Source organism: Mesoplodon bidens, assembly GCF_964165515.1.
Source record: "Mesoplodon bidens genome assembly, chromosome: 7".
In the NCBI taxonomy this organism is placed as follows: domain Eukaryota; kingdom Metazoa; phylum Chordata; class Mammalia; order Artiodactyla; family Ziphiidae; genus Mesoplodon; species Mesoplodon bidens.
In genome coordinates, this window is record NC_138164.1 from 100,619,766 (window position 1) to 100,690,507 (window position 70,742).

The window sequence follows — 70,742 nt, forward strand, 5'->3', positions numbered from 1 at the left end:
AAGCTGCAAAACTCGGCCGCCTGGCTTCCTCCACTGCCTCTGGCCGGGAGCAGGGGGCTCGGCCTCAGTGTCTGCTGCCCCCTCCCTCCCAACAGTCCACGGGGCCTCAGACTTGGAGCGGCGGAAAGTGCTGAGGGTCAGGCCCCCGGGCCCGGGCCGGGTTCCTAAGAGGAAAGTCGAGTGGGGGGCTGGGGGCCTGGGAAGCATGGGCGTGGCCAGTGCCCCGAGGTGGGGGAGGGCACAGGGATGGGACGGGGGTGCCCTGTCATGTGGCCCAGGAGATGGCCGCGCTGTGCTCCTTGGCCTTCATGCGGAGGGCCGCGATGCTCGACGTCTTGCGGTCTGGCTCACCGTTGAGCTCGTAGCCGTTGAGGCCCGGGTTGAGGCCCGCGGCTCCAAACAGGCTGCCCATGTGCGTCTGGCCCACGTGGCTGCCAGCCCCAGAGACACCCAGGAAGTCGGTGACGCCGCTGGCCCCAGAGCCGGGGGGGTGAGCGTGAGGGGACATGCAGGCGGGCACAGGGTCACAGGGGACCACGCACGCTGGCACTGGTGAGGCAGCCCCGTTGTTGCTGATCCAGGACGGGTTCTGAATCTGGGGAGAGGGGAGGCAGAGATGTCATAGGCTGGCGGGGGCTGGGGTGTGGGGAGTACATCGGGGCTGTCCCCTCCCCCACGGATGACCTCTCCTCACGTAGGAGCCCATCCTGATGATGAAACCATTCCGAGCGTTTACTTGGGAGCCTCTCAAAACCTTTATGGCCATCTAGCCCCTTAGGAGCCTTTAGGTTTTAGGCTCTGGCTTCTCTGTTCCCAGGGCCAGGCGAGCGAGCGGCAGATAGAGGTTCCGTTTTAAAGACTGAACTTGGGGCTTCCCTGGTGGCTCAGTGGTTGAGAGTCCGCCTGCCGATGCAGGGGACACGGGTTCGTGCCCCAGTCCAGGAAGATCCCACATGCTGCGGAGTGGCTGGGCCCGTGAGCCATGGCCGCTGAGCCTGCACGTCCGGAGCCTGTGCTCCGCAACGGGAGAGGCCACAACAGTGAGAGGCCCGCGTACCACAAAAAAATAAATAAATAAAAAATAAAGACTGAACTTGAAATTTCATCAAGCGTCTAGTGAAAGGGCTGTCCTGGGGACACAGCTCACCAGCTGAGGGCAGCCCGCAACTTTAGAGGCAGATGTAGACTTTGTCTCTGCATCCGTGGACCTCTAGGGTCAGCGACTGTCTCACTCACCTCTGGCTCTTCCCCAGGCCTGGCAGGCCCTCGAGAATTGATAAACGGGAGCTGACGTGAACCCAGAGAGCTCTGGTGCTGGGAACATGGGCTGTGGGCTTGCAGGCTGTGGTGTGGAGGGGATGGGGTGGACAGCAGGGGCCTAAATTCTCTCAGAAGTCAAGGGTAGTGGTGGAGCTTCAAGGGGCTCGAGCCCTTGAGACTTCAGAAGTAACTCCGGGACTGAAAGGGCTGCCTCAGGAGGTGAGCAGAGGGATGGAGCCGGGCTGGTGGTGGGGTGAGGTTGGGGGGTGCGTGGAAGGTGTTCAGGCAGCGGGTGGGGTTGACCTGGACATGTTGTCTTCTATCTGTGCAGCGGTAATCCCTTCCCTCCCCAGCTTCCACCTCTGGACCCATTTTCCTCTCAGCGTTTATGGGGAGATAGAACTGGGGACTCAGCCAAAATTACATCTGTCCAAGTGTCCCAGGCAGGGGGGCCCGTGAGCATGATGGGATCTGAGGAGGGGATGGTGCACTGCTCAGCCGCACGAATGGGCTACTCAGTGGCCCCGGAGCAGCTTCTGCTGGCCTGCCCACCACCTGCCCCCCCGACAGGGTTTGGAATGCATTCAGGGAAGGCATTTAAAAGGAGTGAGGAGAGGACTGTGCCCCAGATCCCATGAGGCACACAATGACAACAAGAACTACCTGCAGACTGGACTGGTCACACTGCCCCCAGTTGGTCTGGGAGATGGGGAAGGGGTCGGCCTTCCCCCATCCCCTCTCTCAAGAGCCTGGGGCGTGTGATGTGTGGTGCTGCTGTGAGAGGGACGAGCATGGCCCCTGGCGTGTGAACCTAGGCTGCAGAGATCAAGGTCAAGGAATGGGGCTGGAGGTCCATCCTCTGGGGGACAGAAGGAGGCTGGATTGCAGGAAGGAGAGAGGGGAGAAGGAGATGAAAGAGTGCAGCGGCAGCTGATACAGATGACGTGTGTGCATAAGACACCCCCATTCCCCAGCCTCACCCCGGGGCCTGACCCCTGACCCCTTCCATGTGAATCCTGGGAGGCGGAGGGGCAGAGCTGATCCTGTGGGGTGCCCAGGGACCATGGGCTGTCGTGGCCCCAGGGACAGTGAGAGGTAAAGGAGACTTAGGAAAGCCTGTGGCCTGGCTCGCTGCTGGGCGGGGCCAGGCTCTGCACTGAAGGCGGAGGCCGTGCCACAGCGAGGTCTGAGAGGGAGGAACCGGCAGCCTCTGCGGGACAGGTTGAGGGGTGTCAGGAGTGGACTCAGCCCAAAATACATCCCTCCAAGTGTCCTGGCTGCCTGACGTTACTCATACTACTTCTCGTCCCTTTGCATCCCACGGAGGACTCAGATGCCCCAGAATGAGGGACTGACTGACAGCCATGGAGGAAGATGCTCTGGTGGGGATGGGAGAAGACGGGACAGACGCCTGGGAGAGCCATGAACACGCAAAACAACCTTTCTGCAACTGGATAAGTCACAAAGCACTTTTGCACAATCTAACTTAGACCTTCCAACAACCTCGTAAAAGAGTTGAGGCAGATGCTTTTATAACGCCCAATTCACAGGTGAAGAAACCGAGGCTCAGAGAGCTTGTGACTTGCCTGTAGCGAGAAAGCTCTGGAGCTGGGATGACTAAGGATTCCACGTTCATTCCAGCCTTGCCTCAAGGCCTCCAGACTTCAGGACCCCTCTCCTAGGAAGCACTCTGAGTGGCCCCCCGGGGGCCTGGAGGCCCCCAGGCCTTCAGCGAAGCTTCCTCGGTTCTGATGCTCATAACGCAAGTGGCCAAAGTGGCAGAAGAAAAAGCCATTCTCACCAGCCCGGCCTTCCTTCCCTAAAGTCCAACCAAGGCTGGGTCAACACTTACATCGGACAGAAGGAGCCCTGGGCCTCCCACATTCTGGAGAAACGCACACGCCCGGAATGGGCCCCGAGGCCTCTTTCCGGGGAAGGTGCATGCTTCTCAGAGGATGAGGGGCTGGGGGCCAGAGCCAGCGGCTGGGGGCAGGCACTTACCTGGGCATAGTTCTCCGCTCGGGTGAGGAGGGGCAGCTCGTAGGCCGTGGAGAAGTGGGTTCGAACCTGCTGCATCTGCCCAAAACGCTCCCTCTTCCTCCACTTGGCCCTCCGGTTCTGGAACCAGACCTGCAGGACAGAGCAGTTGTCACGGGGGTCAGGCCAGGAGCTGGAGGCCCTGCCTTTGGGCAGTGCCAGCCTTTCCTTTGAGTCTCACCAGTTACAGTGTAGGGTCGAGGCCATGGGGCTACAGGTCATGTGTCCGCCTTGGCCTTTATCCTCAAGAGTTTACAATCTAGAATGATAGACATTGAGAGCCTGGAAGGCAGTTTATTCCAGTTTATCATGTGGGCCTGATCTTGGGCCAGTAGCTTCATTTTTCTAAGCTTCAGAATCTAGAGCAGGCAAGTGTCACACACACAAAACACACACCACTAGTCATCTTAGCGGTCATCTAACCAACCCCAACATGGGAGGAGGCCTGATCCACTGGGGCCACAGACTCCTGGGGAGAATCTGATAAGAGCTGTGAATGCTCACCCAGAAAATCATTCTCCTGGACAATCACACACATGTGGTTTGCCATGATTTTCCAAAAGGTCTGGGCTTCCTGGGACTTCTCCGCCCAGGTTCAGGATTCCCATTTCCTGAATCCTCTGTGCAGACGTTTGTCAGAAAGAGTCTCCCGGCTCAGAACACCCTGGGTTAAAGGTTCTCTGGGGGCGAGGGGTTCAGTCGGGCTCCAGAGGCAGTCAGGGACGGCTTTGCGGAGGGAAGGCTGGGGCTGGGCTCCGAGCGCTGGCTGGAGGGACGGAAGTCCAGGCCGAGTTTAGAAACAGAAGGGCACACTCAGGAGACCTCAGGAGGCCACGCTGCCAGTTGGGGGAGTGATGGGAGGGAAAGGACCATGGAGGTGGGAGCCAGACTGTGGGGGGCCTCAAATGCCAGGTGGAGGGGGTCGCCACGGGGCCTCGAAGAGAGGCAGCTGCTGTAAAATCTCGGGCTGAAGAGTAGCCTGGTGCCAAGGAGGAGGGGAGACCCACCTGTCACTGAGCATGGGGGAGGGGTGTTGGCATGACCGGGTACTGGATGGGGAGGGCGGGCTCTGAGTCAGGTGTGTGAGCCAGGGTCTCTGGCCATGGGGGTGGAGGTGGGGTGGGTCCTCTTCCTTTTGCAGGAGCAAAGTTTCTGCAGGCTGAGAACTCTGCCAAGGCTCACAGGCAGGAGCTCGCCTTGGGACCTGTCACTCCCACCAGTGACTTGGGATCTGGGGAGGGGGCGACGGGGACAGGGGAGGTGGGAGAGGGGGAGTGAGCAGGGCTCAGCTTCTAAGCCAGAAAGGGCTTCAAGCTGAGTCAAGGGCAGACCTCAGAGCTCCCTGGAGGGAGATTCCTGGCAGCTGGATGTGCACCTACCCGCTGCTGACTCAGGTGCACATGGGCACACCTGAAACAGCATACCGCTGCCACCAGCAGCCTTGCTGAGAGCATGGAGCTTCCTCGGAGGAGGAGGGAGCTGGGCCTGAGGCCTGGATGGATTCACCATGCGGCAGCACAAAGGCTGCTCGGCCCACGGGTGCCCACTGGAGTGCCTGGCATAACCACTGGCCTCAGTTTCTGCATCTGGAAAATGGGGCCAATGTCTGTGCTGACCTCTTCCCAGGGGTGGTGCCTCCAAGAGCAGCAGGTGAGCTAGATGGGAAATGCTGTCACAGAGTTTTGAGAGTACTTCACACTTGTTTGTTTTATAGCTCCTGACCTTCCTTGCTGTCTTTTGCTAGAAGAAAGAGGTCAGAAAAGAAGGGGGGGGGGTGTGTAGCCCATGTTAGTGTGCGGAGGGTGGGGGTGAGGAGGGAGGGTGAGGCTACAGCTCATCCCAGTACACAAGCATGAGTGTCACACACACACACAGAGTGCTGATGGCATCTCTTTTCAGCGCCACTCTGTTTCCTGTCTTGACTCTGGTGCAGGAGAAGCGCTCTCCTGGGTCCCGCCGCCCCCGGAGCCAGCCCTCTCTCTCGGGCTGGAGTCTCAGCTGCTGCCCCAGAGCCTCCCGGGGCTTCCTGTCCTCCTGGGGCTCCTGGGGTCTGGGCCCAGGCCGCCCACTGGGAGCCAAGGGCAGATCGGGTCTCCTCTCTGCGGCGCTGAAACGGGATCCCCCTTTATCGGTGGTCTGGAATGGGGGACTGGGGGCAGGATGAGAGAATGAATCAGAGGCGCTTGTTTTCATTTCATGTTTAATTTCCTGCAGGCTTAGCTCAGCCTTTCCGCTCCTTCCTCAGCCCCCCAGGGTTCTCTGGGGGGGAGGCCAGCGGGAGGGGAGAAGCCCACTGGAGGCATCTAGCTATATGACTGCTTTCTTTCTTTGAGGCCGGGGAGAAGGCTAGAAAAAGGTGACGTGTCCGCCACTGGGGGGTTGACGTTGAGTCTCTGTGGACTCGGTCCCGTGGTGGGATCCAGGGGTGCTGGTGGAGGTGACATGCAGGCGCGGGCTGGGCTGGGAGGGGCACGGATGGGGAAGGAGGCAGCCCAGTGTCCTGCAAGGGGGCCTGGGGTTGAGGGCAGGAGCAGAGTGGGGGTAGACGGAGTGCATGGTGGTGGCTGGAGGTGAGCGCGGGGTGGGGAAGAGGCGGGGGAGAGGGGAGACCTGGATTCTCCAGGAAGATAGATGAGCCGGGGGAGAGGCAGCTGAGAGAGCACTGTCTTGGGGAGGGAGTGGGAGAGGGTCAGGCTGAGGGATTTATTTGAGGGCTAAAGATGGAGATTGTGGGAGGCGGCACAGCTGCGTGGAGCAGGTCGATGGGAGAAGAGCTGCCCACCTCCACTCCCTCCTCCGGGTCTTTCCTCCCTGGGCCTTACCCTGCATACAAGGCTGGAGGTTTTCTGCCCAGATGAGGCTTAAGCTAAGTCAGCCTCCTGGTCTTCAGCCTCCTCACGCCTCAATTGGGTGGTGGCAGGGGTATCCTCGCAGGCCCCTTCTGTGCTCACATTCAAGGGTCCTGAGACTCAGAGCATCCTCCCATTTCTGACCCTTGGAGCCTGGGGCTCTGACAGCTGCCCCCTTAGGTGCTCTGTGCCTCAGGCTCTGTGGCCCTAGGCCTGTCTCCACTGTGCAACCCCAGAAGGAAGGGGGACTGCAAGGTCCCAGCCTTCCGTTCTTCGTGTCTCGGCCCAGGACCACCCTGCTCCCAGCCCACCCCAGCCCGGGCCCGCTCAGCACAGGCCTCTCCCCAAGGAACCCACCATCTTGGCAGGGTCCTTGCTAACCGCAGCCCATGTTGGGCCAGGGCGGGGTGGCCCGGGGCAGGGAGGCCTCTGTCGTATTTTCTTCAGACACCAGCTGCGGAGACTGGAGTCCCAGACAGCAGGGAGAGGCCCCTGCAGCCCCCTGGAGCGGGGCCAAGCCCCGGGCTTCTTCCCAGGAAAGGTCCATCTCAGGGCCCCCATCACCCCCTCCCTGTCTCCACTGCCACTCTACGCCAGGCACCTGGCTTCCCACCAGCTAAGTACGGGCCCTAAACAAACTCAGCAGAGGCAAGCAGGGGGATCCATCCCCACGTCCCCCATCCCTGGGGCACTGCCAGGCTCAACCCAGAGGTCTGACACACATGACAATCCCACCCACCCTGCTGCCTTTATACAAAGAAAAGTCTCAGAACAAGCTGGCACGTGTCCTGCTACAGCAAACTAAAGTAAAAGAAGCACTGGGCTGGAACTCAGGGTCCCACATTCTATTCTCAGCACTGCCACTGAATCACCTTTCCTGAGTCACCTGATCACCGGTGATCGCTTCCTGCCTCTGGGCCTCTTCTTCCTTGATATCAAATGAGAGGACCAGGTGATCCTTTCCAGCACTAGCGTTCTATACTTCTATGGCCCTTCCCTTAGATGATAAGATATGCACACATTAGAGTTTCCCTTTCTGCCTTGGCTGCCAGGAAGCTCAGGGTTGAAATTTACACTCAGTGGCAGATATGATCCTTAGTCTAGATCTTTGACATAAATACCTTCCCATTTCATGACTTTGTTCTTGTTCTTAGATGAAAATAATAAATCTTTAATTGTAAGCTGCCCCAGGTCCTTTTTGGAAGTAGGCATAAATGTGTGTGTGTGTTTGTGTGTGAGTGTGTGTTTGTGTGTGTGTATGCAGGGAAAGCACTCCATTTTAAAACTCCATTGTGGTGCCTGAAAAATGTTAAACGTACCCCAGTGTCATTTCCATGTGTTGTACTAGGAGGACCATCCTCCTTTTGATACTAAGTGAATTTTACTTCTTGGCACTCCTGTCCATTTGTTAGGGACACACACGTGTGCACACATGTGCACACGTGTACTGCACAGAAAATGAACGGTTTGCTTCACACAAACACAGCATCTACAGGAATGCCCCATAACAGCCACCCCCTCTCCACCTACTCCTTTAGCTCCTCCCAAATCCATTGGCTGAGCTGAGGCCAGATGCTGTGGTTCCTGTCCAGACTCTTGAGGCACCAGGAAGTCGCATGACTCAGGTGGGACAATGGGTGTGAGAAGGTTTCTGGAATCAGAGTGAGGCCTCAGCTGCCCTGCCTTTCTTCCCTGAACACTTACTGCGAACTGAAGAGGAATAAACCGGGAAGCTTGTTTTTGGGAATTTACAGATAAACGACCTGTTCAGAACCCCCTCGGGTTCCTGCTGTTTCTGGATGGCTGTGTATTCACTGACAACTACCAGTCCCTTTTCACATTAGCCATTTTATTTTATTTTACTTTATTTTATTATTATTAATTTTAATTTTTGGCTGCACTGCATGGCATGTGGGATCTTAGTTCCACAACCAGGGATCAAACCCGAGCCCCCTGCAGTGGAAGCGTGGAGTCTTAACCACTGGACCACCAGGGAAGTCCCCCACATTAGCCATTTTAGATGAAAACATTTCTGGACCATATTACAAATGCCTTTGCCTTTTAAAACAGAGCATGGTTGAGACTGATGAACCTTTTATTGATGCCTTAGAAACACTGCTGAATATTCTTTAGTGAACAAATGCAACAGGAGGCGCCCTTGGGGTCTGCTAAGTAACAGGGCTTTTTGTCCTGGTGCTGAAAAGACCTGAGCAGAGCTGTGCTGAGCTGATCTGAATTGTGCTGCTTGTTTTAAAAAAAACTCCTCTTTGCTCTCAAGCTGTTGATTTCCACAGCCTACAGGAGGGGGAAAATAGCTATCTGCCAACACCTGATTTGCTATTTCTAACATGTTCTGGGCTGGAAAGGCAGGCTGAACATGACATTTATTTTGTGTTACGCTGAAGCTCAAGCTTTAGTGTACGGATCTTGTCGCCTGTGTTTGGGGTACTTAGAGGACTTTGATTCCTTTCTGGTTCTTTCTCTGCTGTAATTTCATGCAGGGAGGGAAGACACACCTCTCTGGTCAAAGGAGGTCAGTTGGTCCACGTATATTTATTTTTTGCCTTTGTTGCTCTGAGTTCGACCTTCTCTAATTGGTAGGAATACAGTGTTGAACAACAGACAGTACCTGCCCTCAAGGAGCTCATATTCCAGTGAGAGGAGACAAAACAGATAAAATATTTTAAGCCATCATAAGTTCTATTAAAAAGATAAAATAGGACCATGTGGTAGAAGTTGACCTGGTTTGCTTGTGTTGTTTTGTGTTAATTTGGGTTGAGTTGGGTTGGGTTGGGTTGAGCTGTATTGGGTTCTATTGTGTTGTGTTGGGTTGGGTTGAGCTGTGTTAGGTTTTGTTGTGTTGTGTTGGTTCTGGTGGGTTCTGTTACTGTGTTGAGCTGTGTCATGTTGTGTTGGGTTGTGTTGAGCTGTGTTGGGTTGGGTTATGTGGGGTTATGTTGTGTTGTGTTGTGTTGGCTTCTGTTGGGTTGCATTGAGATGTGTTGGGCTGTGTTGGGTTGAGCTCTGTTGGTTTACGTTATTCTGTGTTGTGTTGGGCTCTGATGGGCTGTGTTGAGCTGTGTTGAGTTCTGTTGAGCTGTGTTGGTTTAGGTTATATTGTGTTGTGCTGTGCTGGGTTGTACTGTGTTGAGCTGTGTTGATTTGGGTTATGCTGGCCTGTGTTGAGCTGTGTTGGTTTAGGTTGTGCTGTGTTGTGTTGTGTTGGGCTCTGCTGGCCTGTGTTGAGCTGTGTTGGGTTCTGTTGGATTGAGCTGTGTTGATTTGGGTTATGCTGGCCTGCGCTGAGCTGTGTTGGTTTAGGTTGTGCTGTGTTGGGTTGGGTTGGGTTGGGCTCTGCTGGCCTGTGTTGAGCTCTGTTGGGTTGTGCTGGGTTGAGTGTTTTGGTGGTCAGGTGATGGTGGGGGTCCCTTCTTTAGCCATGGTGGTAGGGAAGACTTCTCAGAGGAGGCATACTGAGTTGGAACCTGAAACATGGAGGACAAGGCGGCCATCCTGGGCAAAAAGAAGACCTGGGTTGTCTCTGTTTCTGCCCACTGGGCTGCTATGGATGTATTTAAGTTCGTGCTGTTTCCTTTCTAAGATATAGGCCTTCCAGAGCAGAGACCAGTCACCATCTCCTTCATGAAAGGACCTGGACTCCCACACCACATAAAACTCAGAAATACAGCTTACAGGCTTCCTGTAAGAAGCTCCCATCCACTGGGAGCTTTGCCCCAGCTCCAACCAGAGCAAGAGGCCAGACAGTAAAGTGAGTAAAAGCAGACTTGCTCTGGTTGGAGCCGGGGCGTGAGGGGCGGGCTCCTTGCACTGAGGTGAAGAAAGCCCTGGCGTGACCAGGGACAGTCAGGCGGTCCCAGCTCCGGCCACCATCCCAAGGGCAGGCCCTGCTTTCCCGCGCCCCACCCAGGCGCCCTCACTGACCTGCACGCGGGCCTCGGTGAGGTCGGTCCTCATGGCCAGCTGCTCCCGTGCGTACACGTCGGGGTAGTGGGTCTTCTGGAAGACTTTCTCCAGCTCCTCCAGCTGGTAGCTGGTGAAGGTCGTTCTGTTCCGCCGCTTCTTGCCCTTGTTGCTCTCGGAGTCTGCCTTCTCCAGTGGGCTGGGGAGGTCGGTGCTGGCCCGGTCCTGGGGCCCCTTCACCCCAGACTCCTTCACGCTGAGGTAGCTGCTGTCCATCCCCACAGTGTCAGAGTCGGGCGGCAACTCTGGCTCACCCAGGGAGCTCTCTTTGGCTGAGGGGGGAGAAAAGAAGGTCAAAAACCAGTGGCTGAACCAAGCATGAGAGGAGCGAGGGACGGGGGAGCCATCCCTTGCCTTTGCCCGCTCAGGGGAGTATTGGGTGCGAGGCCAGGAGGCCCAGGTTCTAACCCTGGCTTGCCATTAACATGCTGTGCGACCTTGGGCGAGTCTGTGAGCCTCTCTGTCCTGATCTCAGCATGGGCCCCTTACAGCACCAATGTTCTGTGACTCTGGGTCAGCCAATCTGACCTCTATAACATTTAATCTCCACCCCACTGACCCTGGGCTCCTCCCTCTCGAAGGACTCCCTTTGCCAGCACTTCTTCTTCAGGCATTGAGAATGCTGACTCAGTGCCTCGGACTCCCAGAGTGGGAAGGAAAACTCAGTCAGCAGCCATATCTGGCCCAACTGGGCTTGGAGTGAGGAGGAGAGGCCCCACCTTTCCTGGCCTGGTCCTGTATGGGGTTCAGCAGGGGCTCTGGAGACTCTGCCCAAGAATCCAGCGCTGAGGGGTCCCGTCCCCGCGCCCTCCACACTGGTCTCACCTATTGTCCAAGTGGTGACCTGCCCCTCCAGGTGGGGGGCGTGTTTACTAAGGAAGTGGGGCACCTCCCCCTGACACGCCCAGGATGCTGACACGGGGGACCCAGCAGGCTTACACAAAGCTCACGGCCCAGGCCCACAGCCCCTGCTGTCTAACAGAACGGGGCTCTGCCAGCTGATTCCTGGATGGTTAGAGCTGCAAAGGACCAGTCAGCCCACACGGGTCAAGGATGAGGAGGCGGAGGCCAGGGTGGGAGGGTGGAGCGGAAAGTAGCTTGTCCAAGTCCAAAGAGCCCAGTTAGCACCCTGGGCACACCCTCGCCTCAGGGTAGGGATCAGAGCACAGGCTCTGGAACTGGCACCAGGGGTGTGAATCCCAGCTGGGTGCTTTGGACAGTTCACCTAACCTCTTTATGCCTCAGTTTCCCCCTCTATAAAATGGGGATGCAGAATCCTGTAGGATCTTCCTCACAGGGTAGTTGTGGGATTAAAAAGGCTGACACATAAAGCATTCAGCGTGGTGCCGGCTAGGCAGCCTTCTGCCTGTATCATTAAGTTATTCCCAGTTCTGGTCTAGACTTGTGAGCAGCAGAAGGTTCTGACCCTGGAGAAGTCCTCCAAGCGGGCAGGCCCTCCCTGGAGGCCCCAAGCGCAGGAGCGTGTGCTCATGCCGTGGGGAGGGCGCTGGACTGGTGTCTGGAGACAGGGGTGTGAGCACCTCTCTGAGCCAAATTCCATTGACTGTGACTCTTGTAGAGTGAAATAACACACAGGATTAAAAAGACATGTGTGGGGAGCATTTGACAAAACCTTTCACACGCGCAAGCTCTGATTATGACAAGCATTTGTGGTCGGTGTGAGCACCAACCACTCTGACCCTCGGTCTCCTCTTCTAGGAAGAGATCTGAGCAGCAGGCATTAAGTCAGGACGATGCCTCTAGCCCGGGTCTCTTAACCCTGTCCAGGTCCTAGGGCCGAAGCTTCAGGTTCAGTCTCGCCCCTGGCTTTCTGTGTACACTGGGGGCTCTCTTAATGCTGGGGAAGCTGAGAGGGACATTTTGCTCCGTCATTCTCACCTCCCTCTTCAAGGCACTGAGGAAATCGGGGTGGAGGTGAATGCCCAGAGTGGGCCTGGAAGCAGCTTTGGGAGGCTGTTCCTGAGGGCCACTGGCAGCGTCGATACCAGCAGGGTGGGGGGCTGACCCTCAGGCATCACATATGACACCCATGTAAGCCCAGACACAGGCAGACCGCCACGGCTTTGGTGACAGAATCATGCAAGCTGCAGCTGGCAGCCGGGCCAAGAGCTTTCAGCAAAGATATTTATCTTCCTGGCAGACAAATAAGTTTTATGTTTTGGGTTTTTTTTTTTTAAGGAGAAGAAATCCCACCCAGCCTCACCAAAAATAAACATCTCTGTTATGCAACTTCCTGGAGGCCAGACTGGGGAGGGGGGGGAGCCCCTGCCCCCTCTGCCCTACCACTGCTCCCCAGGCCCCATCCCATGACCCCGTAGACCCTTACCGTATCCTCTGGCCTTCAGCCTGGGATCGGGACCACCCCATACAACAGTAGGGGCTGGGCCATGCAGGGGAAACTCCATGTTATAAAAAGCAAGTGTTGGTAGGGACCAAACTCCTCATGTTAAGTCAGGGGAAACTGAGGCCAGAGAGACAGGAAATGTGCCCTAATTAGCGACAGAGTGCAGCCTCTCAGCCCTTGGTTGGTCCTTTACTCCTACCCATGGTCTCGCGGCCTTTCCTGGGGAGAGAGGTGGGACCAGAAGGAATCCAGGGGCCTCACATAACCCAGAGGCTTGGTCTGCGCACCCTGGGGGCAGAAGGACCAGCCCCAGAGGAGGAGAGAGTGCGGACGTGGCCTCTGGGAGAAGCTCCCCAGCGTGGGCTGGTTCTAGGCTCAGCTCGGGGGGAAGCGGCCGAATGTCCCGTCTTCCAAGAAGAGGAGTAAGAATCCAGTTTCCCCCCTCCAGCCACCCACTGAGAGGGAGCGAGTGGGTCAGGAGTGGGGAGACAGCATGGCGTGTGCAAAGACCACCAGACCGAGAGATGGGAGATCTGTTCGCGGTCCCGGCTCTCCCAAAGTCTGCCTGAGACTTCAGAGGATGCCTTTTATGTCCCAGAGCCTCATCTGCAAACGGGAGCAGGCACGTCCTGTCTGGTGTCACAGCTTTGGCCCGGTGGAGTAAGTAGCCCTCCCGCCTTAGGGACCAGTGGGACCTTCCCCTTGGGATCTGGAGTGGGGAGAAAAGGGGAGAGGATGGGGCCATGTCTGTCCAGGCAAATGTCAGCTAACTGGAAAGGCTTAGAGATGAAGGAATTCTGGCAAAACAGAGGTTTCTCTGGTCCTTGAAGAGGGAAGGAATCTTCCAAATCTCCATCTTGATTACTGATCATCTTGCATTAAATTCTGAGGTTGGGCCCCTCATTTAGACAACAAAGGAAAATTTCCCAAGGTTCTGACCCAACTGGTCAGAACGACAAGCCAAGGAAGTCCCTCTCAGGTGCTCAGTGCATCAGTTTCCACCTCCTGCCACCCTACAGCAACTCTACAAAGTGCTATCATCCAGGCTTTGGTGACAGAGAGCTCACTGCCCGCAGGACAGCTGGACCATCTGTCCTTAGGTCCAGCCCATGTCTGTCTCCTGTAGGGTCTGGCTCATTGGTCCTGATTCAAAACCTCCCGGGGCCTTTCCCAAGCCAGCCCTGCGGACATCTGGAGAGGGCTGCCAAGCCTCTTATCTTCCATCCTCCTGAGTAAATAATTACAGTTCCCACTGCTCTTCTGCAGGAGGTCCTGTGTTTAACAGGCCTGCTTGAGACAGGTGGGTGCCAGGGATGGGACGGGTGATGGTGTTGGGCTCTGGGCAAAGCCAGCAGATCGCTCTCCAACTAGATGACCCAGAGGGGCCGGGTGGAGACTCGGTACCGTGGCCCGAGGCCTGGCACTGGTCAGGGTCCAGCTCGCTCTGTGACTCCGTCCTCAAGACAGCCACTGACAACAGGGGGCCTGAGACCCAGGCTGAATTACTCCTGAACAAAGGAAAGCACTGACCTCCTTGGTCTCCCTCACCCCCACCTCTGTCCACCTGCCTGGAATGTCCCTTTTTTTCCAGCTGACCTCCAAGGTCCAATCAAGCACCAGCTCCTCCAGGAAGCCCTCTCAGACTGGGGCAGTCATACCAACCCCGCCATCCAATTACTGACTGTGTTTTCGGACTAGTATATAATCAAACCCCAAATGTCCAGCTCCTCCTAGAGAATCAGTTCCCTGAGGGTTGGGACCTCATACCATTGGTCCCTTCTCAGCCCAGGGCTCAGCCCAGGATGGGACAGGCAGCAGACAGGCAGGAAGAGGTTACTGAAGAATCAACGAACAATTTCTAACAAACAAACATTACTGAGCTCTCACTCCGTCCAGCTACCTCTGTGCACCTACTGCGCGCCAGGACCTGTAGGGTACGTGCAGAGATGTTTGTTGAATGAATGCATCCTCGTAAACACTGAGGAGAAAGGTGGCGAGGATACATGAGAAAAAGGCACATAGTGACGAATGCCTCCATCAGAGGCTGACAGCTGAAACAGAAGGAGGAGGTGAGATCCCCGAGGGAGAGAGGAAAAGATGGAGGACGGAAGGAGGGAGGGAAGAAGGAAGGAGAAGAGAAAGAGCAGGCGGACACAGAAGGATGTCTCCACACAGCAAGCAAGAGGCTCGCGGAGGCAGGAGAAGCACAGAGATGGGCTTCACGGAGCGGGGCTCTGGAATTGACATGTCCAGGAAACCCAGTCCAGCATCTGCCAGGAACCAGCTCTGCATCCATCGCGCTGCTATACTGGGACAGAGAAAAGGCCACTGGGATCTGCCAGCTTGCCCCGCTGCTGGGCCCACCTTCTTGAGGCCCAATAGCATCCGGCACTGGTATGAAGCTGAGCAGTGACAGAGCCTCTTTGGGCGCCTGCCTGCCTGGCTTCCCCTCATCCTCCCTGGGGCAACCCCCTGTGGACTCTGGCCTGGTGCTATGCTGACACCCTGCCCAGAGTGGGAAGGGATCCCTGGGCGGGCTTTGTCCCAGGCTGTGTGGCCCAAGACAATGTAATCACAAGCTGCAGCTTCCCCCCAGAATTTCTTGATCTGGAAATAGACTACCCAGAGGAATCAAGCAATGCGCACAGAACATCATGAGTCATCCTCGCCTGCCCCGAGGGAGGGACGCTGGCCCTTCAAACAACCCCAGGCAAAGACTCCCATCGACCGCTTCTGATGAAGTGGGAAGCGTTCTTCGGTTCGGGGTTATATGCTCCATCAGGAGCCACAGAAGGCCCTTGGGCGTCTGCCTGAACTTCCCTGGGGACGAGGCCTGGCCTCTTCTGGGAGCCACCTGGTCCGCTGCCGGACAGCCCTGGCTGTTGGATTTCAAGAAATCCAACGAGAAATGGGAAACCTTTTTTCATTCCCTTAACCTCTAGCCACGGGTCCCGGTTCAACCCTAGGGAGTCACTCTACTCCAGACTCACTTTTTTTTTTTTTTTTGCGGTACGCGCGCCTCTCAGTGTTGTGGCCTCTCCCGTTGTCGAGCACAGGCTCCAGACGCGCAGGCTCAGCGGCCATGGCTCACGGGCCCAGCCGCTCCGCGGCATGTGGGATCTTCCCGGACCGGGGCACGAACCCGCGTACCCTGCATCAGCAGGCGGACTCTCAACCGCTGCGCCACCAGGGAAGCACCTAGACTAACTTTTTTTTGACATGAAAGGCCTTGAAAGATTTCCAAAGGTGACCGTGATTTTTTTTTCATGACTGTGATTTCAAGATATTTTTTTTTATGGCTGTGATTTAAAGAGAATGAACTTCTGAAGCCATTTGGGGACAGGGTGCTGGAGGCCTCTCTGTGTGTATCCCTTCCGCGTGCACGGATGTGCGCCCTCGGGCATGGGGCACAAGCCTGCAGTTGCAAATGGGTGCGGGGAACACGTGTGTAGTGGCCTGCGGATAGGTATGTGTAGCGTGCAGGCTCGTGTGGTCAAGGGCAGGCACACAAGTGGCACGTGTGTGCCTGCGGACGTGTGCTGTTGCGTGTGGGGGTGTGTGTGAACGTGACCCTGTAGATACACGCGGGTGAGTATGGACGTGGGTGGTGCGTGCGTGTGTGCGTGTGTGTGTGTGTGTACCCGTGCATATGGAGGGTCTAAGGGATTTGAGTAATTTTATCCTCCGTGCTTCTGATTACATCTATTTTTCCTCCAAACATCTGCTTTGTGGGGGACATACCGCTTACTCTGTTCTCGGGTGAGCCGGCCGCATGCCCTGTGGCAGTGTGCACAACACCGATGCAACCTCCTTAAACAAAACAGGCCAGCGTGAGGCCCTTTCATGCTATTTAAAGAGCACTGACTAAACCCACCGCTGTCCAAACAGTCGTGCGGGGGTGGGGGCAGAGGTTAAAGGTGAGCCATGGATTATAACCCCAGCCTACCTCATCTGCCACTGGACTCTGTCCAGAGTTCAGCTTAGACGTCCCTAGTGTTAGCTCCAGGCCCAAGAAATAACACCAAAGGGGAAGCAGTAACTGGGGCGACATTTCAGCAAACATGCTTGGAGCATATCAGTGTGTACCCAGCAGAGACGGACGGGGTTCCTGCCCTGGAGGAACTGCCAGTTTGTAGAGAGGAAGCACAAGGGCTCAGGCCAGCCACCCACGAGGTGACTTAGGCACTCCTGTCACCAACATGCACCCAGCCAAGCCCTAAATGTGCCTCTCAAAACAAGGAAGATCCGAGAAACTGTCACAGATCACAGAAGGCTCAGGAGACATGAGGACTAAATGTGATGTGGTATCCAGGACGGGGTCTTGAAACAGTAAAAGGACATCGGGGAAAAACTAGTGAAATCTGAATAAAATGTGGAGCGTAGTTAGCAGTAATGTTAAAACTAAAAAAAGATGGGTAAAATATTTGAATGGACATTTCACCCAAGAAGATATACATGGAAATCAGCGTGATGACCTACTCAATGTATTATCCACTATGGATATTCAAACTAAAACCCCCATGAGATATGGCTACACACCTATTGCAATGGAAATAAAAAAATCTGACGATACCAAGTGATAGCGAGGATATGGAGCACCGGGAACTCTCATTCATCACTGGCGGGAAAACAGTGTGGCATTGTCTTGTATAATTAAACATACTCTTATGGCTAGACCCAGAAATCCCACTGCTAGGCATTTGCCCTAAAGAAACAAAAGACTTATTTTCATTGCAGACGCGTATGCAAATGTTTACAGCAGCTTTGTTCATAATCACGCCAAACTGGAAACAACCCAAGTGTCCTTTAACAGGTGAATGAATAAGCAAGCTGTGGAACAGCCATGCAGTGGGATGCTACAGAGGTAAAAGGAGCAAACTAGTGATAAAAACAATGGCATGGATGACTCTCAAAGACAGCATGATGGTCTGTAAAAGAAGCCAGTCTCAAAATATAGAGAGCGCATGACTCTACTGATTTATTGCATGGTATTCTGGGGAAGGTAAACAGTACCAGGACAGAGAACAGATCACTGGTTGCCAGGGGCTGGGGAGAGGGTGGGTTCGACCACAAAGGGCTGGTGTGCAGAACTATCCTATCCCGTATCCCAGTTGTGATGGTGAGTATGTGGGTCTGTACAGGAATGTGTTCAAATTCATAAAATAATACCCCCCCATTTTAATTTTACACCATGCTGTTTTAAAAATAAAAAATATGTAAACTATAGAGAAAAGTAAAAATTGGGTTTAAATATAGTAAAGAAAAACTAAGTAAGTAAAAAGTTTGTATGTCTTCACCCAGAAATCTCACTTCTAGGGATTTAAACTAAAGACAGAATTATGGATGGGCACAAAGAATTAACTAGAGAGAAAGTTCATCATGGCATTATTATATGGAAAAACTGAAAATAACCAAAATATCCAATAATAGGAGATAGGTTAAATAAAGGATGATATTTCCATAACTGGAAGATCCTTCCTGATTTTCTTTATTCTACAGACTGTTTCTCTCTTGGCATTTAATACACATTATTTTGTATCTATTTGTTTTTCCTTTACTTATTGTCTCTCTCTCTCCCTTCCGCAGAACAGGGAATATATCTGAATATACTTGTTTTGTTCAGCCCTTTTGTTTAATGCCTAGTATTGTGGCTGGTATGCAGAAGGCGTTCAATAAACATTTGATGAAAAATGAGTGAAACTGATGTGAAAGAATAGCATTTTAGTAACTGAAAGATGTTCGTGTTATAGTAAGTAAATCTCATTTTTTAAAAAAGGGGAGGTAGGAGTGGGGTATCTGTCCTTAGAAAATACTAGAGGTTTCCAGAGGTAAGAATACTGGTATCTGGGTTTTGTTCCTTTCTTTTTTTCTCGCCTGACTTAATTTTCTATTTGTCTTACCATGACCAGAAATGGCTTTTATCATTTTAAAATGCTATGTGGAAGCAGCGATTAGAATCCTGAGTGATGTCTGCTCTGGCAGGTGTTGGATTCGGCTGTGTGATGTGGGAGGTGGGTGTGAGCACCACGGGGGAGCCGGGTGGAGGAAGGGTAGGGATGCTTCAGCGAAAGACCCCTTTCGTGGTGGGGAGCGGCCACTGTCCTCACAAACTGCCCCCCCACCTACCGTGACTCTGAGGCCTCTTGGATACTGGAGATTCCCGGAGCTCTGGCTTAAGCGCAGACCTCATTGGTTTCTCTGCCCTCAGACTCACCGCCCTCAACTACAACCAGAGAGAGTGTCTAAAGCACACATCCCATCTAGTGTGAGCCTGTCTAGAGGCCCTCCACTGGTGCCCAGAGCCCTCATTAGGATGGTCAGATAGAATACAGGGTGCTCAGTTAAATTAGAATTTCAGAGAAACAGTCATTTTTTAAGTGTAAGTGTGTCCCAAATATTGGATGCGGCATACTTATACTAAAACTTATTCATTATTTATTTGAAATTCAAATTAAATGGAGCGTCCTGGTTTTGTTGTTAGTTTTTTGCTAAATCTGCCAACCCTGCAAGTCAGGCTGACTGTGGCATTCAGGATTCCCCAGGTGGGACTGACACCCGTTCTCCTCACAGACTTACATCTTTCCACACCCCACCTCTGCACCTCGCTTCCGGTCCCACAGACCTGCCCTCATGCCTCCAACACACTGCTCGAGCGGCTTCAGGCTACCCCGTTCCTGCATGTGCTCTTCCTTCTAACTGGAATGCCCCTCTGCCCTCATGCACCTGGCTAACTCCTCCTCTCCCTGTGTATCTTCCTCTGTAAATTTTATGGCTTTTCCCCCCCTCGTTACATATAATTATCTATGGTCTATATGGAACTTAAAAATAAAAAAAAATCAAGAGAGACCAAAAGAAGAAAACTGTAACACACAAACACAAAAGGGAAACATAATTTTTTTTTTGGTACAAGTCTTTTTTTTTTTTTAACCTAACACTATCCTGCCTATCTTTCCATCCTATTCTATATTCTTCTACTACATCGTTTTTAATGGCTGTATAGTATTTCACCACATGGACAAACTATTTTATTTCATCAGTCCTTTACTGTTGGGCACATGGATCGCTGATTGTTTGAAATGATAACAGGCCTGGGATGAATATCCTTGCAGCTAAATCCCTTGATACTTTCATGGTAATTACCTTAGAAGAAGCTCCAGGAAGTAGAAATACTGAGTTAGATCACAGTCACACCTTAAGAGCTCCGATAAATGTGTCTTCTAGAAATCTGCCTATTTCCTCCATGTGCCCACCTGCTTCAGGGCCAATACCAGTCATTATACTGTTTTTAAAATCTTTGCCAGCGTGAAGGATAAAAGTGAAATCTTGTTTGAATTTACAATTTTTTATTATTAGTAAAGTTAACCTTTTATTTGTGGTATTTCTTCTTTGCTGAATTGTTTCTACTGGGCTTCCAAGGTTCAGTGCAAGGCTGACCCCTCCTCCCTGACCCCGGGGGTTGGGCTTACCTCTTAAACACTGGATTCTCTGCTCTAAAGCACTGGTGTGTGGTCCTGCTTCCCACTCCACTGTGAGCGGTTCAGAGCAGGGCCGCCCTGATGCACAGCTGGGTCCTGAGCTGGGCCTGGGCTCCTTCTGCCTTTGGTAGCGCCGGGGCAGCTCTGCACGCCCTGCTGAGGTGACGGAGAGCCCATAGGAAAGGGACCCAAGGCCACGGGGCTGGACTCCGGAGCCGGGGGGCCTCGGTCCCTCAGCACACACTGCTGTGTGTGGGCCTTGCGGGATGATGGGGCCCAGAGAAACCAGCCACGGGGCAGGGCATGAAGGGCCAAAGGTGGCCCCGCTGCTGCTCGGGCCCTGCGCAAACCTTTTGGTTTCTCTGCTTCCTCATGTCAACAAGTATTGCCGGATTTCCTGCCAGCGAGAGGAGAGAAGGGGTTATGGAAGGCGCAGCCTTTACAGGAAGCCAAGACTGAGGAGGAGTCGCGGGGCCCTGGGACGCCATGAGCACCCACAGGGCAGGTTCCCCGGTCCCTGCATGAAGGCTCTAGGCAGCCCCCCAATCCAGCATGATCAAGGCTGCAGTGGCTCACACTGGCCACCAGGAGGCACTGCAGTCCCAATTAAGTTCCTCGGGGCCAGAGGTGATGCCCCAGGGTCCCGGCTTCAGATGAAGTTTCTCCAAGTTTGGTTAAAGGCACAGGCCCTCCCTGGGAGGGTTGGCCAAACAAGCAGTTATTCAGTCCTACTATGTGTCTGCCGCTGTCTCAGCCTTACAAGGGACACGGGTGGATGAGGTGGGTCCCTGCCTTTCCCCGAAGAGCTCTTCCCTCCTCCCGTTCTGAGGGTTTTCACATTTAAAAAAAAATTAATTTATTTATTTTTGGCTGTGTTGGGTCTTCCTTTCTGTGCGAGGACTTTCTCTAGTTGCGGTGAGCGGGGGCCACTCTTCATCGCAGTGCTTGGGCCTCTCACTGTCGCGGCCTTCTCCTGTTGCGGAGCACAGGCTCCAGACGCGCAGGCTCAGTAGCTGTGGTGCACGGGCTTAGTTGCTCCGCGGCATGTGGGATCTTCCCAGACCAGGGCTCGAACCCGTGTCCCCTGCATTAGCAGGCAGACTCTCAACCACTGCGCCACCAGGGAAGCCCTTCACATTCTTGACTTACAGCAGTCCCTCAGAATTCCCACATGGTGGCTTTCTTCAGCACCCTCATTTTACAGATGGGCAAACTGAGGCTCAGAGAGAAGGAACCCATTGAATGTCACCACCACTGGGTGCCAGGCCTGACTGACCTCCTCTGATTCCCCAGAGTCACCTCCCTTCGTGGAGACCCTGGGGAATCCTCGGTCTTCTAGCTACTTACAAGTGAGCCATGCATATGCTACCCACACCCAGGTTTTGCCCAGGTGGCTGTCCACGTAGCTGGAGGATTTGTTGCCAGCTCTTCTGTGGGCTCTTCCCCAGGGAAGCATCAGCGGAGGCGGGGGCTGCAGCCCCCTCCTCCATCACTCCACTCTCACACAGCTCTCTTGGTTCTTCCCACACACTGAGGTGGGGAGGTTTCCTGTGGTCCAGAGGATGGAGGGCGCTTCCCAGAACCAAGGAAGGAAAAGGAATTAGCACTGGGATGCTTCATGCTTTACCCAGTACTAGCACACCTGTCATGCCACCACTGCTGCTCTTCACAACAACCATGTGAAATATGCCCATTTGACAGCCCCAGAGACTGAGGCCAGAGGGAGTAAAGGACTTGTCTAACAATACACAGCTGGTGAGAGGCAGAGCTGAGGTTTGACCCCTAAGCCTGCGGCAGTTCCTCTGGGCCCTCCTGGAGTGGATACCCTGTGTGGGGCTGGGACGGGACAGCCAGAAGACAGGGTCAGGGAGGAAGGGAAAAAGTGGGAGTCACAGGAGAATGGCTCCTCTCTGACGCCTCTAAATCTGCCCCATCACATCCGACCTTCAGTGCTGGCCCTGATGAAACTGTCCTGATAGAATTTCATCGACCATCTGGGACCTCAAATGTGGACCAATGCCTTTTCTTGGGACCTTGTTTTCAGGGTCCCTTCCATCCCCCAGCTTACACCCAACTAATTCTTTCTTGTTTTCATTCGGACACCGGGTCTCAATTTGCATTTGTTCTCTGCTAAATACCGAAGTATTTCGAGGTAAAGAGGCATATGTCTGCAACTTACTCTCAAACAGTTCAGAAAGAAAGAATACGTATCTGTGTATAGGTATGTATATTGATACATACATATAAACAAGAGAGATTGAGAGTGATAACACAAATATAGTAAAACATTAAGATTTGGGGAATCGGTGTCAAGGGGATCTGGGAATTCTTTGTATTCTACATTTAACTTTTTGGATGTCTGAAAATATGTCCAAACGAAAAGCTTTTAAAAAGAAGAAGTATGCCGACCTCTTTATCCAGGAATCCCAGTTTTGAAGCCGGCATTTGTCATAATTTGAACAGGACCCAGACCGGGGTTTAGTTAGCAACCTCCCCTCCTCCCGTCACCAGCAATATCCACGGCCTCTACAAATGGGCTTGCATGTTGGAATCAAAATCACAAGACAGAAGCCAACTCTAGGAACAAACGTTGCTTCCCCAGCCCTATGGAAACCCACATTTCCATCCACATAAGTAACTGGTGACCCCATTAAAGCACGTGGTTCTTCTAAATGCTCTTCTAAGGCCGGAAGGAAGCAGTATTTTGTTAGCTGAGGTCAAATTACTCTTGGACCTTAAGAGTAATAAAAGTACTTTTTGTTGTTTGAGCCTATTATAATTTCAGCTCTCCTACAATTCGTCTAAATGAGTGAGGTTTCCTTGTATCCAAAGAGAAGGGGTTAAAAAGAAAGCCCACTGACAATAGCTGGACCATGGAAGTGACCTAAGTGTCCATTGGCAGATGAATGGAGAAGCAAACTGGTACGTCCATACGGTGGAGTATTATTCAGCCTCCAAAAGGAAGGGCATTCTGACACCTGCTACAACACAGATGAGCCTTGAAGACAGTATGTTGAGCGACACAAGCCAGTCACAAAAAGGCAAATACTGTATGATAGCACTTATATGAGTCCCTAGAGCAGTCAAGTTTATAGAAACAGAAAGCAGAACGATGGATGCCAGGGGCTGGAGCCCGGGGGTGTGGAGTTAGTCTTTAATGGGGACAGAGTCTCAGTTTTACAAGATAAAAGGGGATGGATGGTGGTGACAGTTGCACCACATTATGAATGTATTTCACACCACTGGACTGCACACTTAAAAATGGTGCGTGGGATAGGGAGGGTGGGAGGGAGACGCAAAAGGGAGGGGATATGGGAATATATGTATATGTATAACTGATTTAATTAAAAAAATGGTTAAGATGGTAAATTCTATTAGTACTTGTATATTACTACAATTTAAAAAATTGGAAAAAAAGAAAAGAAAGCCCACTAGCCAGTGTCCCTCAGGGCCTTCATCCTGCCTTCAGCCCCCGAGGTCCCCTCCGTCCCCCAGCTTATGCTCCAAATTCTTTTGTCTTGTCTTTTCCCTGATGTTGTGACTTGGTTTGCATCTATTCATTGTGCTCCTTCCTTGGTTTACTTGTTTGTTCATTCACTGAGCACCAACCCAGAGCCTCCCCTTAGTCATGGCCTCATGGAAGGGACAGACATGTAACGGTGTGGTCCAGTGTTATGGGGCCCAATGGCAAGAGCCCTGCATCCTGGACGCAGCATGTCCACAGGAAGAAGCCGTCGGTTCTTGTTGAAAAGGTCGGGGAGGCCTCAGCAAGAGCGTGACCTTGAACTGAGTATTGGAAACTACAGAGGTCCTGGCAAGGCATGCTACATTTTACGGCAAAACAGGACACCCCAACTCCCAACTGAGCTGGTCCTAAATTACTAAGTGAGAAGCCTTAGGGGCCTCCCCCCAGGCTGGTGACAATAATAAGGACAATCACATAATCACTCGTGTTTGAGTAGTCATCCACTATCTTATTTGATCCTCCCCAGATCCCTAGGAGGTCTGTGTTTTTACCCCCATTTTACTGATGAGGAAACTGAGGTCCAGAGAAGCTTAACTTGCTCAAGATCACATAGCTAGGAAGGGCAGAGCTGGGATTTGAACCCAGATGGTCCAGCTCCAAGCCCAGTGTCCTGGCTATGGCCTCTCACACAACGATGTGTTGTCTCTCTTACGTAGACAGGCAATCTTGAAGGGATTGCAGGCAGACTTAGTCCTGTCATTGGGAGACACAACTGAGCCAGTGGAGATGTTTCCATCACAGAGGACTAATCTAAACAGAACTTTCGGGTGACCATGAGAAGCCCCATTTATGATCTAACACTTGAACATCACCTCCTGATATTCGCTGGGGTGAGCTGGGGTCGTGACCTCAGTCAGGGACTCTAACCACCCCTGTGAGCTGCTATCCTTATGGAGACTGAGGTTTCCCGGCTCCTTCCTTCCTCGTCCAGCCTAGGTCTCATCCCCAAGCCCTGCCTCATGAGGCTGGAGGAGATCCTAGCACCCCGCAGGGGAAGGGGCGCTGGCCCAGGCTGGGTCCACTGCCACAGAAGCAGAAGGAGCCTCCATACTCTCCCTTAAGCCCAACAAGAAGTCCCAGAGCTCAGGGGTCACCCTGGGCCACTACTCACCTTCTCGGCAGGATACGGAGACCCCGAGCGATCACAAGGCCTGTCAGTGGAAGGAGTGTGTCTCCCGGTTTCAACTCAGCTTGGTGGTCTGTCTGCCCCTTGTCCCTCTCTACCTTCACCTAACCAAGTGGCCCTGGGTATGTCCCTAAATATCTCCCACCTAATCCCTCAGAGCAGGGAGAAAACGTGCATTCCCAACCATCCCCACGGAGACACACTGTAATAGTGCCATTGGATCCAAGGGAGGCAAGATGGAGAAGCTTAAATCCTGCTCTAGGTGAAATGAATGAGGAGTCTTTGGAGCAGGACAGGCTTAGGTTGGACTCCTGATTCTACCACTTATTTGTTGCATTCGCTCATTCAGCAACATTTGTTTTGTTTTTGTTTTTTTGTTTTTTTGGGTTTTTTTGCGGTACGCGGGCCTCTCACTGTTGTGGCCTCTCCCGTTGCGGAGCACAGGCTCCGGACGCGCAGGCTCAGCGGCCGTGGCTCACGGGCCCAGCCGCTCCGCGGTATGTGGGATCTTCCCGGACCGGGGCACGAACCCGTGTCCCCTGCATTGGCAGGCGGACTCTCAACCACTGCGCCACCAGGGAAGCCCCAGCAACATTTCTGGAGCGCCAGCTAGGTGCTGGGCAAAGTTCCAGGTGATGGAAATACGAAGCCTAATAAAGCATGGCCCCTCCCTTCCAAAAGTCCCCCTTCTTGAGGGAGGCAGTGATTATGGTGCAGGGAGGTGGACAGGGCAGGGGCATCCAGGCCAGCCTGGCGGGGGAAGCAGTATTTCCAGGACCACTCCAGATCTCTGTATAGGAGAGGCTTCAAGGCAGCGATCTCCTTGGAGGGGTCTGTGTATAGCCAGCTCTTTATGCATGATAAGGAAGTGTCAGTTTTCCCCATTAAAGAAATGGGGAAATTTCTAAAGGAGATTGTTAAGGAGGCTTCCAAGCCACTCATGCTTTGGCAAAGTGACTTGGCCTCTGTGTGCCTCGGTTTTCTCATCTGTAAAGTGAGGTGGATGATACCCACATCCCAGCATGTTTGTGAGGTCTCAGTAAAGTCAAGTGCAAGAATGCACATCTCTGTCTGATACACAGCACACTCTCTATCAACGGGAATCCTCCACGATAGCTTAATACACTTATTATTTGGAGGCAAGGTAGTCCAGGGCAGCTGCAAGAGCAAAGCAGAGTAAGTCACTCAAGCTGCAGTGTCTCATCCTGCCCCCGCCCCCGCCCCAGGTGTACTAGTTTTAGCTCAAGTTTCCCCAGCTCCAGCCGCCCAGAACATGCCACAAACCCCTGTCCCAAGTAGCCCCCCCACCCAGTCCCCTTCCAATCAGGGCCCATTTTACATACATGTAACGAAGACGATAAATGGGGTGAAACATTTGACAAAATTTTGTTTATCATTTGTTACATACATATTTAAAACTGCTAGTTGATGTTAAAGAAAGGCCCTTCCATAAATACTTTTTAACCTAAGTTAGGTTGCAACTTGAAGCTATAGCCACGAAATGAGAATTGTCATTTTAATCACTGCATTGAGGACAGTGTGGCTTACAAACCAGTTGACAAAGGTCAGAGCAGTCGTGAGCTCCTTATAAAAACCCCACCCCCACTTACACTCTTGGAGCATCCGGACAACTTTCCTATGGAGGTACACCAATATTTAATGGCTCCGGAAGAATTTTTGTCTGTGGGAGCACAGACCTGAAAGCTCTCTGGGGGTGGGGAGTGGAGAGACGGATCATTCCAGAAAGGTAACCGTCGCCACCACCACTGCTGCTGTCATTTAGAAACCAACTTCGGTGATTCAGGACTATGTGGGGGCCCCTTATGCCCAGTGAACCCCAGGTCACCTTTCCAGGCCGGAGTCTATTATCACTTCCTCTTTGCGGATTTCCTGCCATGCCCTCCTCGGAACTCCCCTAATGGCCCCTAATAATTAGATTACTTTTCACAAAGCATTGCAAGTGTGGATGCATGGCAGCCTCCACCATTAGACAGTATCTTCATCATGGACAGGGAAAATATCTTATCAAGCTCTGGTCCCCACATCTGGCACCCAACAAATACCCTCTGAATTAGATGGATCTTGTTAAGCAACTAAATGTCTCAGCCTGCAGAATGACCACGTCAGCCTAGAGAGAATTTTTTTTTTCCCCACCAAAATCATGTGTTTTCTTCCTCCAGATGTGTTCATGCTGTGTTCATAACCCAAAGAATCATTTATAAGCCAAAAAAGCAAGAAGATGTTTCTCTCCTTGGACAAGAAGGGAAAAATAATGGCTGAATTAATTGTGAGACTGCTAGTTAAAGTTTTTTGAGGTTGATAAGGCTGGATAAGATTATTCAATCTTGGCTTAACAAAATTCCATCTTTTTTTTCTTTTTTTTTTGCGGTACGCGGGCCTCTCACTGTTGTGGCCTCTCCCGTTGTGGAGCACAGGCTCTGGACACGCAGGCCCAGCGGCCATGGCTCACGGGCGCAGCCGCTCCGCGGCATGTGGTATCTTCCCGCACCGGGGCACGAACCCGTGTCCCCTGCATCGGCAGGCGGACTCTCAACCACTGCGCCACCAGGGAAGCCCCAAAATTCCATCTTTAAAATTATAAAATGGTTTAAAATTCAAAATCTCTAGAACAAAATTATACCTAAGCTGTTAGAGTTTCCATCTAAATGGCTGGGATTTGGAGTAGGTGGGGTCCATGTGTTTTGCCCATCACGTGTAATAAGTATAAACAATGTTCAATATTTGCAACAAACATGTTGGTGAAGAATGATTCTTTCATTGCCTTCTGCTCATCTGGACTGAAGAAAACGTCAAATATGTCTCTGCTTTAAAGTGTACGGTGTGTACCTTCTACCAAGAAAACCGCAGTGGATATGTGATGAGTACATCTCTTTTCAGTCCTCTGTTAGTACTTCTCAGGGAAATGAATCATCCCATGAAACAGTGAGAATGTACTTTGTGTAGCACACAAATGGCTTTGTGTAATCTCCTCTGAGGGGCTAAGTCCTGTACAGTTTATTAGGTAAAGCCCAGCCCTGGCTGTCCACCTGCCTCGGCTCAGGCAATGTTTCTCCAAGGCGGCCCCTGATCCCTGGTGCAGAGCTGATGCTGAGCTAGCAAGGAGGCTGGTCCACGAGCAGTCAGTTACCGTGAGTTTAGGGAGGGGGAGCCTAAACTCCCCAGCAGCCTGGGGAGATGTGGCCTGAAGGGTCTGAGGGGCCTGGGGGTACCCTTCTCCCGTCCTTGATCCCTCCTGACCCCATGCTAGGCAGACAGCCAGCCTACACCCCTTTCATCACTCATCTGTATTTTAAAACGTTTTGTCAACCACACAGCGTGGACTCAGTAATAAATTGCTCATTTTCCAATTTTATGCTTTCAAGTCAACCATAACTCTTTGTCAAAGTTTCCAGCTTCACCTACTCAAAGTTCCAGCAAAATCCTATCAAAAATAGCAGCTAATATTTATTGAGCACTTACTCCGTCCGTTCCAGGAACTGTTTTAAGCTCTTTACCTATATCATCTTATTTAATCCTCACAATATTATTCATATACCCACTCTACAGATAAGGAAATTGAGGCAAAGAGGTCAACTAATTTGCCCAAGGTCACTCAGCTAGACAGGCTGAAATCTGTTCCCAGGTCCTGGCTACACTGGCCTCACCGAATCCAAGGCATCTGAAGCTTCAGGCAGCCTGTGCAGCTGAACTGTAGGATGAACACAGTGTCTACAAGATTCCAAGAACATTAGACACTGTGCCTGTTACTTGCCTTTGGGCACCTGGCTTGGAGTCTAGGCCTCTGTTTATTCAACTAGACTGGGGGATTCCAAGGCAGGAAGCACTGGTCTCACGAGAGCCCCCTTTGGGGCTCCCACTGCTCTACCAGCAGTGACAGTGGGGGGCAGAGCCCCCCTCCCCTTTGGTTACCTACCAGGGGTGTAGAATACTATCTAGTCCCTGGCTGAGCCGCTCACTGGACAGCGCTTGGGATGGAGGGCAGAGAACAGGGAGCAGCAAATGCCTCTTATTAGAATCAAGTAGAAAATCTTCAAGATATTCACAGGGCCAACAGTACAGAGCCAGGGGGATGCGCAGGGGACTTCCCTCCTAGAGCTCCTCCCAGCTCCATGCGGAAAGGGCTCTGGGATCACCTTACCAAAAGGAGTAGTCTCAGATTTGGTCCTCTCAGGAGGCGGTGTATGGACCCTAAGAGCACAGGAGAATTTCCCCCAAGGCCATGTCCTCACAGGAGGGTCAGCTGAAGGACATGGGGCTCCCAAACAGCAAGGGGCCTACTCAGAGGCCAAGGTCGTGGCTCTGGCACCCTCACCACTAGCTCTGCCCTCCACCCCCTCTCACCAGCTCTGGTTCCTGGAAAACAAGTGTGTCCCAGAGCTGAATCTCTTTGGCTGCTTAGTCTATGGCCTGGAGGCAAGGGGCTGAACAGGATGACTTAATGAGGTTCCCCATATTCTGGAACTTTGGACCTTCATCTCAGAAGGTCATGCCGGGGACAGACCAACTGTACAGAATAGAAAGCCTAGAAATAAACTCTCAAACATATGGTCAATTGATTTTCTACAAAGCTGCCAAGACCATTCAATGGGGAAAGGACAGTCTTTTCAACAAATGATACTAGGAAAACTGGATATCCACATGCAAAAGAATAAAGTTTGACCCTTATCTTACACCATTTACAAAAATTAAATTAACGTGGATCAAAGACCTAAACTTAAGAGCTAAAACTATAAAGCTCTTAGAAGAAAACATAAGGGAAATTCTTCCTGGCATTGGAGTTAACGATGATTTCTTGGATATGACAATGAAAGCACAGGCAGCAACAAAAAAATTGATAAATTGGATTTCATCAAAATTAAAAACTTTTGTGCATCTAAAGGATACCATCTAGAAAGTGAAAAGACAAGAATGGAGAAAATATCTGCAAATCACATATCTGATAAAGGATTACTATCCAGAATATACATAGAACGCCTACAACTCAACAATGAAAGCAAAACAACTCAATTCAAAAATGGGCATATGAATAGACATTTCTCCAAAGAAGAAAGACAAATGGCCAATAAGATATACAAATGGCCAGGGCTTCCCTGGTGGCACAGAGAGTCCGCCTGCCGATGCAGGGGACACGGGTTCGCGCCCTAGTCCGGGAAGATCCCACAGGCCGCGGAGCGGCTGGGCCCGTGAGCCATGGCCGCTGAGCCTGCGTGTCCGGAGCCTGTGCTCCGCAACAGGAGAGGCCACAACAGTGAGAGGCCTGCGTACTGCAAAAAAAAAAAAAAAAAAAAAAAAAAAGATATACAAATGGCCAAACACAAAAGGACAAATACTGTATAATTCAATTTCTATGAGGTGCCTGGAGTAGGAAAATTCAGAGACAGAAAGTAGAACAGAGGTTTCCAGGGGCTGGGAAGAGAGGGAGATGGGGAGTTATTGCTTAATGGGCCCATCTGGGATGATGAAAAGGCTCTGGGAATAGTGGTGATGGTTACACAACACTACGAATGTACTTGATGCCAGTGAATTGTTCGTTTAAAATCCTCAAAGTGGTAAATTTTATGTTATGTATATTTTACCACAATAAAAATTATCCCTAATTAAAACAAAGATTTGAATTTTAAAAGAAGCCACACTAAGCTTGGGGTCTCAGCCTCTCACTGCACTGCTCAGAGGCCTCCAGGGGCTTCCCTGAAGTCTGAATACCTCACCAGAAAGTGAATGGCCCTCTCGGTTTTGCCCCTGTTATTCCTCAGGCTGATTCCTGCCTGTGTCCATCATGCCCCCAGCAAGCCACACACCTGCTCTTTCCCAAACACTCCATGTACTTTCCTGACCCAAGTGCTATCTGCTGAGTCTAGAGTGCTGTTTCTAGCTCGTTCAGTTGGTGAGCTCCTATTCAACCTTCAAGGCCCACCTCAAATGCCCGTACTCACTAAGTTTCAGTCCATTTGCACTTTTCCTGAGGACTTCCATGTCTTCACATTCCCGTGGGCAGGAATCAACTCATTCACTGCCAAGTGCTCCACACCTGATGATACAGGGCCACAACCCGGCAGGAATTGTCGGATGGGAGGGGGAGCCTTTGGCAGGGCACCTCTCACAGCTTTGTTCATGCCCAATCCCCTCTCTAAAGAGTCAGGAGGAAGCGCTTCCGTCAGAGTCTCCTCCACCTCTCTGATCCGCCTCCCAGAGTGCCTGGCTCCCTGCATAGTGGTGGCCACCACCTGCCGAGTGCTGACTCCACCCCAGGCTCAGGTCTAAATGTTTCTTCTCACCTGGGCTGTAAGCTCAGGACAGCATCCTGGCCAGAACACAGTGCTGCATCCCTTGGGGGTGTGGAATCTCAGAATCCTGGGGTGGGGCGGGGCTGAGTGGATGGGGTACCCAGGGAGGAACATCTGCAGCCCTGGGGCCACCCCGCTAGGCAGATGGCAGAAAGAACCAGGGGCCCAGAACTCACTGCAGGGAAGCGGGGGAGACCTGAGAGGAGTGCATGTGGCGGGGGAGGCAGGTAGAGGGATGCCTATTTGACTAGAGCTGGCCTGGTGGAAGCAGCAAGACCCTTGCTGCGGCCTTGGAGGTGACAGCGAAGGAGAACAGTGTGGGGGAAAAGGTGCTCCTCGAACTGCCAGAGGCTGAGAGGACTCCAGGCTTGTGCAAAACGGGGCGACCCAAGACTTCCCTACTCCCACTCCCCAGAGGGATCCCTGAGGGAAATAAATTATTTTCCACCAGGGTACAAGAGAGCTACAAGTTGGGTTCTCACCCAGGCTCAGATTCAAAAGAAGGAGGAAGGAAGAGAAGATAGAAAGATTTTTAGAGTCCCTAGCATTTCACATCCTGATTCCCTTCCTCTCTCCCTTCCTCCCTCCCTCCCTCCCTCCTTTCCTTCCTTCCCTCCCAAATGTTCACTGAGCACCTGCCATGTATAGCAAGCCCTTCTCCAGGCTCTGGGAAAAGTTTGAAACAAAACAGACAAAAGCCTCACCGCAGTCTCTCTTCTTCCCCAGGAGGAAGGTATTTCCCCATTGTTTGCTCCCACACCGGGTCCTCAGCTCCACCCTGCCCCGACCAGAGGTTCTGGCACTTTCCTGGGGCCTCCAGGAACTCAAGGAGTAATCCCTCAAAACAGCTATGAGGTCCCGACCGCAGTGCCTGGCCCCGTGTTCTCACCACAGCGCAGCAGGACACTTGAACAGGGAAGAAGCTGGGCCCAAGGTCAAAGGTCAGGTCTAGACTCCAACATGCCAGGCACCAAGCCCATCCTTGACCTCCCATCTGCCACTGCATCCCCAGATGGGAAGATGAGAGAAACTCTTTGGGGGCCATATTTGTAAAACCCGGTCTTTCAATCCCATATCATCTGGGATAGGAGGAGAGTGACCTCAAATCTAATTAGGATCATCCCACAAAAGGATGCCCTCTGGGTTCTCAGAGCCCTTGGCCGTCAAGTGCTTACCTTTTCGCCTCTGAGCTGTCCCACCTTGGGCAAGTTACTCATCTTCTATGAGTCTGCTTTCATCCTTGAAATAGGGATGATACTAGGATCTCTCTCTCAGGGCTGAGATGGGGATTCAGTGAAATCACACCAGGAAGCGCACTGGCAGGCAGAAGTGCTCAGGCAACATGAGCTGTCACACGAGGTCCTCAGCAGGAGCCCTTACCTTGCCAACTCTAACCTCCCTTTGTCTCACACCCCATCAGCCTCACTTCCTCGCTGTCCCTGTCCTGAGGCAGGGAGTCAGGCAAGACCGCCAGACTCTTCCTGTTTGGCAGGCTGGACCAAGGAACCTCTTGGTACAAAGAGGCCTGGAAGAGCGCAGAACCCCAGGGCTTCAGAAATCAACTAGTCCCAGGCAGGGGGTTTCAGATGGGAGCCCGAGGCCCTGAAAGGAGATCTGTGCATAGAACCGTGGGCATCCTTGTCTTCTCTGCCCTTCGATGAGCTCCCTCCTTGAAGGGGGGCTGTGGAGCCATCCCAGCTCAGTGCTGGGGTGTGAGCCAGACGTCAACCCATGTGGCTGAGTGGTGGGGCTGCAGACAAGTCCATGGAGATCCCTGGATATCAGGGAGGCTCACAAATCTAGGAGGCACCAAAGTTCTGAAACCTGATCGGAACCCTGCCCACTGCCCCATTCAAAATACCTTAGTACCCGCAAGATGACTAAGGGGGTGGGGCCCTTAGTCCTCCCAGGTGGAGAATGTGACCTTGCAGGATACACCTGCAGGCATACTACCTCTCTGCATCCTCACACTCCCTTCCCACGTAGGCAGGACAGGCCCAAACAAATCCCCTTTTGCAAATGAAGAAACTGAGTGGAACCGGAGATAAGGGGACTGTTCCAAAGGCACAGGGCCATTTCCAGGGAAAAGCCAATACTTGAAGCCAGATCTCTTGACCTACAGAGAAGGCATGGAGGGGGAAAAGGAGAAAAGAGAGAAGAAGTTGCCAGCTTTTCAGCCAGCAGAGGAGATCCAGCTGGTCCGTGGCAACTCCCAACTTCCCTCAACCTCTCTGAGCCCTCACCTTCCTGGGCGAGGTTCTGCCCACCAGGGGCAGTGGGGTGAGCCAAGCTGCCCCCTCTGCCCAGCCTGAACCTGGGCTTCCCCTTTCCAGCACTGCCCCCGTGAACTGCAAACAGCCAAGTCACTAGTCTGTCTTCTGAAGGCAGGACTTCTGGACTTGAAGGCAGGGGTTGCGTCCAGGGCTTCACTGTATCCCCCATGAGGCCTGGCACAGGGACAGGCAAAGCTTGGTGAGCAACTGGAATTAGGCATTTCAGTCCCCTTCCCTGTGAAGCAGGGCATGTGGGACCGGGTGGGGCACCCATCCTGACATCATGACCCATTATGTTGGAGGGCTGAGTACCAGGCTTCTAGACCCAACCGATGTCCGCAGCCTGGCAGATGGTCAACCTCAGAGGAGGAAGTCGGTCATGTGGCCTCAGCTAACCACCCCCTTGGGCTCTCACTGCATGGTTTCCATGCACTTAGGAAAGAAAACCTGGTTTAGGGAGTCCAGCAGAGAGCAGGAGTCCTTGCCCCACTGGGTCACATTCGGGATGAGTTCCTGCAATCCCACCGGGTGCTCTTCTGTTGCCCCAGCAACCCCAGGAGCTCATGGTGGAGCCCACCTTATTTCTGAAGGAGGAGGAGACCGCAAACATCTACCCTGCTTGATGCACAGGCTGTGCGGCTTACTGGATGGGTTACAAGCGAAGGGAGACAGTGGGCGGGGCCGGAGGGGGGCAGATACTCCCCAGCTCCTTCTTGCCCTGCCCCCAGCAGTGGTTCTCCCCTTCCCACTGGTCTGTGGGGATCCACTTCTCTTTAGGCCTCAGTTTGCTCATCTGTTAAATGAGATCTGCAGTGTGCATAAAGATGGTGCGGACTCTTCCACAGCCAGCCCCACAGGACCGCGGGGCACATTCAAGACCTGGAGGTAGGAGGAGGCCCCGCTGCAGTGTGGGTGGGCTGGGTGAGGGCCCTAGGAAGATGCTTGGGCTCGCCCCAGCCCCAGCTGGCCACAGGGGGACTCTGCCTGCCACTCGGTGAGTCAGCCTCCCTGAGAAGCCGCAACCAGTGACGGAGAAGGCCACAGGCCATGACACACAGGTTCTTCGTCACCGCCTCCTGGCCCGAGAATCTGGTGGCAGAGCCTACAACACGTGCGGTCCCCGGGGCGGGCGTAGGGGGGCGGGGTGTCAGGGATCGTGTACAGGTGCCCACCCTCGCCCACACACAGCTCACCTACACTGGCTGCACCCTCGGAAACTCTGGGGAACGCATGCCTTCCACGTAGGAGTGCACACAAATTAGTATGCACGGTCCCCTGCATCACCCTGGGAGAGCAGGACCGGACCCGATGAGTATGGGCGGGGCACACCGCTCCGCGTTCACGATGGACATGCGCTCACACAAACCCCCAGGCCTCCACCCGCACCAGCCAAGGTACTGGGATATGCTCACAGGGGCACTTAATCACACTCCGGCAACACTCCAAATGAGACACTGATTCTTCATTCATCCTTCCAGCCAGTAAACATTTCCTATGCCCAAATGTATACACCTGGAAGGACAGAAGGTATAGGATAGCAGGGAGCCGCTCACTGGGTGTGTTCTAGGAGAAGGTCTGGCACATAGTAGGTGATCAGTAAATGCCAAGATAGGGAAGATGGGTGCAGACAGGGGACAGGAGTGGTGGAGGGGCCAGGAACCCCTGAGCCCCTGACTTGAGCCTGGTCACTCATGAGCAAAAATACACCCGTCCCTCTCCCCTCTCCATAGTGAAGCCCCAGCTTGGATGGAATCTAGAGCCTGCATTCAACTTCCGATGCTCTAGGACCGCCTGCCCACTTGTCCTGGGACTGCTGCCTACTTGGTTCCTGCGCCCCTTAGCACACCCCAGGAAACCCTCAGGACAGGTTTCCACTTCCAGGAAAGCCTTTCCCGGCACACTCTACCCCAATTTCTCCTGTACAAAAAAAAAAAAAAAAAAAAAATGCATGTAAGGGTGAGGAGGGCAGGGAAACAGGGTGAGGGGGGTCCAAACTGGTACCAGCACAGTAACCCCCAGAGGGCCTTTGGAAATTGTCCAGACTCCTGCATTTCACAGAACTAAAATTCGGACCTAAAAGGGAAAGGGGAGGGATTTTCCCAAGGCCATGCAGGGAGTAGAGAACACCGTGGTGGAGACCCGCCGCCATCTCAACCCAGAATGTGCGCCCTGACTCGCACGGGTGCCAAGCTGGACTTTCGCGCCCGGCCCAGACTTTCTACAGACTCTCAATCTTCTCCGCCATGGCCCGTGGAGAGCTCGGAGAACCTGCTGCTCTGCCCCGACCTGGGTCCCTGGCAGTCCATCTGCGAGGTGCTTGGGGCTGATGCCCAGGCTTCGGGACCCCCAGTTTGGAAGGAGAATCCACTCTGAGACAATCTGCTTTAAGAATCCGATGAAACACGCGCCGGCTCCCTCTCTTTCTCCAAAGTGCAGTGTCGCCCGCACCCAGCAGCCCCGACCCTGTGGTCCCCAGTACGCGCGGCGTGGTCCTCGGAAAAGACAGGTACTTGGCAGGCAGTGGCACTCCTTTCAGCGCCCCATCTACCCGCCGGTTTCTCCCAGTAACCCTCCTCTCCTCACGCGCAGTGACCCTTCTAGCTGCCTGAAACTGCCCGCTGCTCAGCATCGCCACCCACTCCCCAGCCTTTCGCTGCTCTGAGCATCCTCTTTGCGTGTCTCTTTTCCTCTCTACTGAGCCTCAACTCCCCTTCCACCGCCCCCTCTCTTCCTTGGTGCTGCTGGTCTGGGGTGGGATGGGGTAGAGAAGAGGGTCTTTGCTAAGGTGCCAGAATGCACTGGGGATGGGCGGGTGCGCAGGTCCTGCGCGTTTGGAGCTCCCGCGACACCTCCCTGGACACAATGGAGGCTTCTGTCGCACCACTGAGCCCAGCCTTTGTAGGGAGACCAGCTTCCAGGCAGCATGGCATTAGCTGCCCCGGGCTACCCCGCACCCCTGTACTGGGTGAAGAAGGAGCATCCGCACATGTGAAGGCTAGAGAAGATGGCACCGGGCTGCACCTCTGGATGGAAGGTCCCTGGGGGCCACCAGTAACTCTGATCTCTGAGAAGCACCAGCCTACAGCTGGGAGGCCTTGGTGGCCGCACAGAAGTGCCTCCTCTTTCTCCAGAAATGCCCTGCTTTGAAAAAAGGGTCTCTTCTCACTGTCCAGTCTGAACAGAAGGCTGGCCTTTGGCACCCACAGCTCTGGAGCAAAGGGGGAGGGTGGGGCAGTGCCTTTCACTCTAAACTTGCTGGGTGGTAATCAGCCCATAGCTGAGTCCTCCCTGTCTTGGTTTTCGAATCTGACGACCTGCCTTGTCACCTCAACAACGCCTGGCGAGCCCCGTAGCTGCGGGAGCATGTGGCCAGGTGGCACCTGGCAGGCGGGGTCCCGATGCAGAGCCTCAATCTCACCGCCTCACCCAAAACAGTGCCTGTGCCTAGGTCCTTCGGTTTCCTGGGGGCGGGGGGAGCTGAGGACGCTGAGGCTGCGGGTGCTGAGAGTTCTCTCCAGCCAAGCATTCTCTCGCATCCGGCCCCCAACTCCCCTCTCCTTGCAGTGAAAGGCACACCCACTCCAGCGCGGCCTCCTCATTCTCCATCCCAGGCCCTCGGAGCCTCGCGGGCGCCCGACCGTTTTCACATTCTTTCTGCCTGCTGCTCCGGGCACCCTGGTCCAGGGGTCGGCGGAGAAGCCCGAACCCCACACAGATGCCGGAACTCCAACCTCCTTTCACACCAACATGCAAAGGCCCTTACATTTCCATTTCATATTTCAGTTTGCCACCAAAACAAAGCCGAGGGCAGACTTGCGGGAAGAGAGAAAGGAGCTGAGGCCAAGGTGAAAAGGTATGCCCACGGAAAAGAGCGCCCAGCTGCTTTCTGGAACGAAGGTTCTCGGGGACTACGGCAAAAATTTATGTATGGTACTTTTAACTTGTTTTCCTGCTGTGGCCCCTCTTTGCAGCGGGCAAAACTCGGGGCTTCGGCGACTTCATGAGAGCCTTGCGCGGCGAGGTTCCCGGCGCAGCCCCTAGCTCCCTTGAAGAGTAGGGACCGCGCAAATCCGGGAGTACAAGGTCAGCCCACTCAAGAAACGCCGCTATCGCGAACAAGGGGCGCGCGGGGGGGCGGGGGGAGGGCAGGCTCTCTGGCTTCCCTGAAGTCTCTTCTGAAATTTCCTTACAACAACTTAAAAAAAAATCCCCCCACCCAAAGTTTTCGTTTACAGATACAGTACGTAAACGGTCTGTGTCTTGATCCAAGTGGTCGTTATACAGCGAACACGTACATAACAATTCTTCAAGCTTTCCACTTAACTGTGTACTTCACTGTATATAAATTATAATAAAGAAAACTTTGTGCGCATCGACTGATTTAACATAATACTAGACCTTTAATCCAGGCCTTCTGTTTTTCTATTTAAGATTGTATGTGTTTAGGCTGGACTGTTAGAGCAGACTGGCGGCTATAGAAATGAACAAAGTAAAAAATTAAAAGCATCTTTTTTCCTCTCCTCCCCCACCGCCAAAACTGACCGGGGGTCGACGTCACAGCTCCCAGGCTTGAGTTTTCCCTCCATCATCCCACAATCACCCACGGGCTCTTACGGCTAATGTGCAAACCTCGGTTTCTCGCTGTCTTTTTTTGTTGGGGGGGGGGTCCTCTCTTACACAAAACACACCTCGGTTCTTTGAGTAGATTCGAATATGACCCAGGAGGAGTTTACACATTTTGTGGTGTGTGGATTGTGCTGGTGGGAGAAAATAAATATCTCTAGCACTCAAACTCTGCGTCTAATTCGCCAAATCAAGACCAGCCCCTCGGCTGTGCCCCAGGGGTCTCCGGCCCTGCCCTCGTCTCCCAAGACCTCTGCGCTAAGAGCGCTGCCTTCGCGGACGGCTGGATGGGAAGGTAGCGGTGGGCCAGCAACGAAAACCTGCGTGCACCGAATCGAAAGCGAAAGAGAAGGTAGCAGGGCTGTTCTCGGTAGCGTCCCGGGGCGCAAGGCCAAGGCCTGGCGGGCCGCGCAAGCGGAGGCTTGGAGAGTCGTCCGCGTTGGGAGCGAGGTGCCGGGGTCCCTACTCCCGCGGCGAGGAGGCTCTTCGCCCGGCTGAGGAACATCGGTCTCCAACCTGGCGTGTCTCCTGGGGCCCATGCGGCCTAGGATGGGCCAGCGGGCAGGGACTTCGGAGGGCCGAAGTGTGAACCCGGAGCCTGACGGGGTCGGGACTGCAACACGCGAGGACACAGTGGGGCTCTTTAGTAAAAGCGCGAATGTCTCTGCACCCGGGGGGGCTGTGGAGTCACATTGTTCGTCGCCCTTTTAGTACTGATGGGGAAACGGAGTCGCAGTTAGGGAACGTCTGCAGACGGGGAAGTCTTCTCACCTCCTCTTTCCCCGTCTCCGAGAAGCCCCGCCACTGGAGACCTGAGGCGGCTGTCCTGCCCCAGGCTCTCTCGCCGCCGTGGCCCCAGCACAGCCCCCAAACCCGCACCTTTCCAAGGAGGGCTTGGACCCAAGGACTGGCTCCCTGGGCTGACGTCCCAAAGGAGACCTCGGACCCTCTCCTCCGCTCGGTGCAGTTGCCCAGATGGAGGAACTGCCTTCCTGCCCCGGGGACCAACAGAGCTGGGAAAGAGGTTGCCAGGTCAAAGCTGCCTTGGGTGGGGGCCGAGATCAGCCGCAGCAAGCCTAGCACCAAAGCCGTGTCTGCCTCTGCCTTTCCCCAAGCTCCTGGGGACATCCGAGGTTTCTTCCTTAGACCCATTTCCCCGCCTTTGGAGTACATGCTCTCACGAGTGTGGGAGAGAACCATGTCAATGTGTGCTTCAGTCTCCCTGCTTGCTGGCCATCTAGAGAGCCCGCTCCAGAGGCCCTCCTCCCAGCTGCCTGCCTCTGTAGAGATCAGAACCTCACCTCTTGGTGCCTCGGTTTCCTCCTCTTGGACCTAATGTGCCTAACTTTTTTCCTACAGGAGCCAGAAATCTCCTCTTGGCCAGAGAAACAGCAGCTGCTAAGAGAAGGAAAAGAATAAGCAGAGCTGTTTGTTGTTTGTGGCTTTGCCCTGAGCAGTGCCTCCATCTTGGGCATCAGGGAAGTGGGGTTCTGTTGGTGTTTCCAGCTGCCTTTTGTCTCAACCTGTAGCTTTTGGCTTTGCCTAGCGCAAGGTCGGGGGCCTGCCCTGTCCTCACAATTGGGTGCTTACAGGTTCCAACGGCACAGAGGCCAAGGGCAGAAACGTGGAGCGGGGAGGCGAGACTCTTGCTCTGTGGGGGAACATTTACTACCCCGTGAGGCCTTACTGTTATCTCTTCGTGATGCAGATGAGGAAACAGGGCTTTAGAGGGATTTCTTACTCTCAGGTCACAGTGTGGCCTGCCCCAGTGGCTACTGCCTGTAGAGGATGCATTATGCAGGCTGGCAGTGGGGTCGCAGCAGGGCTCAGAGGCAGTGCTTGGAGGGGTCTAGCTCTTCCCCCTTTCCCTCTGAACCTGAAGACATTTCCAAATGAGAGGTTGAAAGCAGCTCAGGATCTCTCCTTGCCTAATTAACTCAGCCTCCTCAGAAGACTCACTGGTGAATTTCTCTAACACATGGAAAACCATTGCGGTGGGAGAGAAAACATGCGAGTCCCCTGGTTCTGCGCAACGAACCTCCACCGGTCCCTCAGTCCAGTGACTTGCTCACACCTAACATTCCCAAAGGACAGGGACCAGGAGGGGCCTGGGTGAGGCCAGGAGGAGGGAGCCTGATCCCCGGGGCTGGCAGGCTGGTGCATGTGGACAGGGCGAGAGCCCCTCTCCACCTGAGTGTGGAAGGAGCACCTGTGTGGAGCTGTGAGTGTCTGTGATCCGAGGGCCTGATCTCATTCCAACAGGAGAGTGGAGAGGAAAGGTGGAGGAGGTGGGGAAAGCCACCGGATCTCTCTAAATCTGCTCAGTCTGTCCTATGGGTTTGAGAGTGTGTGGCTCTGTGCGAAGCCACATGAGCGTACTTGGTGTGTGTGTGAGCGCGCTGCTCATGAGGAAGTGTTTGTGTATGTGTAGAGTCCAAGTGTAGTCAAGTGTATGTGTGAATGTTTGTGCGTGTCAACGACCACTTAGTGGACTAATTCTGAGCCTGTGGGGAGCCAGATCCAGGCTGAGTGTAAGAAAGCGTTTGCCATGCGTTGTTTCCTAAGGTTATTCCAGTCGCCAAGGCCTCCACTATGTCCCACCTCTGTCCCCAGGCCCGGTGTCTCTCCATCGGGCCTGGATCAGTGCAGCCAAAGCCGTTGTCCTGTCAGAAGCAGCTCATTTCCGGGGCCCTGCCTGAAGGCCAAGGCCCCAGGGGGAGAGTGTGTACCCAGGGCTCCTAGACCAGGGATTTTCCCCTCCCTTCTCAGTTTCTCTCCCTGCCAGCTTGGGGCTCACCAATGCCGATTCTGTGGGAGAGAAGGTCCAGGCTCCTCAGCTGCTCCGGCCTCAGGCCGCCCTTGAGAGGCTCTCTCCTCCACTACGGTCGCGGCGCTTCGGGGCCCAGGCCTGCGTCCTGAGGCCACCTTCAAGGGGGCTTGGAGGTCATTTAGGCCTCAGGTTCCCCGTGGGCCCAAATCAGGACCCAGAACCTAACCTCTTGCCCAGCACTGCGCCGCCTGGGACTCTGTGGCTTTCCCAGCCGGTCGGTCCTAAACCATTGTTCCGAGGCCAGCCGCCTCTGGGGATCGCCGAAGGAGAAACGCTCGGGAACTCTGGTCGGCCCGCCTGCCCGCCGCGAACCACCTCGACTCACGTCTTCCGCGGCCTCAGGCGTCTCTGGGCCCGCACGCTTGTGGCGCCCCGGTTCCACGGCATCCCGGGCGCGCTCCGCCGAGTGCGCTCCAGGCTCCCGGCCGGGCTCCGCACCTGCGACGCTCCCACCTGCGGCGCCGCCCGAGGAGCCCCCTAGCCGGCGAGGAGCGAGGCCCCGGCAGCCCCGGAGCCCAGCTCCCGAGCGCTGCGCTGCGCTGCGACTGTTTCCCGCCGCACGCCTTGAGCCGGTGCGAAGCATCCGCTTCAAAGTCGGCCCGGCGGGCAGCGCAAAGCAAGTGGTTTGGGGGAACGGCGAAGAGGGGAGAAACAGACTCCAGGTTGAGTTTAATAGCCGACGCTCCGCGCCCTCCGCCGAGCGATCTGAAGGGGGCAGGAGGGATCCCTTGGTCTCCTCGGAGCGGTCGATCCCCATTTTCCTACCCGAAGTCACACGCAGCTCGGCCCCGCGCCTCCCCAGCCCGCCAACTCCTGCCTCCCGCAAGCCGAACGGGTTTTGAAGGTGCCGAAGCCCTGGGTCCTGGGGACCCCAGCCCGAGGGATCCGCACGTGCACTCACCGTAGCAGGGGACCTGCAAGGCCGCGTTGTGGCCGCCGCCGCCTTCCTGGAGTTTGAGGCTGCCGTCCGGGGGCGTCTTGCAGGCGCCTCGCTGCAAGTAGAGATGCGGTTGCTGCGCGGGTGGCTGCGGCGGCGGCTGCGGCTGCGGCGGCGGCGGCGGCGGGGCCGGCGACTGCGGCTGGAACTTGTTAAAGGAGCCCCGCGCTCCGGCGCCACTCTCCAGGGGTGCCGCCAGGTCCTGCTGCCCCGCGCCGTAGCGGGCGCGGCTCTTGGCGTCCCCGAATCCCTGCCCTTTGGCGGCAGCCGACAGGAAAGTTGTGCTGAACTTATCAACGCCGGGGTATGCCCTAAAAGGCGACGAGCCCTCCCGGCTCTGCGACACCGGGCTGTAGTAGGCGTCCATGGCAGCAGCCGGCGACTCGCAGTAAGAGACGCAAGTCTCAGCATTCATGCCTGGCTTCAGCGGGCGACGGGCGGGGGCGCGAGCGAGAGCGCGAGGACGCCACCGCGCGCCTTGGCCGGGAGTTTGGAGAGGCAAGGAGGCGGTGGCTGTGCGCTCCGCGCCGGCCTGCTCGCTCTCCCCCCTCCTCCGCTCCACGCCTCTCTCTCTCTCTCTCCTCTCACCCCCTCCTCTCTCTCCCTTCTCCCTCCCCACAGCTGGCCCAGGGAGAGAACCGAGGACTGTAAAAAGATTCAGATGTTTCGGAAAGTTGACCAGATCTCCCAAACCCTCTTAAGGTTTTGAAGCGGAAAAAGAGAGTGAATTTTTTTTTCTTGACTCTTTTTTCCCCCTCCTCTCCCTCTTCTCCTCTCTCCCTCCTCTCCTTCCACCACAACCCCCCCCCCCGCCCCTTAAGGAGATGTTACTAGCTCGCTCGACGCTCGGAGGGGATTCTACCAAGAGCCGCCCAAAGGCCTTTTCGATTCAAGGCGGGGCCAGGGAGGTGTCTGGACTCCCCGGGCTCCCGAGGCTAGGCTGAGAATTGGTGGGTCCAAGCTTTGGCCTAGGGGAGGGGGGTATGCAAAACTTTAGTGACAGATTTTTAAAAATATAAAAAAACAAAACCAAAAAACCTAACAGGTTTCGACATTCGGAGTCTGATGGGCCGCTAGCGCCCGGGTGCAGGCAAGTCGTTTGTACACTCGCGTGCGAATTCGGCGGTGCAGCTGCGAGTCTTCCCACTGGTGCCTTTTCCTCTGTTTCCAACCCCTTTTCCCTATTCTCGGTTCCTCCATGAAATTAACACACACACGGAGCAGTCATCCTGTGCACGGCCACTTTCACGTCTCGTTAACTATTTCCCTTTCCTGTAAGGGCACTGGCTAGGGGTGAGGAGGGGCCCGTGTTCACTCAGACACTGGAGAACCCCCAGGCTGGGCCAGTTTCCTAAGCTTTAGAACGCGGCCCCCCCCCACCTCTCCCCTCCTGGGAAGGAGCCGCGTGTGCCTCGGGTAGGTCTCTGCCCGGCCGAGGGGATTTTCTGCCTGGCACACCTGAGAATGTGGAGTTGGGAGACCAGCTGGCCGCGCCTCGTCACGCTGTCACCTGCTCACTGCTCGGGTGGGGGTGAGGCAGTCTCTGATCTCTGGCCTCTCTGTCCCCGACTGTAAACCGAATGGCTTGGATTTGATGGGTTGTGTGCGCCCCAGGGAAAAGAACGTTTACAGCGCGTCGAGTCCTTTCCACATAGCTAATCATCAACCGCACCTCACAACAACCGTGAGTGGTGGAAATCGGGGTCCCCACATTTTCCAATAAGCAAACCGAGGCTCAGAGAGGTTCGGTCACCTGGCTGAGGTCACACAGCCGGGAAGTAGCAGCGCCTGCCTTGAAACCCAGGCTGAGGTCAGTCCCTCCGCGGATCTGGGATGGTGTTGCTGACAGCGAAAACACACAGAATAGAGGAAACGGATCTCTGACCGCGGAATGACTCAGTTTGAAGGAGACCAGTAAGAGCAGCCCTCGATAAACTGCAGGGGAAAATCCGTGGATAGAGGACGTATCTCAAGGGAGGCTGGGAGTGGGGTGAAAGGTGAAGGGGCACAGTAAAATGAGAGAGGGCCTGAGCGCCCTGAACCCAGGAATGTGGATCAGAAGTCAATCTTCGGCACCTAAAAGGTCTCCCTAAGAAAAAATATATGGGGGGGTCTTGCTTCTACCCCCAACCTCATCCTAGCTAATCCTCACCCCCACCCCTCTCCCTTGGTATCTCTTCTCCTTGCTCTGCCGCCGACTGCGGGATCCCACATCTGGTTTCCATCGCGGCTTACCTTGAAGTGCTCGTTAATAAAGATATTCTGCAAACCGCGGCCAGGGGTGCGCAGGCCCTAACCCTTCCCCCGCCGCCCACGGGGACCCGCGCCTCTCTGGCTCGCAGACCTAAGCCAAATGAGGATCTTACAGATATTGAGTGCCTGTTGTGCCAGAAGCCATCCACAGGTCATTCCCTTGGGCCACCCCAACTATCTGGTGACGCTGGCCTCGTCATACCCATTTTCCAGATGGGTAGACTGAAACTCAAAGAAACTAACTGATTTTCCAACCTCGGATAGCAAACAGTGAGTGAGCCTGCCATCATCCCAAATGCTCCTGTTCAGCCCAAGTTTGTTTTAGTTCTTAGAATCTGCCAAGTTCTGGAATCCCCCAATCTCACCCCTGCGCTTTTGTCTTGCCAATAACTTGATGTTCAGCGTAGAGTCTCTTCCTCCAGAAAGACTTCCCATCTCTCCCAGTTGGGGCCGCATCTCCATCCTGGACTTCATGGCTGTCTGGTGGCCGCTCGGTGTTCATCTCCACCTCAGTAGTCCGAGGTTTCGAGAGGGAAGCCTCTGCCCCGCCTGGCACCGCACAAATATTTATGGAATAAAATAGTAAAGCCTGGGTTCCTTCCACCGCTCAGCGAGGCAGTTCCCAGCGTCTTTGGTTTCCTCTAGCCAAGGACAACCGGTTGCTCTCCCTCCCCCTCTCCATGAATCAAGAGACAAAATTAAGAGCGTGCTGGCCTCTCCCGGGCTGCACTAGAACAGTGAGTTCTCTCAGAGTAGGGGCCAGGCCTGCCTTGTTCACCGCAGGGCTTGGCACATCCTAGGCACTCATAAAATGTGCATTGAACGAATGAATGAAAATGCCACGTGGTCCAGTCCGGGGTCCTAGAGGCGCATTTTTGCTAAGCTGTTCCAAGCTAGCAGGCTACTCTGGTCCCCTGCACCCTGAAGCTGCCCGCTAGCACCCAGAGGGTGTCTGCAATCCCTCTACTTCTCCCCCTATCCTCCCATTCCAGGCTTAGACACAAGGAGGAAACTAAGAGAAGCAAAATACGTGGGGTGGGGGGACAACACCAAGACAAGTACAATGGCAATTACAATATTCTCCAGTAACTTCTGAGCTGCTCCGTGTTCTCAATGGAAAAAGACAAAACCAAAAAACAACCCTGCCGTGTTCCAGAAAGCTCTCTTTGAGCGCTGCTTCTTGTCATCTACCCACCACATGCTTTTATGACCTGTTTAATTACGGCCTCATTATTTAACCTTTTCCTGGCCACCCCGGGGGGAGTTTCAAAGCCCGAGCCCTTGGGTGCAGACTTTGGTGTCCTCAGCCGGAATCCCTCCTGGTGCACCGAGGTCCTGGCCCTTGGAGCCAGCAAGGGGGGCGTTCTACCTTCCTACGTGTTACCTTAGAGATGAACTCCGAAAGAGTGAGCGTGTGCCTGCGAGTGAGAAAGTGCATGTGGGTTTGCCTGTGACTGCGTGGGAACATTCTGGGTGTGTTGTTTTCCTCACAAGAATCGCTCCGGATCCCCCTCCTAAGTCCCTTCAAGCATGTCTTTCCCCAGAGATGCTAAGTGTAGCTGGTTATTTCTCTGTGTGTTCAATCATTTGCTGATCCATCGGCCCATCCATCCCTCCATCCCTCCATCCCTCTGCCATAGCTGAAAGCTGACCCACCCTCACCCAGTTCCCCTGCGAGTGTGCAGGGCACCCTTTCAGCCAGAAGTGACGTGGATGCCCCTCAAGCCCAGTTCTGGCCCCTGCCTTTGCTCTCCCAGTGCGTCATTTCTCTCTCAGCTAAGGTTCTCCCTGGCTCGCTGTTTGTCCCTCCACCACTGAAGCGCCAGGCAGTATCTCTACACTTCCGGTCACTTCACCGTACCAGAGCAGTTGGGGGTGGCAGGCCCCTCTGCTTCAAGTCCTGCATCCCTACCCCCTGGCAGACACACCCCAGGCTGCGCCTTCTCTCTTGCTTTCGCATTGGCCCGCTTAACCCTCCTGAAAGCAGATTCCCCCTTCTGTGGGCTCCGCACACAGCCTGGGAAGGGGAAGGGTGACAGAAAGTCTTTCTTTGCCAAGGCCAAATGCCCAGGATCACCCCCTCTGGGAGGCCTTCCTTCACCCCCTAGCTGCTGCTCTGTCATATCTGCCTGGTTATTTCCTCCATAGCGTCTATTCTGACCTGACATTGTCGCCCACATTTGTTGACTTACTCGTTTTATTGTCTGTCTTCCTACGGGAATGCGAGTCCGTGGCTACTCTCTCCCCAGTAGGAAATACAGTGCTCAGCACATAGCACTACTCGGTAAATATCTACTGAGCGAATGACTAAATGAGTGAATGAACCAATAAGTTGAATGAGCGAATGGCTATCGGAGGAGCATTGCCCTAGGCTTCCAGAGTAACTGCTCAGTCCCTGTGGCTCAGGGCTGGAGCTCTTGAGGCCAGGGGTGTAAGACTGTGTTGGTTAGAAGGTCCCTGATGGAGAAGGGAGAGGCACAACAGACACTGCTTTATTTCAAAGGGAAGGACAGATTCGGAGCCACCCGCTTTGGTCTGAGTTCCCTCCGGCCCATCCCCCACTGCACTTTCTCCGTCTTGTACAAACAGTGGAGCTGCGGAGGGAGAGCAGACCCCCTTATCTGTTATGTGACTTCCTCTGACTGCCCCAAGTCTTGACTTCCGGTGTGAGTAAAACAGGGACCATACCTCAGTGAGTCGTGTACACTACTTGGTTTGCAGTGGCCACTCTGTAAATGCCAGCAGGCAACAAAGACTGCTCAGACTTTTGGGGCTGCTGAATGGGCATTTTGAACACCTGTAGAGGGGGCAGGAAGAGTCAAGATATGAAGGGGGAAGGCCAGGGATCTTACAAATCTTGGGCGGGATCGTTCCTGCTCTGCAGACCCCAGTACACAAACCTCACACTCCCGACACAACATAAATAAGCAATCATGTTTCGGACAACTGTTACAAGTCAGCTCTTGTACATTGAGATCTCTGCAGTCCTCGCAACAGCCCTATGGTGGTACTATTATCCTCATTTTACAATGATTAAAAAATCGAAGCACAGAGAAGTGAAGCAATTGCTTACGGTCACACAGCAAAGCAGACGACTTGGGATTCGAACTCAGGTGATATGACGTCAGAACCCACGTTCCTCACCGCTGCGCGTTCTCAGAGATCTCTGGGGCCCCGCGGGTCGAAAGGTTCCTGACTCCTCTCGGCCTGCAGGGCTCTCAGAGGAGCTCCCACTTCTCCAGTGCCGCAGTCGCGGGCTCGAGGGATTCGGGGTGCTCGCCAGCCTCGGCCGCATACGCTGACCCACAGTGCCCTCCTGGGGCGGAGGACCACGTTGTAGCCCCGAGGTCCGCGCCAGCGTTCACCACTGGCATCCAGCCTTCAAGACTCTGCCCCGATCTCCCCCGGAATGCGGACACCCAGGCACCTTCCCGCGTTTGGCTCCAGCACCCGCGCAGCTCCCGGGGCGGCCGCCCCCCCTGTGGGATGGAGCGCGGGAGGGAGGCACTCCCCACCCAGGTTCTCCGAAGGCTCCGAGGCCGGGGCGGGTGCGGACGCACCACCAGGCAGGTCCGCTCCCAAGTGCTGCCCGCGGAAGGAGCCCGGGTCGCTTAGGCGTTTTGAGCCTAGGGAGGACCTCGCAGGGGGCCAGCAGGTCCCGGGAGCGCCGAGTCGTCCGCCTTTCCTCCTTGCCCACGGCCCCCACCTCTCCCTCGGACCAGTACCCCGAGTTTAGGCGCTTAGCGTTCGCGGAGTCTGGCCCCCGGTCGGCTCCGGGCTGGCGCACGCGGAGAGGCCTGAGAGGGACACCGCCCACCCCACCCCGCCATTCTATGCTTTATAAGGCCGCGGAGTAAGGGGGCCAAAAGGAAGGCTGCATTCAGGGGCATGTCTTCATTCATATGGGAAAAGCGCGAACTCCCGAGATGCGGGTGAACGAGGCGTTCTAATGAGTTCTAGTCGCTCGCACACTGTTCGGTCTTGAGGGTCAATGAAATACAAAGCCGGAGGGATGAAGGTTTTTTAAATGACCAACCCCGACCCTCCCGCCCGCCGGAACGCATACCTCCACCCCCCCTTCCCCCGCCCCACGATGCGCTGCCGGGATCTGCCTCCCCGATCTCCGGGCGCCGCGGGCACCGGGTACCTTTCGGAGCAGGGCTGGGGTTCCGGTCCGAAGGCGCGGTCCAGGCGCGCGACGGAGCCTAGTTCCCTGTTCCCCACTTAACCCAAGGGCAAGGCAAAGAGCTCAGGGCGGGGAGAGAGAACTCAGAGGGCCACAGCAGGCGAAACAGGGGTCTGGCGAATCCCCTGGAAAACCCGGCTTGGCTGGAAAGCTCGTGAGGGGAGGCCTCCACATAGCCGGGGCGACCGCCTTAATCCTTGATCCGCAGAGGAAGTTGGAACCGGAAGTCCTCCTCTGGGGTCCGAGCCTGTGCACCCTTTGCATATCGGTTACAGCCCAGGAGAACACAGATCATTTACATCCACAGATAATTCCCAAACATCATTAGCCAAAACCCCAGCCAGGTGCTTGTACCGAAGCCCCCTGTTCCATCTTGTCTTCTCCCCTGTCCCTTCTCTCCTGGAAGCCGGCCCTCTAGGATTTCAGAAAGATCAGCCGTGGGAAGGTGGAGGCCAAAACACACCACCTCACATGTACAGGAGTCCTGAGGCACCTCGTGGGCAGAAATGCAGCTTCAGTTTCTTGGGGGTGCTTGCAGGGTGGAGAGGATCTGTCCTTGCTCAGCCTTAGTTCTAAGGAAGCATATAGAAACTTGCTATCCATTTCTCGGCTGGGGAGATGGAGGCTTCAGTGATGGAGGGAAAGGAGTGTTGATGGCCAGAGGGATCTGAGGACTCCCTCACACTGTGTGTCTGCATGTGCCGGTTTCTGGGGAGCGTGTTCAAAACTTTCAACAGCCTCAAAGGGAATCCTGACCCCAGAGGGTTAAACTTCGCTCATTTGGGCAGAGCTGATCCCTTGGGACAAAACAGGGTTCTTTCCAAAGCCCTCTCTGTTCCCTCAGACCTGGACTTTACCCCCTTCCTCTCCACACACCCTTTCCCTCTGCAACAGAGAGGCCTAAATGTCCAGGTTGGGACTGCCCAACTGACAGCCTAGAGCAGGGGTCCCCAACCCCCAGGCCGCAGACCGGTACTGATCCACAGACTGCAGTAGGCCAGCGAGCGAAGCTTCGTCTGCTGCTCTCCATTGCTCCCCATAGCTCCATTACTGCCTGGACCATCCCCTCCCACCCGCCCCCCACCCCACGTCCACGGAAAAATTGTCTTCCACGGAACCGGTCCCTGGTGCTAAAAAAGTTGGGGACCTCTGGCCTAGAGGGTCCCTTCCAGGTCTAGTAAGGGGTGGTTTTCCCAACCTGCCACTCAGAAGACTAAGATGGAGCCAGGGAGAGGGAGAGGTGAATGGGGCAGGCTCCTGTGGCGGTAGGAAAGGTTTCTTGATTCTCCTTCTCTGGGGATCCTTGGGGTCAGCCCAGGGCCCTTCCCCTCTGCCCCTCCTTTCCCCACTCTTCTCCTCTCCACCAATCCCCAGAGCCTGTTGTCCTATCCGCACACCCTCAGTGCCCTGAGCACACTCTGCTGCCATCACTGGGAGCAGAGTGGGGGGAGCATGGCCCTTAATTCCCTTTTCTCTTCTCCCACAACCCTGAGAGTCCTCCTCCTCTTAGGTTTCATTTGTCCACTTGTCCCCTCCCCCAGCCCCAAGAGTTCGTGGGCAGCCAGTGGCAGCTGTGTTGACTCCAATTCCAGCACTCCCCCCAGTGCTGTTCTCATGGATGGTGGGAGGGGGCTTCTGGATTCTCTCTAGGACAGAGCTGGGCTCAGGAGTCTGTCTGTGGCAGTGGGGAGGCCTCTGGGGCTGGAAAAGGTGGGAGGAGGGAGGAGGCAGCAAGGGGTCCCGATAGTCATTCCATTAGTGGTCAAGAGCCCAGCTTTAGAGTCAAGGTGGAATCCCACTTCTGCCACTTTTTGGCTGTGTAACATGGGCTATGTGACTTCTTTCATGGGCCTCAGTTTCCTCTCCTGTAAAATGGGGATAATAATAATAGTACCTACTTCATAGAATAGCTGCATAGATTAAATGAGATCATGTTCACTTAAGGTGTTTTCTAGTATCAGCAATAATGGCTTCCTTTCCATATGGAACACTCTGCTATTTTAAACATTATAGCCCAGCCTTAAAGAACCAGAAATGACCAGTTGGGGTTCCTGCCCTTCAACCATTGTGAAAATGGGTCATATTCATCCTCCAGACCAGAGCTCCTCCCTGGTCAGGGTCTTTTAAGGCACCAGGAGTGAAAAGGCCAAAGGAATTTTCAGGCCCCATGGTCCAGCCCCTCCTGTTAGTTGGGACAGGCGAGGTAGAGGCTGTGTGTTGTGTTTTGGGGGGAGGTTATAGGGGAGAAGGGTGGCCGCTGACCTCCAGCTCCGTCTCTGTCCCACCTCAGCACTTTCAGCAGCAGCGCCTTCACATACCTTGATTCTCTGTAAACTCACCACTGTCCTGTGGAGGAGGGTTTATGTCCCTGCTTTACAGGCAGGGAAATGGACACCCCTTGCCCAAAGCACACTGTAGCAAGAGGTCAGGATGACCCTCGAGCTCGGGTCTCACTGCTCCCACGCCTGGTATCTTTGTCCCAGCGTCCACAGTGCACTGGGGCCTCAAGGACGGGCTTGGGGTCTGGCATCAGCATCCCCTGCCTGTACCTCCTCCCCCGCGTGCCCCACCACCTGCCTCCAGAGAGAGAGGTCCCCGCCCCAGCACCTGTCATAGGAGGCAGCCGGAGCACACATTCTGATCCACATAATCCCAAAGTTTGTGATTGGCAGGGAGGAGGGCTGGGAGGAGGGGAGGGTGAAGGGGAATGCGGGAGAGATATACTTCTTGAGTAGCCTTAGATGCCCAAGACAGAAGGAGAGACTGCTACAAATGGCGCTTGGCTCAGCGACCGGCACATAGTAGGTGCTCAGTAAATGGTGGTGGTTATTATATTTCTATTGCCTCCTGCTCTCACTAGCAGTCTCCCAGCCACCGCAACCCACTCCATCTGAGGATGCCTGTGGCTTAACCTCCACCCTCTCTCTTCCACCTCGCCTGGGGTCCTTCTCTCCTCGGGACCTGTGGGCGCACAGCTGGCCTCGCCGCCACGCTCCCGGCTTGCCCGGAGCCCGGCCCAGAGCGCACAGCTGCGGGCAGACTGGTCACTTCTGGAGTCGACCTCTCCTCCCCGAGCCGAGGGGTGGGGGTGGGGGGAGGGGCCTTGACTGCCAAGCTAAGGGCAGAAAAGCAGTGCAACCGTGTGCTTCCCCAACCCCGAGCCTTCGTGGGAACCTACGGCGAGCGCTCGCGGCTCGCGGCTCGCCCCCGGAGCGGAGAGAATCGACTTGGAAAATAGAAAAGGCAGCTGATGAGTTGAAAGACAACCAAATCTGTAGTCTCCCCCCAGACTCCGGCTGCCACCAGGGGACAGAGACGAGGCCCCAGGAACCGGGCTGCGGACATCCCTGGCAGGTGGCGCTTTCGCTGCGTATATTGGGTGCCCTTTCAGGGCCCCCAGTACCTCCGCTGATCCGCGCAACGCGCACCCCGCTTCGGTCCTCACCCAAGGGCTAGGAGAATGAAAGAGACAGGGCCAGGCCACGTAGACGAGCTGCCCACCGGAAACACCCAGGGAAATGCAACCCTTCCAGAGTTGGCGGTGGAAGGAACTATGGCTGGAGAGCCGGGAGACCCTGCGCTCCCGCCTCAACTGCGCAGTGACCCGCTGTTGGGCCTTGGACACCGGGATTCCTCTCTCAGACAATTCTCCCCAGCTGCTCTGCCATCCTCAGGAGCGCGGAAACTCCTAGCTGCTTTCTCCAACTTGAATTCGTTTCCAGGTTGTAGAGGAGTTTTTCAACGGGTAGTTGAAAACGGGCTGGCTTTAGAGGCAGGCAGATCTGGGTGCTAATCCCCAACTGCGGTTGTGAGAGCTTAGGCAAGTCATTCTCCTCCTGTGTCTCAGCGTACTTATCCGTGAAATGGCAGTGATTATTCCGATCTCCTGCGAAAGTTGTGAGGATTAGAAATCACGTGGGTAGGCGCTCCCTTAACTTCAGTTCTTATTCTTTGGGGGGACAGTTGCAGATCTTCGGGGGTGTGGAAGAACAAGCAGTTCCTGTGGCCACCCTGACCTCGAGTCCAGTCGCGTTCAGATGACCCCTCATCAGGTTTCCGGAGCGCCTAACCGGGGGCCACGTGACTCGCTCTTTGATGGCCAATCGAGTCCTTTCAGGATCAGTCTCCTTTAAGAAAAATTCACCGGTCTTGTCCTTACCCTTCCCAAGTTAACTGGACTCCCTTTCAATTTCCTGGTGATGAAGCTAGGGGGCAAAGTGAGCATTGATGATTTTTGTGCCGAAAATATCAATCGATGCCTTTTTTCTTTTCTTTTTTTAGAGGTGAAGTCCTTAAAAATTAACCATTTTGAAGCGAACGATTCAGCGGCATTTAGCACATTTGCAGTGTTGTACAACCACCGCCTCTGTCTAGTTCCAAAACATTTCCATCACCCCAAAAGGACCTATTTTTCTTTTTCAGCGCTTTCTCCAGAACTGAGTTGTGTGCAGGCAGACAAGCGAGACAACCGCACTTCACGCCCTTTCAACTCGTCTTTTCAATGCCTTTGAAAAAGAGCTCTGTTTCCCAAATGATCTGCAAAGTTGATCTCAGAGGACCAGGGAGCCAAGGAGATGGGAGTAGGGTGTTTATTCAGAACCCACGGGGAATCAGTGTGTGCGTGAGAGCATGGGGTAGGGGTGAGGGATTATGGGACAGGGAACTGGAGAACCAGGTCCAGGGAGAGGGTTTATGATGGCCCTGCCCATCCAAAAACTATACATACAATTCTCATCCTGCAGGAGTGAGGACTCTATTTAATTTCACACAAGCATTTTACATCAGTGGCTTTTAATCATTTTAGGGGAGCCACGTCTTTGATCATCTGATGAAAGACGAGGACCCTCTTCCTGGAAAGATGCAGATAGATGCTGTATTGGTTTCTGAGGGTTATAACAAATGACCACAAACTTGGTGGTTTACAAGAGCAGACATGTATTCTCTCCTAGCTCTGGAGGCCAGAAGTCTGAAATCAAAGGATCAGCGGGGCCAGGTTCCAGAGAGGGTACGTCCTTGCATTGCCCAGCTTCTGGTGGCTCCAGGCTTTCCCTGTGGCTTTCCTTCTCCCATCTCCACCTTTATCTTCATGAACTTTCTGTGTCTTCTCTTTTTTTTTTTTTTTTTTTGCGGTACACGGGCCTCTCACTGTTGTGGCCTCTCCCGTTGCGGAGCACAGTCTCCGGACGCACAGGCCCAGCGGCCATGGCTCACGGGCCCAGCCGCTCCGTGGCATGTGGGATCTTCCCGGACCGGGGCACGAACCCGTGTCCCCTGCATCGGCAGGCGGAATCTCAACCACTGAGCCACCAGGGAAGCCCTTTTCTGTGTCTTCTCCTTCGTCTCTTGTAAGGACACTCGTCATTCGAATTGGGACTACCTGGAGAACCCAGGATTAGCTATTCTTGAGGTCCTTTACTTAATTAAGCTGCAAATATCCTTTATGCAAATAAGCTCACAGTCACAGGTACTGGGAGAAGGACCTGGAGGTATCTTTTGGGGGCTATGTTTTAACCCCGGTACAGGTGCATACACCCAATTTCATGTACAACTTCAGGGGCTCCCAGACTCCTGTCAAATCAGAAATCTCTGATTGAATGTCACAAAGGAATCCTTTGATGTCACTGTCAGAAAGGTGGAGAGAAAAGAGATCACCCCTGTTTCCATGGTTCTTTTTAAGGAAGAACATGCCCACATGTGGTTAAAAGGAGAAAATGAACCGGCCATTCTGCCCCTGTGATATCATCTACCCTCTTGAGGAAGGACATTCCAGAACATTCTAGAGACAGAGACCGGTTTCCTTTTTACAAAGAAGGCCTTGAAAAATGCGGCATCAGCCAGAATCTAAATTTGTGAAAATGGACCAACAGGAAATTTTGCCCTGTCAGGCAAACCTCATAAAGGCCCTGTAGGGACCTTACTGCTCAGAGAGGTCTTTTAAGAAAACTGCAACTTTTAGTCAGACCCTGAGGGAAGTCTCACAAAGATCTTCACACCCCTTTGTGGCTTCTCTTTCTGGGGTGGTGAGGGAGGAGCAAGCTTTTCTCCAGGGAAGGAGGCAGGTGTGGAGGTGGAGGTGGGGGATCTGGGCTGGGGAGAGGATATTCCCCGAGCCAGGGAATAGGGTGGCTCCAAAGATAGAAGTGACAGCTTCCTCAGCTGAGTCCCTGGGTCGCCACCTGTGTCCTTCCTGCAGATTGGATTTATAGAGTGCAACATTTTAATAAAACACACACACACCTTCCCATTTTGGTGCATTAAGAGATTTCTAACAAAACACCGTCATGTTGCTATAAATTTTTCTCCCAGCACCCTCACAAGTAATAACTCAGCTCTGGCATTTTGCATTTAATGTTTATTTTGACGGCTACATTCCAGTCAGAGTTGGGGCTCAGGGTGGGGAGGGAGAAAGCCAAAAAAAAATGCCTCCTCTTTCCTAGCCATCAACTGTGTGTTTTTAATAAAAAGTCCCCACCAATTGGAGAGCCAACACTTGGAAAGGAAGGAGGGAAATCATGACACCTTATCAGGAAGTGCCAATGGCCTCAGCTCTATGAAGTAGCTGGGGTGAAGCCCTGGCTGGGTCCTGCCAGTGTGGGTCCCCAGAGGATTTCTGGAATGTCTCCTTTGCTCATGTCATGCATTCAGCCTGAGGTGCCCTTTTCTCTTCTCCCGCAGCTTCTGAAGCACAGCGTTCTCATCTTCTGGAATTTCCCCCACATCCTTTCTCCACCACTTATGGGCCCCTCCCCTGAAGAGTATTCATTTTATCCACTTAGCACCTGTAGTGGAATCTTTGGCTGGAATGGGCTCAGGCAAAGGAGTATTAAAGGAATGAATGAATGAATGAACGAACAAGTGAACTTAAGTCGGTTGGAGAATCCTGTTTCACTACATCTGAGTTACCTCCATGAAGGCAGCTCTTTGCGGAATGGTTAATTATTTTCTCCCTTAAAAAGGAATCTGAATAGTTCAAAATCATGTGGAAATCAGGTCACAACCCCTTTTCCTTCAAAGGTGCTGTATTCCAGTCATCTTACACCTAAGGTCAGAAAGGAGGCTTCTAGTCTATTCTTTTGACTCCAGATAGAAACAAAAGGTGGGATGCTGGTCCAAACTGTCACAGATGTGGGAACTGCTTCCTGGAGGCTGAGGCTAAGGGTCCCATTGAATGATAGCTGATTAAGGCTCACCTTCCCTGTGCCTTGGCTATGGGGCTTCCCCGATACCCTTCTACTAGCAGCCTCTCCTTCTGAGGACCTCACAGCCCCCCTGCTTGTCTTCCCATGGGGCCACTGATCAAAGCCTGGCTATTCCTGAGGCTTGCTCAAATAGTCGGTGGGGGTAATGAATGGGAAAAAAAATGCTTGTAAACTGCAGAGCGCCTGGGACATGGAGAGTGGCACCTAACATGTGTATGTTTCAGTGATTGTGAGTCATGCAGGTGGTGGGTGGACCAGACCCCGGAGTCAGATGATTTGCACTTACTGGCATGAGACCTCAGTTTTCTCATCTGTAAACTGGGAATAACCTTAGTAATTGGGTCCTGGGAAGTGAGAGGGGGGACGATTATTTGAGAAAATTCATGGGAAGTGCTTTACTCTCACTGTCCAGATTGGAGAGGACCTGGCTATATATCTGTCACTCCCTGAACTCTGGGCATGGTCAGCTGGCTGGGCTGGGGTCCCCTTCCTTCCCCCACCTCCACCCCACAGCCCTCCCCGGAAAGGAGGAGCAGCCTCTTCCAAGCTGCTTTACTTTGCCTTCTCTATGGAGGAGAACTGTTCTTCCATCAAGAGTTCAAATGCTGCCTCTGCCACTTATTTGCTGGTTGACCTCGGGTGAATTACTTAACATCTCTGAACCTGTTTTCTTATTTGATCACTGAGGATGATAATACTGGCCTGGGTGGATTGCTCTGAGGACTGAAGGAGATGATGGGAAGGCCTGATACATAGCAGGCACTTGATAAGTGTTTTTCCTTTCCTTCCTTTCCCCAAGTAGATGACAAGCAGATACAGTACCTGGGGCTCTGGGTGCCTCTCTTAGGGCCCACACACAAACAGTGCCTACTAGCTGCTGTGGATGGATGGACTGGCAGGAAGCTGCATTGCCCATAATGGGGAGCTCTCAGGAAGATCGCCTCACTCATCCTGGCTTCGTGAGGACCACATGCCTTTTTCCCTTTTACAAACTCTCCGCCTGGCCCACGGCGTTTTAAAGCTGAGATAAACAGTTCCAGGGCAAAGCCAAGCATCAGGGCTGATCTTGGCTCTTTCCAAAGTATTTCTGAGCCTTTCAGCAGGATCCCAGCCCTGACCCTGCAACCCCTCTAGCTTTAATGGGTGCTGATCACTTTACACCCGTGAAACCCTCGGCAAATGGTCTTGGTCTCTGATGTGCCATGCAGGCTGGCAGCAGGGCGCTGGCACTCAGCCTCTGCCTGAGGAAGTGAAAGCCTGATGGGGCTGGAGGGGGAGGTGGTGAAGGAGCTTCCAGAAACATCATGGCAGCTGGAGTAAGCTTTCCCCTAGCTGGCCCATCCCGCAAACGTCTCTCCCTTCCCAGATAGAGCAGTGAGACCTGCTGCATCTGGGGACTCCTGTCAACTCCCAGAGGCCCTTCCTGATCAAGCTGTGTCTGACCTACAGTAGTAGTAATCGACAGGTAGTACCATTTATTGAGTAACTATTATGAGTCAGACCCAATTCTCAGCTTGTTCCATTGATTCCCTCTCCCAGGCCACCAATCAAAGTTAGTTCCCTCCCCAGGGACTCACTGTCCCTTACCTGCTTTAATTCTTCAGAACACTTATCACTAACTGTAAGGATCTGGTTCATTTATTTGTTTCCTTTGTCTACTGTCTGTCTCCCCTATTATAATGTCCGGAACCTCGTCTGTTTGTTCATACACCAGGGCCTGGAGAAGCGCTTGGCACAGTACAGGTGTTCAGAAAATATTTTGTTTTTTGTCTGAATGAATGGATAATCTTCAGAGCAATCTTATGGGAGGGCACTATGATTATCCGCATTTTACAGATAAGAAAACTGAGGCAGAGAAGAGGCCAGGAGCTTTGACAAAAGGCACACGTAGTCAAGAAGGGCAGAGCTGGGATTCCAACCCTGGAATGTTTGACTGAAATCTGTGCTGTTCTACCCCACACCACCTCACCCCGCTCCCCTGGCTTCCCATAAGGTGAGTACTCTGTTGGGAACAGAAGGCCTTGTCAGAAGTGGAAACTTGTGGCCCTTGTGTCTGAAGAAACATTTCCCAAACATTTGTATTCATGATCCTACAATATCTCATTTTCTGTAGTTTTCACAGAAATCAGTCAGGTTGCTATCCTCCTATACCATTTTATAATGAAGCTATCAAAGCTCAGAGAGGTTGTGCACTTGCCTAAAGACACACAGCAAGGAAGTGACAGAGCTGGCATTCGAGTCGGATCTGGCTGGAAAGGTCGTGCTCATCTCACCTCTCAGACACATGGCCTCCCGGGGAATCCGAGTGACCCCTCTGGACTCACACACTCAGGAAGTGACAAAGCAGATACACGGTCAGCTCTTGGGTTGCCATGCCCAGTTCTTCTCCCCCCAGCTCTCAGTAGTACAGCCTGGAACCCCGGTGGGCAGAAGGAAGGCAGGAAGGTCCTGACTGAATACATGGTGGGGTTGCCTTGACGGTTGGGACTTGGCAAAAGGTGATGGAGCCTCTATCAAGGAGACTCACAAGGTCATGTGTGTGTGTGTGTGTGTGTGTGTGTAAAATACGAAGGCCTCACCCCACCCTACCCCACTGTGGATCAGAGTATTTGTGAAGGGAAGACAAGGGGCAGAGAAGCTAGGAAACCTGGCTTATATGGGAAAGGCTGCAGAGACGTAGGAAGTAGGAAAGTATACAGAAAGGGTGAAGGTGCAGGCTGCGGTTGAAACAGCGAGGTTTGGGGGATCTGGAGTCAGAGAACGGAGACTTGGAGGGAAGCTGCCAGGTCTAGGAGCTGGGGGGGAGCAGAGGGGAGAGTGAGAGTCTTTAAGGTGTTTTTCCATGTAATAGTTTGGGAATATAATCCCCCATTTCTGGTGGGTCTGCAGGCAACATTTTAATAGAATTTCACGTTACTTCTGGATGCTGGCCGATATTTCTTGGATTGAGGCTCTGTGTCTAGAGAGGCTATGAGCTAGCCTAGTGTTCATGGGTCCATGCGTCTGTGTGTTTCTCCACATGTGTGCACGTCTGCACATGTGTGTGTTCACATGTGTGTGGGAGTTTGCTCTAACTGAAGGCATGTGTGCTTTGTGTATGTGGCAGGGGGTACAAACGGCCTGTCCATCCCCACTGCCCAGTTCCGAATTGTGAGCACAGCTGCCACCCAGGAGTGGCATCAGATGACTGGCGGGGGAGGTGGCGGGGGAAGGTCTCAATCAGGAGGAGTGCCCCACCTCCATTTTGGGGGAATTGGCATCTGTGGGGGACAGAGCAGCATGTGTGGGGATGGGCTCACGGGGCCAGAGAACACAAAAAGGCCTGCAGGGGGATTTAGCGGAGAGAGGCAGAGAGCAGAGAGGGAAGGACCCAGACAAGGGGGTGGTGGTCCTTGGGTGGGAGTGGGGATGCTCTAGAGGTGGTGAGGTGTGCCCAGCGAGGCCGTCCTCATCCTTGCCTTTCCCCGGTCCTCCCACTCACACCAAGCAGGAGCAAAGGATGCTGGGCCCTCTGGGAAACGATGGCAACGTGCATGGGGTTCTACAGCCAAGGAGCTGAGCACAGGAGTAGCTTTTGTTCTTAGAGCCGAGAAACCCGGTTACCATCCTAGCTCTGCTCACACCAACGAGCTGTGCAACCTTGGGCAAATCACCTGGCCTCGCTCATCCCAGCTTCCTCACAGTGGCGCCCCCTGGGGGCTGGAGGACTGCATGGGCTGGTGGGTGGAACGGTGCTGTGGGAACTCTGGGGTGCTGGCGTTTGGGGTCTGGGTTTCTTACTGTGACCGCCAGTTCTGACCCTACCCTGGGCTCTCTGGAAATTCTGGGTCTGGTGTTCAGGAAGCAGGGAGGGCACCTATAGGGTTGTCTCCAAAATCCTCTCGGCCTTAAATTCGTTGTATTTAATCATCTTGAATTTGACAAAATCAGCCTCTTTTAGGAGGCCTGTCCGGGTGCCTGTTCAGCTACCTTGTGATCACTCTTCCAGTGCCAAGGGATGGCTGATGCCTATGCCAGCTACTCACTGCTCTTTTTGGTGTTAACTTAAAAGGCTGCCTTCCGTGTCCCTTCAGACCCAGCTTTTGCATTTCACCCTCTCCAAGTGGGAAACCTGCGGGCAGGACTCAATGCCTTTTGTCTCGTGGTCTGGTCTCGGCCACAGGCTGTAATACTACGTGGATGATGAAGTTATTTGTCAATTACCTGACTCTTTGCAAACATAAACCATTCCCTAGTTTACCCCACTGAACATCTTTGTTAAACTTTGTTTTTCTCGCCCCGCTGATGGATGCACACTGTTCTGAAACCCATCATTTGATGGTTACACACGAGACAAGCCTTGGAGCAAGTGGTTTCCGTGACTACTGCCTTGCAGGGGTGTGTATAACGGTACCCCTTTTGCCTTGATCCTTTTCTGTCTTTTTTCTGTGTTGTTCCCTCGCCTCTCCTGTCACACGTCTCCTCAGACCCTCCCTCTCCCCGCTCATTCCCTCCCTACCGCCCTTTCAACCTGGTCTGCCCCCTTCCCCTCCCTCTTCCCCAGCCCTGTCTCTGGAGCCAGAGCCTTGGCAAGGATGAAAGCCACTGGCCAGGCCCATAAATCAGCCGGCCTGTGCCCCTTAACCTTCCCCATTAACCTCTCACACTGGCAGGCATTAGGTGTTACACTTGGCTGCCATAAATTACTCGCCAGTGAATTTATGAGTGTTCCCCCCTCTAGAGGGCTGCTTCATCATCCTCCCCACACTTGCCCTCAGGGTTTCCAGAGATCAAGCCCCAGGCTCGCAGTCAGTGCCTGGTCCTGGCCCGTGACTCCCAGTTTGATGCTCTGCCCCTGATCCCCCCCTTACACACACACTAGAAGACAGAAGGGGCGGATGTGTGTGGCAGTCACCCCCTAACTCTGCTACTTAGAATCCCCCTCCCCAGAGGCCATCACCTGGAGCTTCCACAGCTTTACCTTGGAAGGTGAGCAGACCCTGAATAATAACATTCACCACCGCACATTGTGTTTCTGCCATTTGCCAGACAGTCATGTTCACTGTTTTTAACTCTTCTAACAACCCTATGGGTGTGTGTGCGTGTGTGTGTGTGTGTGTGTGTGTGTGTGTGTGTGAATTGTTATCCCATTTTGCAGATGAGGAAACAGAGGCTCAGGCAAGAGATGTGACATGGGCAGGACCTGGAACCACTGGTGTTGAGAGTTAGCGGATTCCATTGTCTCCTACTCTATAAAAATCTGATTCTGCAAAACAATTCCATGTATGGAAACCATGATAAGTCCGTGACCCAGAATCTCTCTGCCTCATTCCCCCAACCTGCTCCAATTCATTTATAGTAACAGGGACTGTTATATGATAGTAACGACGACGCTGATGATGAGAATTGCCGACAGCTAACGGGTGTTACCAAGTACCTGATATTATGCTAAGTGTTTTACATGCAGAAACTTGCTTAATTTTCATCACTGTATAAGGTTGATACCATTGTTATGCCCACTTTATAGGGGAGGACATAGGCAAAGAGAGGTCAACTAACTTGTTGACAGTCACCCGGCTAGTAAGTGCCAGGTCCAGCTGTCAGACCCCAACAGTCAGCCTCCAGAACACCCAACTCTTCATGGCTAATAGAGATACTAATGACAAATGTGATGACGCCACAAATAATTAGAGCAACTGTTGAATAGGCACCCCCAGTGACCAATGGCTGTCGGTCTACTGGCAACTGCAGGGAGCTCCAGGATAGCCCTGTGAGCTACCCAGGGGATGAGTCCTGCTGGTTTTCATTCTTCTGCTTTACATAGGTGGCAACAGGGGCTGGAGCCCCAGATGAACCCAGGACCACTTGGGGTGCCTGTCCCTGGCTGTTGCTCCAGCTCTGATCCCCTGATTCCTGAAGCTATGGGGTCTCTACCGCAGCTTCCTGAGTGTGGTCCTGGGGAGAGGGGAGCAGCTGGAGGGGGATGAGGAAGGATGCGTGGAGAGGAAGCCGTTTTCGTGGGACCTGCAGGGACAGCGGACCGAGGCTGAACATGATGGGGGAATTCTGGGAGGATGCCTCCAGACCAGCTGCCACCAAGAGCCCTTCCCTCCCTGTCCCCTCACCCCCCAAGCTTTGGCACATGCAAATGCCTCCCGTGCAATTCGGCCACAACTCCATGGAAGGGCAGACAGCTGCTTGTGTTCCTCTTGGTTGTGTGTGACCCTGACTTAGAGGGAAGAGGAAGGGTCAGCCAGAGGGCACTGCAGCACATGGAGGACCTGGGCCCCATCATACTGGGCAGGGCAGGGATGCCAGAGTCATACAGACCTGGTTCAAATCCCAGCTGAACTGGGTTGAATAGTGTCCCCTCCAAATTCACCTCCACCCGGAACTCATGAATATGACCTTATGGGGACAGGGGTGTGTACCTTTGCAGGTGTAATTAGTTAAGATGAGGTCAGCCTGGGTTAGGGTGGGCTCTACTTCCATGCCTGGCATCCTTATGAGAAGAGGGAAATCTGAACACAGACACAGGGGAGAAGGCCCTGGGAGATGGAGGCAAGGATGGAAGTGATGGGTCTATAAGCCAAAGAATCACAGGGACTGCTGGCGAACACCAGGACCTAGAAGAGGCCAACGAAGATCGTTTCCTTAGAGTCTTTGAAGAGAGCATGGCCCTGCTGACACCTTGAGTTTGGACTCTGGGCCTCCAGAACTGGAAGAGAATAAGTTTCTCTTGTTGCAAGCCACCCAGTGTGTGGTACTTTGTTATGGCAGCCCTAGGAAGCTAATAAACAGGCTCCATCACTTGTGAGCTGGATTCACTTGTGTAGGTCACTAGGCTCTCCAAGCCTTGCCGAGCATCCTTATAGCGAGTGTGATAATGCCTAGTTCAGAGGGTGTCACGAGGATTAGACGAAACGTCTACGAGGCCGAAGTGGTTCAGTAAATGGCAGTGGAATTTGACTCTGGTATGTTTAAATACAGCGATTCTTCAGAGCTGGGCTCCATAGTTCCTTTTGGAAGCCCCGACAGCCGCATGTTATTCTTTATGGTTAATTTTGGAAATTCCAAGTTAACAATTAGGTTAAAAGTTGATCACATTTATGTAATCTTTATCAGAAGTCTCACAAGTTGTATATTCAACATTTTGAAGAAAAAGGAAAAAAAAAACAGCTATATTTTTCACTCGGCACACACAGATTACATGTTTGGACCAACTGTATGAACAGTTAGTTTATACCAGATGCCAGCTGACTGCCTGATGCCAACTGGAAATAAAGTTATGTTTGTATACACACTCATATAAACTTATCTCTAACCTTGTATACAAAACCATATGTGTCTATCTCTTTATGCGTGTCGGATGCTTATATATTCATAACAGATGCATATATATATCTCCTCAACAATTCCATGCAGCAAATATTTATTCAGTGTTCACCCTATGCAGGGTGTGTGTGTGTGTGTATGTGTGTGCGCAGATACAGAGGAGTATGTGTTTGTACGTAAATAATATATACATGGAGCTGATTATGCCAGAAGCCAACCAAATATCTAGATGCCAGTGTGGGAGCATTGCTGTTGGAAAACAGTGTACCCCAGATTCCCTGGCTGGGAACAGACCAAAGCCTGGAGGTAAACACCAGCACCCAAAGGAGGGAGAAGGCAGGACTGGGCAGACAGCAGGTGCAGGAGGAAGGCCTTGGGTCCCCTTTAACGTGAGTGGAGTGAAGCTTGGGGCTGCCAGGCCCTCTGGTCAGTGTCCCCCAAGCTGTCACTGTGTCCATCTTGGTGGGGACAGGGAATGAAGCACCTTTTGAGAAGAGTAGCATCTGGGGTGCACGGCCACCTGTTCCTGCCCCCTCCCACTCTGAGCATCTCCTCCTGGGTACAGGTGCATGGAATTCTTCCCTGGCACCGGCCACCACTTTGGAGGCTTCCTGTGCGCCCCACCAGCCCCACCTCCTCCTTGATGGCACTTCTCTCCACGATGGAGCCAGGCTAGGTGAGGGGGCCCCTATGCTGTCATCCTTCCACTCGTAACCGAAGTGGTTCATTCATCCCCTGCCTTCACTTGACTCCAAGGGTGCTGTTGGGTTTTGGCTGCTCTGCCTTCAGAGCCCAGCACAGAGCCTGCCTCCTAGGAGGCCCTTAAGAAAATGCTGGGAACTCAGGAGTTTAGACAGGTGAAGGGGTGTGTCCAAGGTGGCCAGGCAGCGGGGTGGGGCTTTTGCACACACGCCCCAACTCAGCAGACTCCCTGCTTTAGAAATGCTGCAGCTTGCCACCAGCCTTGGGCCAGGACCCCATGGGCTACAGGCCTTGTGTGACCCCACCCACCTGAACGTGAGATCCAGGGGGGGCGGCCCTTGTCTGGCTTGTTCACACCTGAATTCCCAGCAACCAGCACACCAAACGCACACAGTAGGCACTCTGCAGATGTTTGGTGAAAGAATGAATGACTTAGGGGCCTGGGTACAGAGTCCTGGAGCTTAGGGACGGTGAGGGCACAGAGGAACAGTGTTTTTGTCCTCCTGGACAGGGAATTCTCCTGCTAAGACCTTAAAGCCAATGCAGTGTCTTGAGGGAAAGGGAGGGTGGGCAATCAGCAAGGGGCAGAAATCAGCTGCCGGGTTAACTGAAAATGAGCGAGATTTGTCTGTGACAAAGGGGTTTCAGTCAAGGACACTTCCTATAATAACTAAACATTTCTGAAAGGACTAGAGCTTAACCACAGTAAGTGATTTTAGATACAGGAGGGCAGTTCGGGGTGAAGATTATTTCCAGGTGAGGCTGGGAAGGGGAGGGAAGGGAACAATTTTTTTAAGCTCCTGTGAAGATTGATGCTAGGGACTGAACACACCTTATCCCTTTATAAGTAGGTAGCTGGAATGATCTCTGTTTAACAGATGAGGAAACTGAGGTTCAGAGAGGTAAAGAAACTTGCTCAAGGTCACACAGCCAGGATGTGGCAACATTGGTTGGACTCAACTCCCATACTGGTCTTGCTACTGAATCTAGGTAAGAGCTACGTATTGCCTGCTTGACCTCGCCTTTTTGTCTTTTTCTGTGAGGATTTAGTTATTCTCCAGAGCAAAAAGAGTACATTTGGGGCATTCAGACTTCGGGGATTTTTTTTTTTTTTTTTTTTTTTGCCCTCTAGTATACCATTAGGAAGGATATTTGTTCTGGCTTCTTCCAAGGGCTCCATCAAAGACAACATGAGGACTTCCCTGGTGGTCCAGTGGTTAAGAATCCTCCTGCCAATGCAGGGGACATGGGTTCAATCCCTGGTCCGGGAAGATCACACATGCCACGGGACAACTAAGCCCACGCGTCACAACTACTGAGCCCGTGCTCTAGAGCCCGCGAGCCGCAACTACTGAAGCCCACATGCCTAGAGCCCGTGCTCTGCAACAAGAGAAGCCACTGCAATGAGAAGCCCGCGCACTGCAACGAAGAGTAGTCCCCGCTCGCCACAACTAGAGAAAGGCTGCGTGCAGCAACGAAGACCCAGTGCAGCCAAAAAAAAAAAAAAAAATTAAAAAGGCAACATGGGCTTCCTGAAATGCTCCTCTTCCCCCATAAGTGTACCCTTCCTGGTCCTTCAAGAGAGCTCCCTGGATGCTGTTGTAAGTCAGAGGGATGTTTTGTAGAGGTGGCCTCTAGTCCCTGTCAGCTGGCACAGAAGCAAATCGTCTGCAAACTTAGGTGCTGGATAAATGAATAAAAGAACTTAAAGTGGGTCCCTCATCACTAAAAACATAATCAGTACACACCTGGGGACTGATCCAGAAGGGCCTGCATAGGTGGACTGAGCCTGTGCTAGTGGGGTGGGGTGCGAATGTCCCCACCAGAAGGTCCCTGCAGGTCACACTGGTGTGACCCCCCCCCCCGCCCAAATCCCAGCTTAGTGGCAGAGAGTCTAGGCAGACAAACCTGGTCAAAGACACTTCCTATAATAACTAAACCAGGCTGTTTGCCTAGATCCTTGGCTACTAAACTGGGACTGTGGTGGAGCAGGGCCCTCTGTCATTAAATCCCGCTACGCTTTGTAGCTTAGTGATGCCCTGTGTAAGCTGCTGGTGCCCCTGAGCAAGTTACTCCAGCTCTCTCTTCCTCAGTTTCCTCACCTGTTAAATGGGGATAATATTACTGCCTCTGCCTTGCTGTGAAGTTTTAGATCAAGCATTTAGCGCAGAGCCAGGCACGTGGTGAGCTCTGCATACACGTTAGCTATGATGACTACAGTTAGCATCATCCACAGAGCAGCTGGAGACGGTGATGGAGGTGCTGGTGAGCAGGGGTGTGTGTCCTTGTGTGAGTGTGGGAGGGTGTGTGTGACCTACGCCTCCGCTTTGGGGATGCTGAGGCCCTGGAGCAGACTCTGGAGGTACAGACACGGTGTCCTGCCTTGCCGAGCCCTCCAGCGAGGAGCCTGTTCTTCCCGCGCACAGGCTGCCTCCTGCAAGCTCTGTCCTCTGGGCTGGCCGCCCGTCCCTTCCCTGGCAAGGGCAGAGAGGAGGCCCAGCCAGGGGGCCCTGGCCCCGGGCGGCTCACCCACAGCAGGCCAAGGACTCTCTGTCCTGGGAGGGGACCGGCCCTGGGCTGCAGCTGCTCCTCCTGGGAGGGGCAGCGGGGGACGGCTCTCATCTCTCAGCACAGCCCTCTCCGCCCAGGGGTCCTCACCCCAGAAGGGGCACAACCCCAAAGACCCTCTCGGTCCCCTCAGAGCTGATTCCTCCTCCTGTTCGTTTGCCCCAGAAACCTGAGAAAACGAGCCAAGTTCTGGGGAAATGGGGCTCCAGCTGGGGGCCCGGTCCCCTTGACCCCAATTACTGCTAGTTGGGGGTGGGGTGAGAGGTTGTCGTCCTCTTGAAGATTCTCTCCCTGTCCCACCCTCCCACTCAGGCCACGGGCCGGTTTTCCAGATTTCTCCCTTTCCCACACTCTTTCCCGCAGCCTCCTTCACACACCCAGTTCTTCTTAAAGGGGCTCTAAGAAGAACGAATTTCCTATGAACAGAACAATGCCCGATTAATCTTACGAGGGATTTGAACTTGGCAACATTTCAGCCTTTGATTTAAATATCATTTTGGTAATGGGGAAGAAAAAAGAAGGCTGACTCTTGGACAGCACTGAGTTTCCAATACCTTCCGAGCATGAGACGATTTCAAATATAAAATTAAATCCAACTCCCTCCTGCCTCCGCCGCCGCCCCCCCCCCCCACCTCATGCTTTCACTCACACAAAAGCTCACTTCCCACATACTTCATGGGGATATTTCAAGTTAAAGTTTTGTTTACCTTATAGAAAAGTTAATTAGTTCCTTTTGATCTCACAGGGAAAACCACACAGGAAATTTTTCTTCAGAAAGTGTACACACGAAGGCATGCTTTAGCCTCATAACCAGAGATATTCATTAAAACAATTCGTTTCGATTTTTAATTTAAAGAAAACATTTTACGTTTTCCCTATTTATTATTAAGAAAGTAGTTGTCCCTGGGGCAGAGAGTGAAGGGGGTCGGCTGAAGTGTTTTTGCTGTGCTAACAGCCAGCGTTGGGCAGTTTAGAATCTGTCCCTCGTTTGTTTTTCTACTTTGGATAACAAGAGACTTCTGCGGAGAAGCAAACCTTCAAACATGCCAGATTTCAGTCGCCAAAATATTAAAAATCCAGGGTTTGGGAGATGGAGACTGTATGGTTTAAATAAAGATATTTAAGTTCTGAAATATAAATATTCGAGATCCTGAGAAAACATATCATTGCATTAAAATCTGAAACAGGCAGTGGGTGAGTCGAGGGGAGAAAATGTTTACTTTTTTGAGGTTTAGCTAATGAAATATAATAAATAGTACATCATGCTTTTTTTTTTAACCCCTAGAGATATTTAAGCAATACCTGGATTTGTACAATAAGCTGCTTAGCAAAAGTCTAGAAAAAGAAACGGTTGGATTTTCGAAATGCGATTTTCAATCTTAAGCACATTTTCCACATCTTGTATTGTTATGGGATAAGGGATGCCGGGGACCCTGCAAATTGTGGAACTCATTTCCAGCCCAGAACAACCGAAGAAAGAAATAGTATGGCTTCCCCGAGGTTGAAAGAACAAATTAAAAGATATTGCCAAAAGCTGTGGTCCCCATTACTGCAAGAAAAAAAAATCTTATATAGATATGGTATGGACAAAAAGCCCGTGGAAGAGATGTTTTTACAAAAGCAAAACCACAAAAGCAAAACAGCTCTAAAGAGTGGTGTTGACATCAGTATATAATTTTGAGGGTAGTTTTGGGTGTGTATCCCTTTCCTGCCCCTGACACAAATATTTGGAGATTGGGACTGTCATTGTTGATAAAAATTAAATTGATGCCACATACAAAAGATATATAAAAACCATGTTAACATATGGGGCGACTTTGATGATGTTCTGTACAGCAAAAGTATAAGAATCTGATGACATTTTATTGTCACCAACTTGAGTTTTAATCTGCCCCAACCACTGCCTTTAAAAACAGAACTCTTAATATAGATTTCTTTATCAAAAGTTTTCACCTGGAGCTAAATTTTCTGATTTAAATTTATCCCACTCTCCTATTTTTTTTTTTTTTGGTAAATGGTGAAGGTGTGTGACAGTTCATTTGTGAAGTTAGGGAAGAATGCATATATTTCGAAGCGGGGTTTAAAAATGCTGGCCGTAGGAGCAGATTCTTACAAACGAACAGCCCCGGGGAAGCCGGTTCTTTAGGCAAGTTTCCAAAATCTTTCTGTTCAAATGTAGAGTCCAAAAACCTTTTAAAAAATTGTCCTTCTATAACATAATTATTTTCATTTCCTTCCTAAGACACCTCTGATATTTTCTTCTAAAGAAGTACTTATGCTTTTTATAGAGTCAGAAGTATATTCTCTTCTTTTTTTCTGTTTTCCTGGAGGAAAACGGTTTAATGTAAAGTTCAAGGGGGGAGAGAGACTCATTCAACAAAATGGATGGTGAACAGAAGCCTCAAATGGCTACCCAATTCTCTCTTTGGATTTGCCAAATAACAACTCAAAAATCAAATCCTTCCCATAAGACCACTGATGGGATTCCTCCCCAATAAATATGCATCTATTCCTATTTTCATCAAAACAAATAATTTTCTCTGCAGACCGGGGCCCCTTGCTTCTCCAGTACCCTTCACTGGGAACCTTGAGATTTGACTAGACATATATATATATGTAATTTTCCTTGCCATGCATTTCTATAAGGTTGGCATTCTTTCTCTAGGGGACTGGGGTAGAGTCAGGACCCTGGGTGGACACTTCATTGGCCCGAATGCAAGAGGGGAAGGGGTGACAGAGCTGAGAGAAAGCCACGACCCCAAAGGAGAAGACACTGGCAGATAAAAAGAACAAGACTAGTAAATATTTTCCTAGTGCATTTCCAAGTTAAAACCGACCAAGCTACCCGGTTAAAGAAAGGCAAAAGCAAAATTCGTCCCTACCTTTGTCAGATGCAAAGTAATGAGGGACTTGTTTCCAGAGTGGTTATGACCTACACAGAGCTTCTTACCTTAAATCTATACATTTTGAACAAAAACAGCTTGGAGCAATTCTCTCCAAACAACCCCAAATGTTAACCATTCCATCTCAAGATCGGGTTTCTCCTTCAGCCTAGACGGTGGTATCAGTTGGGTTTTCTTTTCTTTTCTTTCCTTTTTTTCTTTCTTTTTTAAAAAATATGTATTCTTATGTTTCCAATCCTCAAACATACTTTTTTCATCTTTGTAAACGCTCCTTCTGGCCGCTGGATGGGATGGGAGTCGTAGGAGTCCTTCTCTTCGGGACAATTAGCCTCTCACTTGATCATTTGAAGACGGACTGATTTGTCGTGGTCACTGAGTGGGGCTCTCTCCCTCTCTCCTCTAATATTGTTGCAGATACGTAAAGTTTACTGCATGCTGTAAATATGTCAGCTTTTGCCAGGGAGTTTGCTAATAAAGAACCTAGAGGTATTATTGATGGAAAAGATAATGTTTTCAATAAGACTGGCCAGGGCTGAAGTTTGAAACATTCCACACCCAACCAAGCACAGGCATTTGAAACGCCGACCCGCTGGCTGCGGGTGTCGGGCTGGCCTGCCGGCCATAGGCCAGCCGGCTGCTTGACTCTCCGCAGTCCCCGTCTCTCTTGTTTTTCAGCACCGTTTTAAACGCCCAACTGGTTTTAAGAGCTCTGTCTTTTTGAAATGGCTTTCCTGACCACCAGGAATACCTGAGCTTATCAGAGAATCACAAGAGACCGCTTTCCCAGTTTGATCTCTTTGGGGATTTATCAGCTCACCTGTGTTGATAGGAGAGAAAAAAGAAATTCACCCTTTTACGTTTGAATCTCACTCACATTTTCATTTGCAATGGCAACTTCTGAATGTGAATTGGATTCATTTCCCTTGATGTTCGTTTGCGAGGATTCTTTGACTTTCCCCCCTTACAAAGAAAAAGAAAAGAAAAGAAATTGCAGAAAACTGGGCCTCTGTCTGCACCACGGCCCTGGTCCCCCGATCTCAGTCCCTTGCTCTCGGGTTTTTTGTCACATCACCCACATGACAGCTTCATCTGGTGCTAATGTGGCCGTCACATGGGTTGGCCATCAGTATTCCATGCTCATTTACCATTAATCAAATGCATCATTATGAATTGTGTATGCATTTTAGAGCAGACCCAATCCCCGGCTTGATATGGAAGTGTTTTTTTTGTTGTTGTTTTTTTCACTTAACGTTCGGAAATGAAAGCCACATCTGCTGTGGAGATGAATGGCAAGGCCATTCTTTGTGTTTGCTTAGCCCAGAAATCAACAACCCTAAATTACAGGTTGGTAAGCTATGTCCAGGTAGCATTAGCTTTTCTGGGTGATTACCATTATTACTTCTGGGCAGCCACAGTCACGGCCAGAAAACTGAAGCTGGGGAGAGGGAAGACAGACAAGGCACAGTCTCGGCTCCCAAGGGGCCTAGTGCCTCCTTTTGACTGGGGGGATTTTAGTCTTAAATTGCATTTTCTTCGAAATAGGGACTGGCCCTTCTAATTTGGAAGAATGTGAGGTATTTGCAGGCCGAGCTCGGATGGGTGTGTGTGGGGGGGGGGTTCCTGGGATGGTGTTACCACTGGATGCCTTCGGGAACTGTGGACTCTGCTTCTCCGGAACTCACTTGCCAGCTTGGGCTCTGTGGGAGCATTCTGGAACCTTCCTTGGAGGGCCTGTCTCCTGTCGGTTGATGGGGAACCTGGTGTCTCCTGGGTGCATAAAGACGGTTTTCATTGGGAGTTTGCAGTGATCAAAGTCCTTCCTGAGGATGGGGACTGTGTTTCAGTCGCTTTCCTGAGCTGTCACAATAGTTCTGGGAGGTGGGGCCTGGTGCCTGAGATTGGAGGGCCCCAGCCTGACCCTCTCTCCCAGCTAGGAAGGGGAGACAGGTCTAACTCAGGGTCAGCTCCCATTTTGATGTCTAGTTGCCAGCATCCCCAGCACAGATCAGGAACACGGAAAGAAGCTGGTC

The 70,742-nt window shown here is 52.9% G+C and overlaps 1 protein-coding gene across 1 annotated transcript; it reads right to left on the reverse strand.

The window, feature by feature from the left end:
* Window positions 1-265: 265 nt before the first annotated feature.
* On the reverse strand, window positions 266-42,002 carry ALX4 (ALX homeobox 4; the record flags this gene model as incomplete). The annotated part of the gene is made up of 4 exons (XM_081240994.1): window positions 266-595; window positions 3,262-3,390; window positions 10,089-10,399; window positions 41,552-42,002. 4 exons carry the CDS (start codon window positions 42,000-42,002, stop codon window positions 266-268), a joined length of 1,221 nt encoding a protein of 406 aa, XP_081097120.1.
* Between the last annotated feature and the right edge of the window lie 28,740 nt (window positions 42,003-70,742).